We start from the raw sequence: 72,089 nt of genomic DNA, 5'->3' as shown, positions 1-72,089 counted from the left end.
GATACCAGTTTGGATTGTCAAAGGTACTCAATAACTTATCTAAAAACATGCATAAAACCATTGGAACTGTCAAAGGACTGATGAAGACTGTACATGGAGTTTTAAAAAGTAATAGATATTTATTTTGGATGTAAGTTTGCTCACTGAGCTGTAAGGTTCATTTCCAGACGTTTCGTTATCTTATTAGGTAACATCTTCAGTGGACCTCACGCGAAGCAATGCTGAAAATTCCTGCTTTCTATTTATATTTCATTCATAAGTCTTTATGAAACTTGCATTTTGTGACTAGTTTCCCAATCCAATTCAGCAGTTTGATAGAAACACCAAATACGATAAAATGTAAATATGTTTTCACAAGAGACTATTTGAAGAAATTTCAATGTATTAAATCTCTTCAATCAAAGTTTTATGTAATAATGACATAATCAATAATCAAGTTATTTAATGACGACACAGCTCCTGAGGTCTGCTCATGATAGTTTCCAGGTGAGTTGGCATGGAGAGGGATGGGTGCAGGGTAGTGATTTGAGTAGACATGGGTTGCATGAATTGGCACAGACTTGGTATAGGTGCTTTAACGATACATAACATTGAGTGGGGGCGTGGGTTGGCATAAGGGGTATGTGGGTTTATAGGGGTGAATATAGGACTATAGAATGGCAGAAGGCTATAGCAGACCATGGCTAGGTGAGTAACTTGAATTGGCATTGAGGGCATGAGGAGTATGAAGGATTATAAGGGATGGGTAGAGGGACATGTGTTGGCATGGAGGGTGTGTGGAACTATCATTTCTGGAAGCTTCCCTAAGACTGAGGTTATGGTGACTGGCTTGTCTTTAACAAGGGTTTTCAAAAAAATAACGTTGATCTAATATTAATAATGTATCCATTGTCATTTGCCACAAAATCCCATCTCGTTCACTAATGCCCTTTAAGGAAGTAAATCTGCTGTCACTAGCCAGTTTTTCCCAGGTCGGCTTTGCAATGTTTGGAAATTGACTGACTCTGTGCTCCTGACCCGGGAATGTATAACAGGGTAGTAATGTCCTGGGAAAAGACAATGTCAAAACACAGCAAGGTACCCAGGATCATTAAGGGGGAGAAATATTGTGTTAAATTCCTGTAATAACACTGCAGGTGATTTAAACTAATCCAGGAAATCGGACTGACTCTTGGCTTCACCACAAGATATTGACCATTTTTTGTCTGGGTCCAGCCAATTCTTGTGTCTTAGGAGGCTAATGTGTGCATTCCTTTCAACATGAACAGATAACTAACAGCTACCAAATGTGTCCATCTTTTCCAGTTAGAAAGAAGGTGCTGTACAACTCATGGTGAAAGAGGAGGCAATTCAATTAAATTGTTAAGCAGGAGTTATTAAACAGCATATCTACATGTAAAGCTGTTAATGCATCAGGGCCAGATGAGCACCCAAAGATACTGAGGGAATTTGAAATTGAAAAGACATTATCCAAAATTTAGCACCTATCCCTCAGTTCAGGGTGACTTCCAGATGATTGAAGAATTGCAAATGTTACACCCCTGTAGAAAATGTTTGTGAAAGATTAGCTGAGCTATTACAAGCCAGTCTTCTTAATCTCTGTCATAGGGAAGCATCCAGAAATGATAATTCAGGATAAAATTAATATTCACTTGTGCAAGCGCATTTAAATAAGGAAAATCAACATAGATTGGATAAGGGAATATGCTCTTTATCTTACTTGTTGGTGTTTTATATTGAGTTAACAGAGAGGGTTGGTGAGGTGACTATAAACTTCCAAAAGGGATAGGAGAATGTGCTGCTGAATAGATTTTTGAGCAAGGTTAGAACTCCTGAAATTAAATAAAAGATAGCAATAATCCAGATACAAAATAGATTGAGTGACAGGAAATAGAGAATAGTAGTTAATGAATATTTTTGGGGGTTCAAGGAAAGTTTACAGTGGAGTTCCCATGGGGTCAATATTATGAACCTCTGCTCTTCCTGATTTCTATTATCGATCTTGAGCTTGAAGTGCAGGGCGCAATTTCAAAATTTATGGACAAATCGAAACTCGGAAGCATTATGAATTGTGAGGTAGATGGCAGATGTCCTTCAAAAAAATGTAGGTTGCTTGAATGGGCAGACAAGTAGCAGGTGAAAATTAATGCAAAGAAACAACGTAAAATAAACAACACATTTCAAAAATGGACTCAGGAAGGAGAGATCTGAATGCATGTACATGTGCAAATCATTGAAGGTAGAAGATAGGCTGACAGGGCAGTAAGTAAAGTTTAAAGGTAGAATCCAGAATGCACTACCTGAGAGTATTGGAGGCAGTTTCAATTGAGGCATTTAAGAGGGAATTGGATTATTCTCTAGCAATGAAGAATATGCTCTATATTACATGAGGTGCATTGCTCATTTAGAGGGCTAATATAAATATGATGGGCCAAACTGTCTCCTTCTCTGTTTTAATCATTCTGTGATTTTCAACCTAATACTTGCTGTTATCTGCAAGAAAGGATTTTTTTTTAGCCCAAAATAGTTGTTTTTCATAATTCCAAGCAAGTCTTTGGTACTCTGGATATAACTCCAAATTGTTCTGTGGGCATATAAAAGTATAAGCAGTCAAGGTTCTTTCTTAATCAATAAAATTCAACATTCATAGTGATAATTTTACTTTACGCATTTTGTTTTGCTTTTATTGCCCTCTCCTACACAGGATTATCACTTTGTCACATAATCACAAACTGCTGAACATAGTTTGATGAATTTAACTTTCAGACATCAACTTGCTGAATAATATTTCAGGACAAGACCATATGGTGTTTTAGGTTTCTAAAACTAAATGTGGTATTACAAGACGCTTCCATACTCGAAGCAGGAGGAGGCCATTCGGCCCATTGAACCTGCTCTGCTATTTGGTGTGAACATGACTGAATTGATCATGGCCACATTGGCACTGTGCTGTCCAGCCCCACCCCACACCCTTTGACCCCCTTGTCAATTAAAAATTTCTCCACATCTAACTAAAAATATTCAATGAGCCTGCCCTCTGGGGAATAGAATTCCTGAGATCACAGCTCTTAGACATGAGAACAGCAAACCCAAAGTAGAATCCCGAAGATATTCGAAGTATCCTAATGCCGTTTATAGAATGATCTTTGGTAAACTCCTCATAGACCAGAGATTTTTCCTGAAATCACTTTGGTTCGGTTACTTATTGGATGACATTGCTGAGCCATAGAATGGGCCAGCACAGCAGGTCAGAAGTGGGAATGTTCGCTGATGATTGCACAGTATTCTGAACAATTCATGTCTCCTCTGGCACTGAAGCAGGCGATGTTCAGATGCAGTATGATCTGGACAATATTAAAGCTTGGGGCTGACAAGGGAAAGTAACATTCGTGCCACACAAGTGCTAGGCAATGACCATTTCCAATAAGAGACAATCTAAGCACCACCCCATGATATTCATAATGCTATCATCATTGAATCCCTCACTATCAACATCCCGGGTATTACTATTGTCCAGAAACTCAACTGGACTCACCTCATAAACACAATGCAAGTCAGAAGCTAGGAATACTGAAACAAGTAATTCACCTCCTGAATCCTGAACGCCTGCCATCATCTACAAGGCACAAGTCAGGAATGTGATGGAATACTCCCCATTTGCCTGGATGGGGGCAGCTCCAACAAGAAGCACAAGACCATCCAGGGAAAAGCAGCGCACTGACTTGGCACTGCATCTACAACCATCCACTCCCTCCACCACCGACGTTCAGTAGTAGCAGTCTGTACTGCCCACAAGATGCACTGACAAATTCACTAAAGATTGTCAGACAGCACCTTCCTAACCTATGACTACATCCATTTAGAATGACAAGGGCAACAAAAACATGGGAACACCACCATCTGCAAGTTCCCCTCCAAGTCACTGACCACCCTGACTTGAAAAATATTGCCATTCATTTGCTGTCTCTGGGTCAAAATCCTAGAATTCTCTTTCTAAGGGCATTGTGGATCAAACTGCAGCACTTGGATCTTAACCGTTCAAGAAGATAGATCACCACCACTTTCTCAAGGGCAACCAGGGACAGAAAATAAATGCTGGCCCAGTCAGCAAAATCCACGTCCCATGAGTGAATTAAAAAAAAAGTTTAAATGATTAGTTGATGATTGATTCTTTTGCAATTGATACCCATTATATACATGAGAGAAAGTGAGAACTACAGATGCTAGAGATCAGAGTCAAAAAGTGTGGCACTGGAAAAGCACAGCAGGTCAGGCAGCGTCCAGGGAGCAGGAGAGTCAACATTTTTAGCATAACCCATTCCCAATGAAGGGCTTATGCCTGAAACGTAGACTCTTCTGCTCCTCAGATGCTGCCTGACCTGCTGTGTTTTTCTAGCGCCACACTCATTTTATATAAATATGAGTCTTGTATCAGCTGTACATGGGTAAGAACTGAAAGTCACTCCCTAGATATCCAACATGCATTCAGTGCAAATTTCAGGTGACAGCTTATACTCCCTCATTAGGGCACTTGATTTGAAAATCCCTTTGCCCTTTTGTACCTGTCGATGAGTGGCTCAAGATGCCTTCACCAAAACTGATGTTCTGTTGAGGAAGAGGCTGAAAATTATTTTGTGGGGCAAGAAAGGCAGCATATATGTCACAGTTACGGAGGAGTCAGATTTTCAGCTGTCCAGCCTGGAGTGCTATATGAATTAATTGACAATTAACAGGCTGTCTTAGCTGTCTACCATCTGGTAAGACTTGAAAGTGAAACAATTCAGGGCTTCAACTGAAGAGTTTGTACTTTGCAATAGACCTGCTGCCAACTCTGAGCCTGTGTAGGGTCGAGTCTGTATTCTCACTTCTGTCACCCGTACTTGTTAAAAAATATATCTTTGTCAAACCAGTGTTGTTCTCTTTTGTTAAAAAACATTACAGACTATTCTTCAGTGATTATTTGTGGCACAGAATTTTACATTCTAACTCCCACGGAGAAAACAGCTTTTTCCAACAGCTCCATGAATATTTTTTATAAGTATTTTAAATTTGTGTTCGTTAAGTGTTCTTCTGCCAATCGAAGAAAATATTAATCTATCTAAAATGTATTCCCTTTAGTCTACAGTTCAGTGCTTTTACTATGTACCAGCTCATCCTATTAGTCAACTAATGTCTCCCTCCAGGGTGTATGATTTTCCATTCTAATTTGTCATTGTCTTTTTTTCTCACTTACTGAAAAGCACTTGATTTGTACACTTTCCTTCATCACTCTAATTAGTTCCCACTGCTGACCTATGGTTACATTAGACACGTTCTATCTCCCAGTGAATCTAGCCATGGTCCCCTTTTATTCCAGTATGAGTTGCTGTTTCTTTTCCCTGTTGGGCGAGCACCTTAACCCATCTTCCTTTTTAATGAATCACATTACATTGTATCTGTGATTGCTGCATCTCAAATATTCCTATATTGTCAGCTGACCTAATTGCTTCACATTTGCATCCAGAAATGGATAAGAACCATTTCTTTCAGTGATAACACATTAATTTGGAAATCAGTCCTGAAGGTATAGGCAAAATATAATTCTTCTGTTCAGCATTAATCTTTTCCCTCTTAGCACATTGATTTGGAAATTGGTCCTGAAAATATAGGGGGAGAAAAATCACTTGTTTGACAGCAGTGCCTCACAGCGCAAGGGATCTGGGTTCAATTCCAACTTTAAACAACTGCCTGTGTGGAGTTAACACATTCTCGCCATGTCTGAGTGGGTTCCCCCCACAGTGCAAAGATGTGCAAGTTAGGTGGATTGGCCATGCTAAAATTGCCCATAATGTGCAGGGCTGTGAAGGCTGGTTGGATTGGCCATGAGAAATGTAGGGTCTGAATGGGATGCTCTTTGGAGGGTCGGTGTGGACTCTGTGGGCTGAATGGCTTCCACACTGTACAGTTTTTATGATTGATATGACCCTTTTACCCCCATTGACTTGTCTTTCATTTTTACCTTCATTTCCTTCCTACTTTCTGACAATCTAAATTCCTAATCATCCTTTCACTATTGATTATGTCACTGCATGATATTCTCCCTCCTTCACATTGCCATTTAAGCACTTGAGTTCTAGTGAATGGCGCTGCCTGTCAATAAAAACACTTCTACCTCATGATGGCAATGTTGGAAATTGCTATTCTACAATTACTAGTACCAATATCTTCAGAGTTGTGGGGGGGAGGGGGGGTCACCTATTTTATCTAAACTGAATGGGCGACCACAACATAAAGGTTGTCTCTTGGTCAGGTCAGCTCCAGGAAGCGATGTAAATTGGATCGAGAGAAACCAGAGTGCCACAGATAAGATGCAATCAGCATGTCTTTCTGTATTTTAAAACTGAACATAGAGATTTGTATAGATGCAAGGGACATCAGACAGGCTTGAAAGTGGAACCCACACTCACACCATACGCTCCCATGGTCCAAACGTATAATGGCATTACTAGGAATGGTGACACTGATCACCATCTCCTTCATGCATGCCCCCAGGTGTCTCCTTGAATCTTTCTATCTGTTCCAGTGCAGAATACTGCTTGTAAAAGCAAGATATATACAAATCCATTAAACTACTTTATATCATTCACACGTAGCAAATTAATGTACAGAGCAAAAAATATACTCAATCCTATTTAGTTCTATTGCAACAATCTGTTTTTGTGTAATAATATGAAATCAGGAACATGGCATGCATCCACATATCAGTGGGCCAGCTTGTTTGATAGATTAAAAATAATGCATAAACACTCATTGGTGCTCCAACTGTCCTGCACTGAGTGCTGGAATTATGTCTTTCTATATGGAAAAGAACTTACAGTTTATCCACATTTCTGACTCTAACCTTGCCCTTATCATTTTACCTCAACGTTGAAAATTGTGGGATTGTGCCACACAAACACTGCAGAATTTACAGCATCAATGACCTTCTAGAAAATAAAATTAAGATTTTTATTGACACCAAGATTGAGAAAGAAATTACTTAGCCTTCGTGAAAACTATCAAATTCTAGTTCGCGAGCAGTTTACTCAGTAACTGTTTCCTTTTATCTATTTTTAAATGTGCTTTGCTTTAAAACCTAGAAATTAAATTCCTCTGGAGAATGCCCAGCAGTGTAGGAAAAAGGTCAATGACCTTCTTCACTCTGCCAAGTAAGTGCCAACATCATCTCTCCGCTGCTTTGCTCTCAGTCTGACTCTGCTACTGCACCAGCCTCCCATCAAGGCTCAGGTTCTTCCACTCTTGCGACTGCAAGTGGCATCTTCCATCACTCGCTCACACCAACTCACCCCAGCTCCACAGCACTAACCTTGCATGCTCTCTGCAATGTTTATCACTAAGGACACCTTGCCACATATCCCCCCTGCACCAGCACTAACAGCTGCACAACCCACTTTCATATCACTCAATCTCTCCCTTTCTCTCAGTGCAGAAAAAAAATAACAGCGAAGACAGAGCTAAGTTGGTGGTGGGCTGCCTGACACTCTGCTCCTTACTCTCTGTGGAGAAACCCGGCTGTCTCAAGTAGTTGCCTGATTGTCCTGAGGCCCTGGACTGACTATGGAGGCTGCCCTTAATATACAGTGCCAGGACACCCCTTACTGAGGACTGATTCTCTTGATGTGACAAAGCTGTATCCCCCCTGACTTTGAGACGTGGCCATTTGGTTGAAAACTTGCAGTGTGTTTGCTACGGCAGCTGCTTGCACATGATGTAACACAGTGACATTCAGCACATATTCCAACCTCCAAGCTTGGCCTTAGCCAGCTGACAACTACAACAAGCTGCCTGGGATTTGGGTCTGCGCTGGAAGACAAATCAAGGTGGGCGTATTATGTGCCTGCCAGCTCTGATTGAAAGGCGAGGCCCTAAAAGGCAGAGCAAGCCAAAGCTGCAACGGGCACTAAGTGGGTGAACATTAAGAGATCAAGCAAACAGCACTAAGATGCAGGCTGGAACAATCTATCAGCTCAGTGCTTGTCCCTGTGCACAAAGTACCCTTGCAGCAGCATCCCAATGGTGAGCAGCTTTATAGTATAGAAGCATAGCCCATCTGAATCAGGGGTGTGTTATAATAGTACTGAGAGGCTGGTGTATTTTCAAGGTTCTTGGACATGGTGTATGCGCTGCTGTTGCCTTGGGGCATGCCCTGAGCTGTCTAAGATGGAAGTCCATAGCACTAAGCAGTGAGCTCCGGTCACCAGCTACCTGCTTTGACAGCATGTTGGTAATTCTCAATGTCAAGTTTCTATCCAACCTGTGGCATGCTAGGAAACTGCATATAAGCAAGGTGGGATCTAGAATTAGTGAGGAATATAATAAGCAATAATTCCCATTGATAAGCAACCTGCTGCTCTCTCATCAAAATTCAAATCTCAATGTGTGGACCTCATTGGATAAAGCACTTTGTTGCTCTTGATATTGAGAAAGGTCTTCCTTTACATCTCCTGTGATTCTCCCACATTTCTAACCACAGTCCACAACATTCAGGGCCTTATATGATTCTGCCATAGATTATAGTGATACTGAATTATGGATAATGCAGATAAATTTTATTCCTTAAATTTGAAGTCAGAAATTCTATACCTATTCCTTATTTCCCGAACAGCATATGGTTTTGGTTGGAGTCACATTTAGGTCAAACTAAGTAAAAGTGGGCAAGTTACCTTCTTTGAAGTATATTAGCAAATGAGGGTATTTTACAACAAGCAGTAGCTTTATCTTGTCATGTGCTAAGCTACAATGACCTTTTTTTTAACTGAATCAAGTCTCACTACTTCTGATGTTAAGGGAGATGGTGCTCTGCTTATTTCTGGTGCAGATGACAATCTATGATTTATTTTCAATTTAGTTCAGACCATATGATTGCAAAGTTCCACTTATATGGAATAAATAGGACATGGTACGTTGGATTGATATGAGGACTGACCTGTCAATGATTTCCTTTGGGCTCTCCATTTTTCAACAGGCTGATGATATCATCTCAAGTTTTGCATGCCCTCATGAATCTTCTCTTGCCAGATTTCCTGTTACAAGCATCAGGGCCCCAAGAGCCTGTTGAGATGTCACTTCTTGTAAAACAGATGCTAGAAGAGATCAACTTTTCTAGTGGGATTTGAACTCATTTCCAGTCCTACACAATAGTCATCAAATTTCCTTACCTTCATCCTACTCTCAAGCTGTGAAATTTGTCTTGACCACGGGTCAGAAGGCTGTTCTACTGTGGACAGTTTTAACATGTAATGCTATTTAACAGAGGGCTGTTATAGTCATCTCCAGATGAAAATTAAGGGGCTGGCTGCTGAGATCGACCCAAGGAATGTCATATTAGCAAATATGAAAGGAACTTCAAGCAACCGCCTTTCAAAGATAGCGTGCAAGCTTTTGTTTTTCAGCGGCAGCAGCAACTTGAAGGGCAGGAGTTTGCACCAGGAGCCTGCCAGGAGCAGTGAGTCACTAATTTGTGCTTTTAAATTTGAAGTCAGAAAGCAAAGGTTTCTGGGAAAGGAGGGACTTCTTATTTTTATTTCCATCCAGCTATATATGTCAGTGTTTTCTCAACCCAAGACCCTACCTTTGTAGGGCGTCCCACCCAACCACCTCCTCTAAACTTAAAGACCATCAGATAAACATCTCTTCTTTTTTACTTTGTGATAAGGGGGCTAGCAGGAATGGCAATGCAGGGAGAGCAATGTTCCTCTTGCATGATTGAGATTAGGGAACTCATTCATGTCCCATCCAAGTACATCTGCAGGAAGTGCACCCAACTTCGCTCCTCCAAGACTGTATTAGGGAACTGAAGCGGGAGCTGGATGAACTTCGGATGGTGCAGGAGGGAAGATGGGACTTGTACAAACAGGACAATCTTCACTTGAACTAGAGGGGCACTAATATCCTGGGTGGGAAATTCGCTGGTGCTATTCAGGTGGGTTTAAACTAGCTCAGCAGGGGGATGGGAACTGCAGGTGTAGTTGCAGTAGTTGCAATGCACAGGAGGATGAGTGTAGGAAGGACAGGGACAGGATTTCAGGGTCACAGGAATGTGCTGGCAGACAGAAAACTGGCTTGAAGTGTGTTTACTTCAACACCAGAAGTATCCAAAATAAGGTAGGTGAGCTTGCAGCATGGATAGATCTCTGGGACTTCGATGTTGTGGTCATTTCAGAGACATGGAGAGAGCAGGGTGAGGAATGGATGTTGCAGGTTCCAGGGTTTAGATCTTTCATTAAGAACAGGCAAGGCAGTAAAAGAGGGGGAGGCATGGCTTTGTTAGTCAAAGATAATATAACGGTGGCTGAGAGAACTTTTGATGAGGACTTGTCTACTGAGGTAGTGTAGGCTGAGGTTAGAAACAGGAGAGGAGAGGTCACACTGCTTGAAGTCACACAGTATGTCGAAGGGCCGACAAGTGAGGAGGCCACACTGGATCTGGTGCTTGGTAATGAACCAGGCCAGGTGTTTGATTTAGGTGGAGGTGAGCACTTTGGAGAGAGTGACCATAATTCAGCTACCTTTAGTTCAGCAATGGAAAGGAATAGCTACATACTACAGGTCAAGAGTTATCAATGGGGCAAGGGCAATTATAATGTGATTAGGCAAGAATTAGGATGCATAGAATGGGGTAGCAAAATGCAGGGGATGCAGTCAATGGAAATGTGGAGCTGGTTTAAGGAACAGATATTGCATATCCTTGATAGGCATGTCCCTGTCAGGCAGGGAGGAAGTGATAAGGTAAGGGAACCGTGGTTTACTACAGAAATTGCATCTCTTGTTAAGAAGAAGGAGGCTTATGTGTTGATGAGGCAAGATGGTACAGATGAGGTGATGGAGAGTTACAGATCAGCTAGGAAGGATTTAAAGAGAGAGTTAAGAAGAGCAAAGCGAGGACACGAGCAGTCTTTAGCAAATAGAATAGAGGAGAACCCTAAAGCTTTCTATATGTATGTGAGGAATAAAAGGATGATTAGGGTAGGAATAGGGCCAGTCAAAGACAGAAGTGGAAAGTTGAGTGTGGACCCTGTGGAGATTGGAAAGGTGCTAAACGAACATTTCTCATCGGTGTTCACTCAGGAAAAGGAGAATATTGTAGAGGAGAAGAATGAAGTACGAGATATTAGACTAGAAAGGATCGAGGTTAGTTACGCACAGGTGTTATCAATTCTAGAAGGAGTGAAAGTAGACAAGTCCCCTGGGCCAGATGGGATTTATCTGAGGATTCTCTGGGAAGCTAAGTAGGAGATAGCAGAGCCTTTGGCTTTGATATATGAGTCGTCATTGTCTACAGGTTTAGTACCTGAGGACTGGAGGATTGCAAATGTTGTGCCCTTGTTCAAGAAGGGCAGCAGAGATGACCCAGGTAATTATAGACCAGTGAGCCTTTCCTGTTGTAGGAAAGGTTTTGGAAAGGATTATAAGATTATAAGAGATAAGATTTGTAATCATCTATCAAGCAACAATTTGATTTCAGATAGTCAACATGGTTTCATCAAGAGCAGGCCGTGTCTCACAAACCTCATTGCGTTATTTGAGAAGGTGACCAAGCATGTAGATGAGGGTAGGGCAGTTGACGTGGTATACATGGACTTCAGTAAAGCCTTTGATAAGGTTCCACGTGGTAGGCTGTTGGAGAAAATGCAGAGACATGGAATTGAGGGTGATTTAGCAGTTTGAATTAGAAATTGGCTTTCTGAAAGAAGGCAGCAAGTGGTGGTTGATGGAAAATATTCAGCCTGGAGTCTGGTTACTAGTGGTGTGCCACAAGGATCTGTTTTGGGACCACTGCTGTTTGTCATTTTTATAAATGACTTAGACGCAGGCATAGGTGGATGGATTAGTAAATTTACAGACGACACTAAAGTCGGTGGAGTAGTGGACAGTGTGGAAGAATGGTTACAGCGGGACTTGGATAAACTGCAGAATTGGGCTGAGAGGTGGCAAATGGAGTTCAATGCAGCTAAATGTGAGGTGATGCACTTTGGGAAGAATAACAGGAAGGCAGAGTACTGGGTCAATGGAAAGATTCTTGGTAGTGTGGATGTGTAGAGGGATCTTGGAGTTCATGTACATAGATCCCTGAAAATTGCCACCCAGATGGATAGTGCTGTTAAGAAGGCATACGGTGTGTTAGGTTTCATTCGTAGTGGGATTGAGTTCCGAAGCCACAATATCATGCTGAAACTATACAAAACGCTGGTGCGGCCACACTTGGAATATTGTGTACAGTTCAGGTCCCCATATTTCGAGAAGCCTTGGAAAAGGTGCAGAGGAAATTTACCAGGATGTTGCCTGGTCTGGAGGGAAGGTCTTATGAGGAAAGGCTGAGAGACTTGAACCTGTTCTCATTGGCAAGAAGAGGCTGAGAGGGGATTTGATAGAGACATACAAGATGATCAGAAGATTATATAGGGTAGACAGTGAAAGTCTTTTTCCTAGGATGATGACGTCAGTGTGTATAAGGGGGCATAACTACAAATTGAGGGGTGATAGATTTACGACAGATGTCAGAGGCAGGTTCTTTACACAGAAAGTGGTAAGGACGTGGAATGCCCTACCTGCTAATGTAGTCAACTCAGCCACATTAGGGAGATTTAAACAATCCTTAGAGAAGCACATGGATGATTTTGGGACAGTGTAGGGGGACAAGCTGAGAATAATTCACAGGACAGTGCAACATCAAGGGCCGAAGGGCCTGTTCTGCGCTGTATTGTTCTATCTATGTTCTATGTAACTACAAAGATAAGAAGGGACTAACACCTACCACAATTACATGTCACTTCCTGCAGATTATGTCCAAATCACAGACACATTTCACGTTTTACTCTTTGAAGAATACGCAGGACATGGGTTAAAAGCCAGTTTAAACTCAACTGGATTGAAGTACTGGGACTCAATATTCCAATGGATATTGAGAGTGTAGTTCTGGAAAAGCACAGCAAGTCAGCCAGCATCCAAGGAGCAGGAGAATCAACATTTCAGGCAGAATTCCTTCAGGAATGAGGCTTGTGAGCTGAGGGGGTGGAGAGATAAATGGGAGGGGGGTGGGGCTTGGGAGGAAGGTAGCTGAGAGTGCGATAGGTGGATGGAGATGGGGTGTAAAGGTGATAGGTCGGAGGGTAGGATGGAGCGGATAGGTGGGAAGGAAGATGGACAAGTAGGACAGGCCATGTGGGTAGAGCCAAGTTGGAAGGTTGGAACTGGGATAAGATGGGGGTAGGGGAAATGAGGATTCTGATGAAATCCACATTGATCCCATGTGTTTGGAGGGTCCCGAGGTAGAAGAAGATGTGTTCTTCCTCCAGGCATCAGGTGGTTAGGGAGAGGTGATAGGGGAGGCCCAGGACCTCCATGTCCTTGGCGGATTGGGAGGGGGAGTTGAAACGTTGGGCCACAGGGCAGTGGGGCTGGTTGTTGTGCGTGTCCCAGAGATCTTTGCTAAAGTGCTCTGCGAGTAGGCATCCTGTCTCCCCAATGTAGTGGAGACTGCATCAGGAGCAACGGATAAAGTAAATAACATGTGTGGAAGTGCAGGTGAAACTTTGATGGATGGGGAAGGCTTCTTTGGGCCCATGGACAGAGGTGAGGGGGGAGGTGTGGTGCAGGTTTTGCAATTCCTGCAATGGCAGGGGAAGGTGCTGGAGAGGGACGGTGGGTTGTTTGGGGGGGTGTTGGGGGCATGCACCCGACAAAGGAGTTGTGGGGGGAATGATCTTTATGGAAAGTGGGTAGGGGTGGGGTGGGAAATATATCTCTGGTGGTGGGGTCTATTTGTAGGTGGCGGAAATGGTGGAGGATGATGCAATGTGGACGGAGGTTGGAGGGGTGAAGGTGAAGATCGGAGGGGAGGGGGTTTCTGTTCTTATTGTGTTTAAAGGACGGAGGTGCCAGAAGTGGATGAGATGCACTGAAGGGCATTATCAATCATGTGGGAGGCACACTTGCAGTCGTTAAAGAAGGAGGCCATCTAGTGTGTTCTGTGGTGGAACTGGTCATCCTAGAGAAGGTGCAAAACTTGACCTACTCTTGGGAAATAAGTTAGGGCAGGTGACAAAGATATTAGTGGGGGAGCACTTTGGGGCCAGCGACCATAATTTTATTAGTTTTAAAATAGTGATACAAAAGGATGGACCAGATCTAACAGTTGAAATTCTAAATTGGAGGAAGGCCAATTTTGATGGTATTAGGCAAGAACTTCCAAAAGCTGATTGGGGGAAATGTTTGCAGGTAAAGAGCTGGTTGGAATATGGGAAGCCTTCAAGAGAGTCCAGAGAGAGTATATTCCTGTCACGGTGAAAGGAAAGGCTGGTAGGTACAATGAATGCTGGATGACTAAAGAAATTGAGGGTTTGGTTAAGAAAAAGAAGGAAGCAGATGTCAGGTATAGATAGGATAGATTGAGTGAACCCTTAGAGTATAAAGGCAGTAGGAGTATATTTAAGAGAAATCAGGACAGCTTTGGCAAATAGTTAAGGAGAATCCAAAGCGTTTTTACAAATACATTTAGGACAAAAGGGTAACTAAGGAGAGAATAGGGCCACTCAAAGATCAGCAAGGCGGCCTTTGTGTGGAGCCGCAGGAGATGGGGGAAATATTAAATGAGTACTAAAGGACATGGAAGATATAGAATGTAGGGAAATAGATGGTGACACCTTGAAAAATGTCTATATTACAGAGGAGGAAGTGCTGAATGCCTTGAAATGCGTAAAGGTGGATAAATCCTCAGGATCTGATCAGAATTCAGTGGGAAGCTAGGCAAATGATTGCTGGGCCTCTTACTGAGATATTTGTATCATTGATAGTCACAGGTGAGGTGCTGGAATATTAGAGGTTGGCTAACGTGGTGCCACTGTTTAAGAAAGGTGGTAGGGACAAGCCAGGGAACTATAGACCAGTGAGCCTGATGCAGTTGGTGGGCAGGTTGTTGGAGGGAACCCTGAGGGCCAGGATGTACATGTATTTGGAAAGGCAAGGACTGATTAGGGATAGTCAACATGGCTTTGTGCATGGGAAATCATGTCTCATAAACTTGATTGATTTTATGAAGAAGTAACAAAGAGGATTGATGATGGCAGAACAGTGGACATGATCTATGTGGACTTCAGTAAGGCATTCAACAAGGTTGTCAATGGGAGACTGTGAGCAAAGTTTGATCTTATGGAATACAGGGAGAATTAACTATTTGGTTACAGAACTGGCTCAAAGGCAGAAGACAGAGGGTGGTGGTGGAGGGTTGTTTCTTCAGATTGGACGCCTGTGACCAGTGGAGTGCCACAAGGATCGGTGCTGGGTCCACTACTTTTCATCATTTTATATAAATGATTTAAATGTGAGCATAAGAGGTATAGTTAACAGGTTCGCAGGTGACACCAAAGATGGTTGCCTCAGATTACAATGGGATCTTGATCAGATGGACCAATGGGCTGAGAATTGGCAGATAGAGTTTTATTTCGATAAATAAGGTGCTGCATTTTGGAAAACAAATCTTAGCAGCACTTATACACTTAATGGTAAGGTCCTAGGGAGTGTTGCTGAACAAAGACCTTGGAGCGCAGGTTCATAACTACTTGAAAGTGGAGTCGCAGGTAGGTAGAATAGTGAAGAGGGTGTTTGGTATGCTTTCCTTTATTGATCAGAGCATTGAGTACAGGAGTTGGGAGGTCATGTTGCAACTGTGCAGGACATTGGTTAGGCCACTGTTGGAATATTGTGTGCAATTCTGGTCTCCTTCCTATTAGAAAGATGTTATGAAACTTGAAAGGGTTCAGAAAAGATTTACAAGGATGTTGCCAGGGTTGGAGGACTTGAGCTATAGGGAGAGGTTGAATAGACTGTGGCTGTTTACCCTGGAGCATCTGAGGCTAAGGGTTGACCTTATAGAGGTTTACAAAATTATAGGGGCATGGATAGGGTAAATAGGCAAAGTCTTTTCCCTGGGGTCGGGGAGTCCAGAACTAGAGGGCATAGGTTTAGGGTGAGAGGAGAAAGATATAAAATAGACCCAAGAGGCAAATTTTTCACTCAGAGGGTGGTGGGTGTATGGAATGAGCTGCGAGAAGAAGTGGAGGAAGCTAGTACAATTGCAGCATTTAAAAGGCATCTCGATGAGTATATGAATAGGAAGGGTTTGGAGGGATATGGGCCAGATGCTGGCAGGTGGGACTAGATTGGGTTGGGATATCTGGTCAGTATGGATAAGTTAGACCGAAGGGTCTGTTTCCATGCCATATATCTCTGACTCTATGACTCCTGCTCCTCAGATGCTGCCTGACCAGCTGTACTTTTCCAGCACCACACACTCAACTCTAATCTCCAGCATCTGCAGTTCTCACTTTTGCCTATTCCTATGGATATACACATAGGCTCAAGTGTTCGCATACTGTTTAGATCGCAGTCAATGAACTGACTCCTAGTCACCCCTGTATTGTACGTAAAGGAAGACCTTCTCTCACGCAGTGTGCTACAAACCAGAACAAGTGAAAGAGGAAAACCAAACACCTTCTTGCCTCTTGATATCTGAAATTCAATCACAATCGCAAGGTATCAGAACTACAAAATCTCAATCAATCAAGCAAAACATGGGTTCATGAAATTGTTCATTCATTCACTAACATCAAAAATACTGGTAATCTTTACTACAACGGCCACAACATCCAACTGTCTGCACTTACAAATAATTCATAGACTGATCTGTGTAACTTTGATTTTACTTTTATCCTTTCAGGCTCACTAAATATTGCTAATCTGTGCTTTAGTATTTCTTCTCAGACATAGTAATAAATAATCTCAATTTCTGTTAACTCAAGAAAACCTGGTAAGATTGGTTCCTTTTAAAACATATGTTGATTGGGGTCCCGGTGAAAAGTATAAACAAGGGGAGAGATCTTCTTTTATATTAACTTTGTTGACCAACTGATGGGATGGGGTGAATCAAGAAAGGAAGTCAGTTCATCCTCCCTCACCCTGGAGTTTACCAGGTTGGGTATCCTAACAGGAACCACAAGAAATTGGAGAACCAGGCCAAAGGTCATTGTTTCCTGCATTCTTCCAATGAACCAATCAGACAAATGTCACCCCTTCCAAAAAGAGGCTGGTTCCTTCTGCACTTGCTACTCATGGTGAATCTGTCAGCAGCAAATACAGGACAGTAACAGCATGTGATTGGATGAACAGCAGGAAGGTAAATGGCAGCAGTGAGTATATCTGACTGGCGCTGGAGGAAGTGGGGCCAGAGACCAGTGGAATCAGGGGCGAGGTGACTGGGGACCCCCGAGCACCGATGTAGCCTGGCAGGAGGGAATGGGAGTGCTGGCGAATTGGAAATGAGGCTCTTGATATGGATCACCAAGATTTGGGGTTATTCGCTAGGGGTGAAGTGAATCTGCAAATGCAAAGGAAGAGCTGCAATGCAGAAAGAGGGCATGCAAAGGGGGTAAAAGCGGGTTTCATAGGAGAGGAGAGTAGCAAAATCTTTCAACAAAGGAATGCTATATTGTCTGAACATTATCATTAGAATGAAAACTGTTTGATGTATATTTTAATACCAAACAGTTTTATTTCATGGTGGTTTACATTTAAGTGTTATCATATCTCAAAGACTCTTACATACTGTGAATTGCCTTAAATGCAGTGATTGTCTTCAGGAAAAACATGTCACTGTTCAGCTGTGACCTCAGTAGTTCATGGAAATCATGCTCATGATGATGGCTTTTTATGAATAAGTCTGTGTCAATTTTGTTCTTTAAAAAGATCATGTAAAGGGACAAACACCATAACCATATAAAGAATGAAGGGACAACACTGTGTGATGAGTTATAGAGTCATAGAATCAAACAGCATGGATTCAGACCGTTCGGGCTAACTAGCCCACACTGACCATGTCCCAAACCAAACAAGTCCTACTTGCTTATGTTTGATCAACATCCCTCCAAATCTTTCAGATTCATGTACTTATCCAAATGTCTTTTAAATGTTGTAACTGTACCTGCATCCACCACTCCCTCTCACAGTTCAATCCACATTTGAACTACTCTATGTGTAAAATCATTGCCTCCCCTCCCCTGTATCCTTTTTAAATCTTTTTGATCTCACCTTAAAAATGTGTTCCCTAGTTCTTAACTCCCCATTAAAGGGAAAAAGTCTCTTCCCATTGACCTTATCAATGCCCCACATGATTTCATAAGCTTCTATAAAGTCAGCCCTTAACCTTTTATGCTGCAGTGAAAGAAGTCCCAGCCTACCTTGCCTATCCAGCCAATCTTTATAACTCAAACTTTCATTCCAGTTTAATAATACCCTTCCCATAGCAGGGGGACCAGAACTGAACACAGTACTCCAGGACAGACCTCACCAACATCCTGTATAGCCTCAATATGATGTCCCAACTCCAATACTCAATGATCTCAATCAATAAAGATAAGTGTGCTAAACACCTTTGTAACCATCCTGTGGAGGTGATGCAAAATTCAAAGAATTATTGACCTGAACTCTTAGGTCTCTCTGTTTACAACATTACAGAGGACCCTGTCATCAATTGTATAATTCCTCTTTTTTGTTTTACCAAAATGCAATACCTTGCATTTATCCAAATTACTCTCTATCTGCCCCTCTCGGCCCATAAACCCAATTGATCAAGATCTCTTTGTTATCTTAAATAACCTTCTTCACTGCCCCATTATACCTCCAATTTTGGTGTCAACTACGAACTTACTAATCAGGTCTTCTAAATTCTCTCCAAATCATTTATATAAGTAACAAACAAAAGTGGACCCAGTACCAAACCCTGTGGAGGATCACTGTGGATCCACCAATCTGAAAAAACTCTCCACATTACCCTCTGTATCCTACCATCAAGCCAATTTTGTATCCAATTGATCTAACTTTACAAATTATTCTACTACGTGGAATCTTGTCAAAGGTTTTTTTAAAGCCCATGAGTCATAGCAGACTCTGGACTTTCTGCATGTTGGTAGAACTCACAATATTTGCAATTGGCTTCAACGATCTAAGGGTTAGGTGACACTCCATCACCACTGAATACATAATGGAATTATTTGATTCCGCTTTCATTGAACAAGCACTTGTCTTTGTTAATTGAGAGGTTACATCCCCTAAGATGTTGTAAGTACCTGTGTAAACATGACTTGAATTAATTTCTGGAGTGAACATGGACGGAAGTGTCATTGCTGATTTTAGAATGCCTTCAAATCCTTAAAGTGCAAACAGAAATATATGCTGAAATACATCAGAGGCTGACTTAACTCCAAACTTGAGCCACTCCAACACTCAACTCAAAAATGCCCAATATGAATAGAAAGTACCGCAATTCTTCTCCGAGCTCCATTTGATGCTCTCCTGCATTAAGGTTAATGAAGTGTTTAATGAAGTGTTCCACAACATGCATTTTCTCTGTAATGTTATCAATTGTCAGTGTCGTGTATTTTCTTGATTTGGAGATGCCAGTGTTGGACTGGGGTGTACAAAGTTAAAAATCACACAACACCAGGTTATAGTCCAACAGGTTTAATTGGAAGCACACTAGCTTTCGGAGCACCATTCCTTCATCAAGCGGTTGTGGAGGATGCAATTGTAAGACACAGAATTTATAGCATAACTTTACAGTGTGATGTAACTGAAATTATACATTGAAAAACACCTTGATTGTCTGTTGAGTCTTTCATCTGTTCGAATACCATGATAGTTTCACTTCTTTCATGTGTAAGTCACAAAACTTTTTTTTAAAGTTGTATTCTCAGGTTAACTGTAACAATTGATGTTAGCTAGACAATATGTTGAAGATGTTAGCCCCCTGTGTTCTCTCTTGGCTTATCTCTTAGTCTTCACAAATTTTGACCTCAGGCTTAGTTTGCTAATGCTGGTACCACCCTTAGGAGAAAGTGAGGATTGCAGAATAAAAAAGGGTGACGCTACAGAAGTACAGCCAGTCACGCAGCATCCAAGGAGCAGGAGAGTTGATGATTCGGGCATAAGCCCATCATCAGCCCATATGTCATCTAATCAACCATATGATATTTGAACAGCTCAATTCTTTGACAGTCAGAAGTAAGCTGGTAAATTGTCCACATTAACATATCTGATTCACGGTTCCTGCTTTTAAACAAGACACCAGTCTTTCAGAGTTATTGTGACAATTCAGTACATTGAGTTACAACCATTAATATAATCAAAGAACAAAGAACAAAGAAAATTTATAGCACAGGAACAGGCCCTTCGACCCTCCAAGCCAGTGCCAATCCAGATCCTCTATCTGAACCTGTGGCTTATTTTCCAAGGAGCTGTTTCCCTCTGCTCCCTGCCCATTCATGTATCTGTCTAGATACATCTTAAATGATGCTATCATGCCCACCTCCACCTCTGCTGGCAATGCATTCCAGGAACCCACCACCCTCTGCATATCTCCTTTAAGCTTTTCCCCTCTCACATTGAACTCATAACCCCACTCTGGGAAAAAGCTTCTTGCTACCAACCCTGTCGATACCTCTCATGATTTTGTAGACCTCAATCAGGTCCCCTCTCGACCTCTGTTTTTTCTAATGGAAATTATCCTAATCTATTCTCTTCATAGCTAGTGCCCTCCATAACAGGATACATCCTGGTGAACCTCCTCTGCACCCTTTCCAAAGCATCCACATCCTTTTGATAATGTGGTGACCAGAACTGTACGCAATATTCCAAAGTCCTATACAACTGTAACATGACCTGCCAACTCTTGTACACGATTTCACGCTCGTTGAAGGGAAGCATGCCATATGCCTTCTTGACCACTTTATTGACCTGTGTTTTACCTTCAGGGAACAGTGGACCTGAACACCCAGATGTCTCTGTACATCAATTTTCTACAGGACTTTTCCATTTACTTTATAGTTAGGTCTTGAATTGGATCTTCCAAAAATGCATCACCTCACATTTGTCCAGATTGAACTCTGCTATTTCTCTGTCCAACTCTCCAAACTATCTATATCCTACTGCATTCTTTGACAGTCCTCTTCACTATCTGCTACACCACCAATCTTAGTGACATCTGCCAACTTGCTAATCAGAACACCTATGCCTTCCTCCAGATCATTTATGTATATCACAAACAACAGTGTCCCAACACAGATCCCCATGGAACACCACTGGTCACAGTTCTCCATTTTGAGAAACTCCCTTCCACTACTACTCTCTGTCTCCTGTGGCCCAGCCAGTTCTCCATCCATCTAGCTAGTACACCCTGGATCCCTTGCAACTTCACTTTCTCCATCAGCCTACCATGGGGAAACCTTATAAAATGTCTACTGAAGTCCTTGCCCTTCCCTCATCAATCAACTTTGGCACTTCCCCAAAGAATTCTATTAAGTTGGTAAGACATGACCTTCCCTGCATAAAACTATTTTCCCATTAGTGATAAGCCCATTTTCTTCCAAATGTAAATAGATCCAATCCTTCAATATCTTCTCTAGCAGCTTCCCTACCACTGACGTCAGACTGTTCTAAGGTTTCGTCTGTTTTCAGTCACCTAGACCTTATGTATGTTTCCTTTTCCTCTTAGCTGGTCTCACAATTTCATCCATCATCCATGGTTCCCTAATCTTGCTATTTCAATCTCTCATTTTCGCAGTGACATGTCTGTCCTGCACTCTAGTCAATCTCTCTTTAAAAGCCTCCCATATATCACATGTGGATTTACCTTTAAACAGCTGCTCCCAATCCAAATTCCCCAGCTCCTGTCAAATTTTTGTATAGTTGGTCTTCCTCCCAATTTAGCACTCTTCTGTCAGGACCATTCCCGTCTTTGTCCATGAGTATTCTAAAACTTATGGAATTGTGATCACTATTCCCAAAGTAACCCCCTACTGACTGGGCTCATTCCCCAACACCAAATCCAGTATGGTGCCTTCCCAAGTTGGACTTTTACATATTGCTCTAGAAAACCCTCCTGGCTGCTCCTTACAAGTTCTGCTCCATCCAAACTGTAACACTAAGTGAATCCCAGTCAATGTTGGGAATATTAAAATTTTCCATCGCCACCACCCTGTTGCTCCTACGTCTTTCCACAATCTCTCTACATATTTGTACGTCTATCTCACACTTGCTGTTGGGAGGCCTGTAGTACAGCCCCAACATTGTTACCGCACTCTCCCTATTTCATGACGGATGCTCCATAGTGAGTCCATCCGCAGCTCCAGAGCTGTCATGTGGTCTAACAAGAGTTGCAGCTGGACACACTTCTCGCACGTGAAGGAGTCAGGGACATCAGCCACATTCCTGAGCGTCCACATTGTGCAAGAGGAACATGACATGTGTCTGGGATCCCCTGCCATTTTTACTTTTAAGCTTAATTTACTCCAACTATAATGTCAAATAATAGATAAATGAAATGAGATTTTAAAAATGAAATTTTTACCAATCACACTATTTACCAGCACATGATAAAAAAGAGAAGGAAAAGCCTTACCTTATCAAAACACCACAGAGTCTTTTTTTTGGTTAAAGGAGGAGGGCAGTGGGAGACACTACACATGTAGTGCCTCGGGTTTAGCCACTGCCAAATATATCAATTCACTCACCTTCGCAGAGCGCAATTCAATCACCCCCATTCATCTTTGCTACTGAAATGAAGGCCCAATATCCTAGCATTATGTATTTATAGCCTTTACTCATCTTCACACACACATTTCTTCAGAAAACGTAGTAACACTTTAAAACTAGTGATCTTTCCAATCATTAGGTCATCACCAGGTTTTGTTTCTTCCTTTCCACATTTGATTTTGTTTCAGCTAGGAGTAAATTTGAAGTTAATATTGCTCTGCATAGCACCATTGTTTTTAATAGCTGATTTTGCTGATGATCAGTAGCAGGAAATCTTTAATGATGTCAGTAAGCATCACCAAGAGCCACAGCGGAAATATTGTATGGCCAAATTGCAACTTTGAGAGATCGTTGTTGATGCTCTATAAATAGTTTCCAGACACAAGAGCTATGAAAAGTTTTTACAGGAATTGAACTTGGTGTGTGGTTACCTTTAATAGTTCTGAACTCTGAAGGTGATACTTACTTTGTTAGCACCAGAGATTGCGAAATTTGATTATTTCTGCTTTGATTTCCTGTGGATATGTCCAATATCACCAAAGTCATATTTGATTGCTAATTGCCTCAAATGTGCAATGTTGGTCAATTATTGAAATTTCCTCTTCTTTAGTACTCTAAAGGACAAGTATTTCATATCTTCTGCGTTTTCCTTGAGTACAACACAGGCTGCTATTGCATTTGTATCTGAGTCATAGTCATTTTGCTCAGGTATAAAGAATCTCAAGACCATATTTCAACTCTAATGCAATAACGGAGAGGTAAAGAATTCTTCCTTTTATCACCAGTGATTATAAAACCTGGCATCACACCTCGAAACAATACAAGCTTTTTTTTTTCCGAAGTAGGAAGACAGATTGGATGAATTGTTCATCACCCTCATCACCAGAGTGAAATTCTTGAACCTAAAACAACAGCCAACCTCAGACAGAATCAACCTCAGCCTAATTAAACTGCTTCTGCAGAACGTCTGCTGGTACAATTGCTTATGGTAACTCCTCTATGATTCTATCTCGATTGGGTTGGGATATCTGGTCAGCATGGGCGAGTTGGACCAAAAGGTCTGTTTCCGTGCTGTACATCTCCATCACTGTCTATGACTCTATAAAATGTACATTCCCACTTTTTAAAACAAAAGACACTACACAGGCTGGTGAGAGCTTTCTTCTGCTGTCATTTTTCATGGCCCATTGTCTGCTGCTATTTGTCCCTGATCTGTTTTCTGTTCAGTTTTTGCCAGTCTTGGTTTGGCATTCCTTTTCTCGCTCAGCAACCGGGCAAATGTGCCTCACTGGAATGGTGATGAAATCGCGGCTGCTGATGATATCCTGAACCACATAATAGCCATCTCACCAACTAATTAACTGCTTTTAATGATTGATTTCAGTGTTAATTATAGATCCCTTAAACTGCACAGGTAGCATTGATCACATACCTTTCTTAGGCGTCAATATTGACATTTATTGCAAGCTAGCGAAATAATTCTTTCAAGGGTATTTGAAAGAAAGTTCCATTCAATTTAATCCTGGACTGTAAGTAAATTTCCACCCACTCCTAGAGCAATTTCCTTGTCATTGTTTCCTTAATCCAAAAATCCATTCCTTGTTCCTCTATCTGCGTGGTAGAGCTTGATAAAGTCGTAGCCATGGAAACCTAAAACGAACGCCAGAGTATTTTTAAACCGAGAGTGCAGCAGGGAATTAAAAAGCAAAAGGGAGCAAATTAATTATTGGATGTTAATTATGTGCTGAATTAACTAGCAACACATGCATGTCGCCACTTAAGCAATAGAACTACAAGCTAATGGAACAGCATGATTATCTATCTTCACTGTCTATTTTCTCTGGTCTGTGCTGTGCTGTTTTCTGCTTCTGAGCAAATCAATGGCTTAAGAAAATCAGTTAACCACAGTGCAAGAGGCACATCTAGAAAAAAAAGCTGAAAGCTTTTTCGCTGAAACGCAAAAATGTTCTTTTCAGCAACTTGTTTCTAAGTTTCGAGCCAATCCCTGAACTCTACGATACGTGTGACAAAATTGAATCAAATTGCAAACCATCTATTAAAGTAGGTCAGCAAAATTATTCTTCAGCAAATGGACACTGTTATGCCTGTCCTTCACAGATATGTCACGCCCAATGGCATTTCAGACCCGAAGCAAGGTTTTCAAAGTGCATTTACCCATATTGTCATTAAGCAAGGGGAGTTTCTGGGCAGAAGTTAGAAATATCCAGACCCACCTCTCCTCTGGTGGTGGGCTGGCATGTGGAAGCATGGGGAGAATCAAGCAGGTTGCGGACAGGGCATAGAGCGGATACCACTCCATTCACCCATCTTCTTCAGTCAGTATCTTACCAATGGGTGTTAGGTGCAGGCAGCTTTCTCTCTCTTGAGACTCTTAAAGAATGGTTACTTCAAGGTCTCTTTCTAGCACAGTGGTTACTTTACCACCAGCATTTGTTGGGGGTGGTGGAGACCCCACCATGCACACTATGATGGCCAAGCCTTTGGACTTAGTAAAGGAAGCCTCCCATTGGTTCCTCAACTTGCAAAAGCCAATCTGATTTGAAGAACACCTTCAATTGTGCCTTTTGTGACCGGCTGCAGTGAGCCTTCACAATTACTTTTTCTCGGACCTCCAGCATCCATGTTCTTGGCTTCGGGCCTACTGCAGTTTCAACTGAGGCCACTGTTCCTGGTGGTGCTGTTGGGACTGAAGAGATGCCAGGCAACTGCAGTTGCGGGAGATCAGAGTCAAGATTAGAGTGGTGCTGGAAAAGCACAGCAAGTCAGGCAGCATCCGAGGAGCAGGAAAATCGTCCGAAACGTCGATTTTCCTGCTCCTGAAGAGATGCCAGCCATTCAATTGACCAGCAGTCTTTGGGAGTGGATAGAAAGGGGGAGGGAGAGGCGATTATGGTACTTGAACCTCAGATGACAAATCACCTGAGAACTGGAAATAAATGCATGCATGTTGCTTGAGCAAGATTTGAGCCACTTGTGCCTACATTCAATGACTGATCAGTACCGCAAGTTCCATTCCACTGATGTTGCCCCTTATCTCTTGATCTCCTTGCCTGATTAAAAAATCTATCAGTCAACAAAGTTTAAGTCAGTTTGGTGCTGTGCCTTTAGATGGAGTGCTGTAGAATGGAAAAAGCACAGCTCTACTTCTAAGAAATAAAGCACAATGGAATATATTAACCAACCCATAAAGTGCTCACTAACATTCCTTCTCCCGCTTTCTCTCAGCTGATTTAAAAAAGAATCTCAGCACAAAGCCTCCACCTAAAAAAGAACGTAATGGGGCAGGTGCTTTCAGTCCTTTTTGCCCACACCCAATGGTTTTATTTTAAATCCCACCTTCCAGCTCTTTCCTAATATCCCTGCAATGCATTTATCCAAACCCTAGTTCAATTTCCTTTTTAACAGATCTGTTTTAAGAGACCTATTGAACCATCTTATCAGGCAAAATCTGGCCACACATTCTATAAAAATGATTTCCTCAGGCCATATCTGATTCCCCCATCAATCACATTGCATTTGGGCCAGAGAGTTGGGGAGGGACAACCACTGAAAGCATTTAAAGAGGAAGTAGCTAGAGTTTTGAAAATCCAAGGAATTGAGGGCTCTGAGGTCTTTGAATGAAAGGGGGGTTGAGGCCTGGAACAGATCAGACATTGATGGGTAGGTTTGGAGGGCCAAATTGCATCCTTCTGCTCCAATTTCTGATGCTCTTATGTTTTAAAAATGCAGTACCCTTACATGACTGCATTTAAAGGATTTAATTTCCCAACTCAAAGGCAAATGGTTCTGAGTTAAGAAGCATTATGGTTGTGGGGGGGGGGGGGGGGGGGGGGGGGTAGCACTGAATGGAATCCTAATGTCTTCTCACTGACACAGGAACACCAAATAGAGTCACTGCCCAATGGGTGTCTAATTAAGTCTTCTCTCTCATTTTGCTCACATTCTGAGGGCTGGCTGTTGCTTGGAGGTGGGGGAGTGGGGGTATTTAGACTGAAAATGTGAGCATGCTCTCTCTCCACAGATGCTGCCTAACCTGCTTTGATTTCCAGGATTTCTTTTGTTTTTGGTACAAATTCTAGCAACTGCTCTGAAATAAATTATTGAACCTGTATTACAAGATACTGATAATTCCTTGGTCAATTGTTGTATTTTTGCTGATACAATTTTTTTACTGCATTATTACTGGTGTTAATTTTTGGATGGGCATTCATGTGAAGGCAATACAACAGTATTGCCTTCACATGACTCCAGCATGGCTCAGTGCATTCAATGATATGACGCCCTCTGTATCCTGTTCTGGTTTGGATTTGCATTGGCACGAGTTCAACTCCAATGTAACACCACAATTAAACTTGCAATACTTTCTGTTGCTCAGAGAGAATCATTGCTCCCTCTGAAACGTGGTATTTTGTGAATCTGTTTGAACATACTGGAATTTCTTTGTACACCAATCTACTGAGCAGTTCATTGAGTCTGTACTCTCAGTATATCTCTGGTCCATCTATTGTCACCACTGCATGACATTAAAAGAAAGAACTTGCATTTACATCACACATTCTAAGATTGACTCAAAGCCTTTTGAAGACTTTGATTACTTTTGAACTGGAGTCACTGCAATCCTTTCAGCAAATGAATTATACATAAGTCAAAGAAGCAAAGAAATCAAGCAATAAATGAACAATCTGTTTTCAGTGGTGCTAATAGAAAGATCAATTTGGTCAACAAGTCAGCAGAGTGCTTTTCTCTGAAGAGTCGTATGGTATCTTTTACACTCAAGAGTTTGAGGTAATGTGTCATTTGAGAAAAACACGATCTCTAACCTGATTAAAACATGCAAGGTTTTGAGGGGGTTGATGGGGTGACTGTTGAGAGGACTTTTCCATTAGTGGGGAAGTCTCAAGCTAGGGGATGTAGTTACAGAAAAAGCGGCACAGTGCTGCCTCACAGCACTGGTGTCCTGGGTTCAATTCACGCCTGTCTGTATGGAGTTTGCACATTCTCCTCGTGTCTGCGTGGGTTTCCTCCGGGTGCTCCGGTTTCCTCCCACAGTCCAAAGATGTGCAAGTCAGGTGAATTGGCTATGCTTAATTGCCCACAGTGTGTTAGTCAGGGGTAAATATAGGGTAGGTGAATGGGTTTGGGTGGGTTTTTCTTCAAAGGGGCAGTGTAGACTTGTTGGGCCGAAGGGCCTGTTTCCACAATGTACAGAATCTAATCTAATCATTTAAAACTGAGATGCAAAGGATTTGCTTCTCCCAGCGTGTACTGAAAGTCTGGAAATGTGATTTCCAGGTTTTTTTTGTTTTTCAGTAATTTGTTTAGTGGGTAATCTTATGCTAACCAGTGGGTGACTAGGATCAGATCAACTGCCTTGGAAACTGAAATCTGACATGCCCAAAATATCAATCTATCAAACCTTTGTCACTTACCCTCCCAGAATAGGGTTGCAATTATCCCTTTAGTCCCTTCTAATCTCTTTAATCTTATTTTGATAGATCTACTTGGAAAGTTATCATTCAAACAGAACTCGAAGAGATGGTGAGTTGGTGGCTGTAGCATGACCTTTAGTGAACAACTCAGTAGAATTACCTTTGAACTTTGAGATCTAGCTTACCAATCAGGGACCGATCTCTTGTCTGGATAACTGAGGAGCTAATGCTGCAGGGAACAACTGAAATCTTGATATTGCGCTCTCAATGATCATGACAAGGAAAGAGACACAGGAAGGCTATAGAAAATGAGCATGTTTGTATATGAAAAGAAAGTTATGAATTCGGAAAGGCTGGAGTTACAATGAGAAAAATGGCAGACGAAGTTTAATGCAAACAAATGTGAGGTGATGCATTTTGGAAGGTCTAGTACAGGTGAAAATTACACAGTGAATGGCAGAACCCTTAGGAGTATTGATATGCAGAGGGATCTGGGTGTGCAGGTCCACAGATCACTGAATATGGGAACACAGCTAGATAAGGTAGTACAAAAGGCTTATTGCATGTTTGCCTTCATTGGAAAGGGCATTGAGTATAAGGATAGTCAAGTTATGCTGCAACTTTATAGAACTTTAATTGGGCCTCACTTGGAATATTGTGTACAGTTCAGGTCACCATACTACCAGAAGGATGTGGATGCTTTGGAGAGGATATAGAAAAGATTTACCAGGATGTTGCCTGGTGTGGGGATTTTAGCAATGAAGAAAGGCTGGATAGAAAGGTTGAAGAGTGACCTGATAGATATTTATAAGATTGTGAATGATATAGATAGATTAGAAACAGTAAGTCTTTTTCCCAGGGTGGAGGGGTTAATTACTAATGGACACATATTCAAGATAAGGGGATGGGAGTTGGGGTGAGAGTCAGAATTTGAAAGAGATGTGCGAGGCAAGATTTTCACACAGAGTGGTGAGTATCTGGAACGTGCTGCCAGAGGAGGTGGTGGAAGCAGACATAATAGCAGTATTCAAGAAACACCTGAATAGGAAGGGAATACAGGGATGCGGATCCTATAAGTGAAGACAGATTTAGTATGGAAAGGCAGAAAGTGTCGGCGCAGTCCTGGAGGGCCAAAGGGCCTATTCCTGTATGGGTGTTGTTCTTTGTTCTTTGATGAATTCTCTATCAGGCCTGATTTCTCCAGCTGTGGGTCAAGTCAGAAGGTCTAATTTTGGGATTGTGGTGGCTTGACCACAAAGACATGTTCCATTATGGGAAAAGTCAATTGAGTGATTTTGTGCAGAAAGATCAATAATCAGCAAGAAACAAATGATTGGGTTATCAAAGATTTCTTGTGGAATAGTGGGATCTAGACTTGCCAAGTACAACTATCAGAATGAAAAATGAATAATTGGTAACTCTTCATCCTTATTGTCAGACACACAGCATCAATTGAAAACTCCTCTGCCTGCGATTAAGACTAAAACAGTTCTCCCTGAGGCAATGAGAAAGAAAGAAATGCTGTCAAGAAAACGGTGGCACCTCAGTAATTTCACTGAGAACGACAGAGGCACAGGCTTTGGGAACATGATTCATATCCCACCATTTCAGCTAATGAGAGTTATAATGAAATGGGTGGCATAGTGGCTTAAAGGTTACATTGCTGTCTCACAGGGCTAGGGACCTGGGTTCAATTCCAGCTGTCAGTGACTGCGTGATGGATGCATGTTTCCCCTTGCTTTTTGCTGGGTGCTACAGTTTCCTCCCACAATCCAAAGATGTGGAGGTTAGGTGTTTTGGCCATGCTAAATTTCAGCGTAGTGTCCAGGATTGCATTGTGACATTTTTTTTAAATTTAAGCTATAATGATGTAGTCATCTCCAGTTATTCTGTAAAGTCAGTCCTTTTAAAAATAATTCATACAGCACTGTTGCTGAGATTACTCCTAAACAGAAGCTTATAATAATTGCTTCCATCCATTGATTCCTCACCTGGAAACCACAGAACAGAATTAATGTGAAAACAATGGGTTAAAGAATAATAAAGCAAATGAAGAGAGATTAAAATGAACCTCAAGGATATATATCAGGAGGAGAATCAGTAAGGAATCAGGCGGGAGGAACCAGAGGCAAAGACTTGACCAGCTGCAAGAGTGGAGCCATACAGAGGAAGGTGCTCACATCCAATAGTGGGGCAAGTTGAATCAGAAAGTACTGCAACTGGAAGAACAAAACATTTCAAAGAGCAGTGGGTTCACTGGATTCCCTGAACAACATCATTTTACTGATTATTCACTAGCAAAAAAACAAATGAAAGAAACTTGTAGTGAGTGGGATGTGGGCTAGGTGGACCGCATTCACTGTGAGATCCTTGATTAGAGTTGTTAACTTGGGCCAGTCAGGGATATAAACAGGAGATTCAGAGAGTCACCTCACTCTAGGGACTGACTCTGAGCTGGCTGGTCACAGCCCATGTGCTGTGCAAGTGTAAATAAAGGGTGACTTGGTAACGGAATACCAGCCTCTGTGCAGTTATTTCAAAACTTTAACACATTATGTCATTTAGACATTGATAAAACACTACGCGTGGGTTTCCACAATTCTTTTGCAGATTTAACAATCCACCTCCCACTTTGCCCATTTGCCATGTGGACACCCTTTGCGAAGCATCACTTATCAGGAAATACTACCTGACGATTTCTTGCTATTCAGCTCTGGGAGACTAAAACCCTTACGAACATTAGGCCCCTCTACACCCACTGTTAAATGAGCCAAGAGAACACTGAAAGAGGCCTCAAACGTCCCTCTCTCGTGTCTTACAACTAAGATAGTTCTCCAACTTTAGGTTCCCCTTCATTCATTGTAACCCCATCTCCATTGTCCTAAACTCTTCAACTACCTTACACCAAGTTTACAGCTTGAGAAACTAGTGGTGAGCTGCAGTTATGAGCCACTGCAGTCCATTTCTATGTGGACAGTTGGGCTATGAGGTTTTGACAGAGTGGATGCAGTGAGACTGTTTCCTCTAGTGGAGAAGAGAATAACTAGAGCCATCAAGGTTGGAAATCTAATTAGAAATTTAAATAAACTGTAGACAAAGACTGAAAGGTATGGGCCTGTCTCAAGTGATCAATCCATTGACAGATTTCTTGGGACAACTCTGGAGCTGTTGACCAAACAGCTGTAGCTAGTTACAGTGGTGAATTATTTATGTTTTTTTTATATATATCTTCTTTTGCTTTTGCTATGCATAAAAGGTAATACCTAGTCTTGGCACATTTAATTAATTGTCAATTATATCACTGCCCAGTTTGAAGACATCAGCAGCTGTATTTGCTCTGAGTCTCTCTTTAAACTTATGGTTGAGAACCCAGGCAGCTGTCTGGACTGTTATCTCTAATTCAGTTAGAAATTACACAACACCAAGTTATAGTCCAACAGGATTATTTGGAAAAACTAGCCTTTGGTGGTCTGCCTCTTCATCAAATGGTTATGGAGTATAAGATCATAAAACCAGAATTTATAACAAAAGATTACAGTGGTATACAGTGATATATTGAACAAACCTGGATTGTTCAGTCTTTTATCTTTCAGAATGCAGGTTTCGGTTCATTAATATGTAAATCCCAGAACTCCTTTTAAGTCATCTTCTCGAGATAACGTAAGGTTTTATAACAAAAGGTGACATCTCAGCTCAGGTGTGATGTCAGAATCTGTATCCTAATCTTGAGTCAGACTGATTCTATTTCCAATGTGGAATTTACAAAATATTATTGGATTGACTGCCTGCAAATTGTGCATTTTTTTTAACAAAATAGAACGTAGCTGCAAATATAAATTTGCAAATATTGATTCACCCCATAGACTTGTATGTGTGTGTGAGCATAAGAGAGAGAGAGAGAGAGAGTGTGCATGTGAGTATGTATGTGTGAGTGTCAGGGCATGTGAAAGAGTATGCTTGCATGTGTGAAAGCTTGGTAAATTATGTATTTGTGGGTGTGATGGAGTATGATGTGATGTGATAGGGTGTGTATGTGGGGGATGTATATCTGCACGTGTATGAGACAGGGTCTGCGTGAGTGTGTGAGTATGAAAGTGTGTGTGATTGTGTGTGTTTATGTATAGTGTAATGGGGTGACCTTAGTGCAACATGAAACCAAGATCCCAGTTGAGGCCATCCTCATGGGTATCGAACTTGACCCATACTGAGTGGTTGCATAGTAAACGTTGAGGAAAAAAGAAAAAGATGAGAGTGGAGAATGGAATACTCGAGTCATAGAGTTGTACAGCACAGAAACAGACCCTCTGATCCAACTTGTTAATGCTGACTGGATATCCTAAACTGATCTAATCCTTTTTGCCAGCATTTGGCCCATATCCCTCTAAACTTTTCCTAATCATATACACATCCAGGTGCCTTTTAAATTTTGTGCTTGTACCCAGCTCCGCCATTTCCCGTGACAGCACATTCCATACACACCCCACTCTCTGCATGAAAATGTTGTTCCTCACATCCCTTTTAAATCTTTCTGCTCTCACCTTAAACCCATGCCCTCTATATTTGGACTCCCATACCCTATGAAAAATACCTTGGCTATTCACCCTGTCCATGATCCACATGATTAGCACCAAAACTAGGATTCACAAAAAATCTGGGATTGGAGAAAGTGCGTTTTGCTTGGTGTGACAACACAGCCAAAGCTGACCCAAGCGTAACATTGAGTATTGCCAATAATTAACAATGTAAATGAAAAAGTATTTGAGTTATTTGTGGAGAAGCAACAATTGTCAAGAATGAAGCAACTGTCATTGAAAACTATTTTAGAACATAGAACGTAGAACATAGAACAGTACAGCACAGAACAGGCCCTTCAGCCCACGCTGTTGTGCTGACCACTGATCCTCATGTGTGCACCCTTAAATCTCTGTGACCATATGCATGTCCAGGAGTCTCTTAAATGTCCCCAATGACCCTGCCTCCACAACTGCTGCTGGCAACACATTCCATGCTCTCACAACTCTCTGCGTAAAGAACCCGCCTCTGACATCCCCTCTATACTTTCCTCCAACCAGCTTAAAACTATGACCCCTCGTGTTAGTCATTTCTGCTCTGGGAAATAGTCACTGGCTATCGACTCTATCTATGCCTCTCATTACCTTGTATACCTCAATTAGGTCCCCTCTTCTCCTCCTTTTCTCCAATGAAAAAAAGTCCGAGCTCAGTCAACCTCTCCCTATAAGATAAGCCCTTCAGTCCAGGCAGCATCCTGGTAAACCTCCTCTGAACCCGCTCCAAAGCATCCACATCTTTCTTATAATAGGGCGACCAGAACTGGACGCAGTATTCCAAGTGCAGTCTAACCAAAATTTTATAGAGCTGCAGCAAGATCTCACGACTCTTAAACTCAATCCCCCTGTTAATGAAAGCCAAAACACCATATGCTTTCTTAACAACCCTGTCCACTTGGCTATTTTAAGGGATCTATGTACCTGCACCCCAAGGTCCCTCTGTTCCTCCACACTACCAAAAATCCTATCCTTAATCCTGTACTCAGCTTTCAAATTCGACCTTCCAAAATGCATCACCTCACATTTATCCAGGTTGAACTCCATCTGCCACCTCTCAGCCCATATCTGCATCCTGTCAGTGTCCCGCTGCAGCCTACAATAGCCCTCTATACTGTCAATGACACCTCCAACCTTTGTGTCATCTGCAAACTTGCTGACCCATCCTTCAATCCCCTCATCCAAGTCATTAATAAAAATTACAAACAATAGAGGCCCAAGGACAGAGCCCTGTGGAACACCACTCACCACAGACTTCCAGGCAGAATATTTTCCTTCTACTACCACTCGCTATCTTCTGTTGGCCAGCCAATTCTGTATCCAGACAGCTATGTTCCCCTGAATCCCATTTCTCCTGACCTTTTGAATGAGCCTACCATGGGGAACCTTAACAAATGCCTTGCTATTTTGAAAACTAATTGATGATTGCATATGGCTATCAGTATATTAGACTATATATTCTATTGCTTGTATTTTGATTATAGTTAAAAAAAACACAATGCCAGGTTATTGCTCTATAGGCTTATTTGGAAATACTAGCTTTCAGAGCTCTGCTCCTTCATCAGGTAGCTGTGCAGCAGGATCATAAGACACAGAATTTATAGCAACAGATCAGTGTCATGCATGCAAGTGATACAATGTATTGAACAATGCATGACACTGATCTTTTGCTATAAATTCTGTGTCTTCTGATCCGCTCCACAGCTACCTGATGAAGGAGCAGAGCTCTGAAAGCTAGTACTTCCAAATAAACCTGTTGGACTATAAGCTGGTGTTGTGTGATTTTTAACTTTGTCCACACCATCTAACACTGGCACCTCCACATTTTGATTATAGGCAGTTCTACAAAGAAAAATAACTTATAGCATTTAGTGATTCTCAAATTTCTTTTATTTGGCAATCAGTGTACATGTAGACATAAGAAAAATCAATAATGCAAACCATTATCGTGCAATATGTGATGTGTGCTAATACATACATATACCACATAGTCAACCACCAACTCGGACTGGTAATGTCAACAAAGATTTTGTGAGCCCAGAAGAGTTGATATAAACAGGTAATACAGTATGAATTGCACAACAGCCAAATGCAGTATAGCAAGTGACTATAGAGGCAAGTGGCATTTCATCATGCATTGCAATGAAATAATATTGCAAGCATCAAGCACATGAATGCTGGAGAAACTCAACAAGTATGACAGCACCTGTGGAGAAAGAAATGGCATTAATGTTTCAAGTCTTCCAGAGAAACATGGAACTGTTTTCCTATAGTTACACTGGTACTTGTAAGACCACATCTGGAATAGTGTACACAGCTTTGGTCTCTTTATTTAAGAAAAAGTTAAGGTTTATTAGAAAGAATGCAGAGAAGGTTTATTTGACTGATATCTGAGGTGGGAGTCACTATCACAAGAGGAAAGTTTGTAGAGGCTGGAGATGTATCCATTAGAGTTTAGAACAATGAGAGGTCTTCCATATAAGATGGAGATGAAGAGAATATTTCTCTGAGGAAAATGAATCCTTGGGATACTTTTGTCAGAGAGTAATGGAGTTAGAGCTATTGAATATTTTTAAGGTGGAGGTACTCAGATTCTTGACACGCAATGGAATCAAAGGACATTGGGAACAGTAGGAGATGTGGAGATGCGGTCTCAATCAGATCAATGACTCTGGTATTGAATGATGGTGCAAGCTCACGGGGTAAATAGCCTTCTCCTGTCCCTGATCTGTAAATAACTGTCATTATTTAATGTGCTGGTGTTACTAGTGGTTTAGACAGATTTTCCTGTTCCTCCTCTCAACAGGCAGGGTAGCATTTCCAGGATCAGTGATTGTAATTGTTGGATTGACTGGTTGTCATGCATATGACCATCAGACCATAATACATGGGAGCAGAAGTAAGCCAGTTAACCCACTGAGTCCATTCTATCATTCAATGAGATGATGGCTGCTGTAACAATAATTAGTTCCATTTTCCTCCATTATTCCCATAATCCTTGTTTCCCTTAATGATTAGAAGGAGAAAATAGAATGGGGCACAGAGCAAGTATTGGATGAGCAGAACCAAGGTTCTGGTTCATAATGAAAACTAGATAAATAACCCATAAAAAAACATAGCTCTGCGACTTCTTCTTCTTTCTCTGATTGGGTCATGAGAACCCCATAGATATCCTGAAAGTCTTGATAGTACTGTGCAGGGTTAGTATCAGGTCTTACACCCTCAAGTCATCCCAGGTCAGTCACATTTTTATTTTCCGACCAATTGACCTACAGCAAAGAACACATCAGAAAGAGGGCCACACTAACATCTCACACCACAATCAGGATGCTTAATAGTTGCCTCACACATTGCACTCATTATATCTGATTGACAATAATCAACAAGATGGTCCATTTGTTCCAATTGCAACAGAAATGCACAGTATCAGCTTATTTTAACTTTAGAAATAGACTATTTTTGCCTGAACTTTGACACATTTCCTTTCTAAAGCAGCAAAGTTCCATTGTTCCTGACTTGAAACCACCATTTACGGATGGTTTCTTACAGCATACTGTTTGAAAGTTGTTTTTCCCAAAGTTATGAGTAGCTTTGATGCAGTCACTGTAAGGAGAACTGAAGACTGTCAGTAGCTTGGATAACTGGATCAGCCAGTTGAAAGGACTGTGAATTCAGCTGCCTCTGCAACTTATGATAAATGCAGCTTGGTGCTTTGAACCATTTTATCTGTTCGATTGGCAGTAAAGCCTTAGATATAGCTGCTGACTTCTATTTCACAGCTACTTTTTATTCAATATTACCAGATGTACCAAGAGTAACCAATACTCACTTCAATTCTGCACAGGAAAGCACTGAGGAAAACATTCACCATTTGTTGGAATAATGCTTGTGATATCCATTTTGCTCTAAAGGTTAAAAAAAACACACATGATCTGATAATCTGTTCACAACTTATTTTTATTTTTAAATCATTAGATGGCTAGTGGGAGGAGTGAATGAGAATATTCCTATTGTCATGTCATGACCATACTGTCAACGCTCTTGATCAAAGGAATCAAAGCAGTTTACTAGCTCCTGGTCCTTGAGGCTTAGTTGGGCTTGATGAGATGGGACGGCTTGCTCACTTGTGGTCTTTTCACTGTTTGCATCTCGTGCTGAGAAGACATGGGTTCTGTCCAAGCCTCCAGAGTCAGTCCCTATTCTGCTTGACAACTCTCCATTCTAAAGGCAAAAGCCAAGAATTATCCCATGTTAACCATGTGAAAGAGAACTTGCTTTTGTATTATTGCTGTCTCTATAACACCACTTTTATCTCTGAAATAGAAGCTCATACATTCAAAAATCACTTACACAAATAATCCAGCCAAATACTGAGAAGGTATTTGCTATGTAGATGTTATCTTGTGGATGGGACATTAAAGATCTTGGAAAAGCAAAAAAAACTGTCTTGGCCAAATTATTCCTCAATTAATATCGATTAAAAGTGGCTTATTTGTTCATTCTTTTTCAGTGCTGCTTGTGAAACTTTTTATATAAGTTTGTTGTTGTGTTTTCCTAAATTATGAGAGAGTCGGGCCACCTAAAGCATTCCATTGACTTCAGTATTTGCAAAACTTGCTATATGAAAGTACTTACATTTTCCTTTCAGTTAGCTATCAGGGAATCATCTGAAAAATAATCTTATGCTGTGTGCAAGAATTTTTCGATTATATCTTATACAAGTAACACATTTGCAACTCAAAGTTTGAGTTGCTGTGAGACATACATTTAAATAGTGCTCTTCATAAATAATCATTTTAAAATAATGAATTTACAGTGAACATGAAATTAAAATAAGTGCATAATAAAATTAAAATTATATTAAAATTTCAAACTAAAACACCATTTCTACCTGACAGACATAAAGTACATTTGTTTTCTATCATATAGCTATTTCATTTAGGACTCAAAATATTGAAGAATGATAGCTGCATTGGTACTTTTCCATCGTGTGTCTTACAGAATTGAATTTAGTCAAACTTCTGATTTGTCTTCCTTGATATGGCTGTGGTGGAAGTAACCTGTTGTGACATTGGGTTGACTGCCTGAGGCATTTCCTGAACTTAGCTCAAATATTAACTCTTCCTATTTGTAAGTTTTGAGCTTGGTGACATGTAGGGCATTGTCCTTTGACAGACACTGCAAGCCTAAAAATCAATCTCAGAGCAGGCTTCTATAATCTTTCGAACTGGGTGGTTTGTACATATGTGAGGCTACAAGTTGTACATAAAGAATTATCAAAAACCTGTTTCAATTTCATTCACAGTTTGTAGTTGGCTTGGGGAATGATGTATTACATTGTCGGAAAATTGTTCTGGTACAGACGGAGACCATTCACCCCATTAGATCTCCAATATATTTCAATTTGAACTTAGTGGCATATTCCTGCCACTTGCCAGAAACTACCATGTTATTTCTATCTAAAGAGTCATCTAATCTTACTTGAATGTTTTTTTATTGAACCTCTGTCTAACATGCTTTCGCACAATGCATTCCACACTCAAACTGATTCCTGCAGAAAAAGTTCCTTCGCACACCATGTTTATTCTGGTTACAAAAGGGACAGCACAATGGCTCAGTGGTTAGCACTGCTGCCTCCCAGCACTAGGAACCTGGGCTCAATTCTACCCTTGAGTGACTGTCTGTGTGTTTCCTGTGTCAGCCCAAGTTTCCGCTGGGTACTCCAGTGTCCTCCTTCAGTCCAAATATGTGTAGGCTAGGTGGATTAGCCAGGAAATGCAGGGTTCCAGGAATTGAGTAAGAGGGTGGGTCTGGGTGGGATGACCTTTGGAGGATCAGTGGGATTCGCATTTGCAATTCCACTTTGAAGGAACTATGCAGCTGTTCCCCTCCATCTCTTTGGTTGACAGCACTCCCCAGGATCATACTATTAAGAGTATAAGCCCTGCCCTGGTTCACCAAAATGCAACACCTCACATTTATCCAAACTCCATCTACCACTCTTCGGCCCACAGGCCTATCTGATGAAGGTGCCGTTGTGTTTTGAAATAGCCTTCTTCACTGTCCTCCGCACCACCTATTTTGGTGTCAACTGCAAACTTGCAAACCATGCTGCCTAAATTCACATCCAAATCATTTACACAAATGATGAAAAGCAGTGGACCCAGCACTGATCCTTGTGGCACACTGCTGGTCACAGGCTTCCAGTCTGAAAAGCAGCCTTCTACAACCACCCTTCATCTCCTACCTTCAAGTCACTTTTGAATCCAATTGGCAATTTTGTGTCTTAAAATTCTTCCATTGTGTGGGAAAGAAAGCGCTAACTGTCTGCAATGTCATTCACAAATTCCTGAAGTACCCCTGCGGACTATTTGATGAACTATATAGCTTTGAAATTAAACTCCATAGTGTAGAATAGAGAAGAGTGATATTACCTATGGATCTCAGTGGCTCAGTAGTTAGCACTGCTGCCTCACAGCATCAGGAAGCCAGGTTCAATTCCAGCCTCAGGCGACGATCTGTGTGGAGTTTGCACATTCTCCCCGTGTCTGCGGGGGTTTGCTCCAGTCTCCTCCCACAATCTAAAGAAGTGCAGGTCAGGTGAATTGGCCATGCTAAATTGCCCATAGTGTTAGGTGCATTTGTCAGAGGGAAGTGGGTCTGGGTAGGCTACTCTTCGGACGGTCGGTGTAGACTTGTTGGGCCGAAAGGCTTGTTTCCACACTGTAGGGAATCTAATCTAATCTAACTCTGCTGCTTTGCAGATCTGCCAGATCTTGTCCAATTTCTTATATTCAATCGACACTTAGTTTTGATATCCATTCTCTCTGACTGCCTTTAGCTGTGCTGGTCATTGCAGACACTGTTGCACTGATATTTTGGAATCGAAGTTCATTAGTGTCATTGCTCCAGATCTGACCTAAGATAAAATGCTTTTAGATTGCACTGTGGCAGTAAAGATCATGCACATGAACATCAATAGTTACTTCAAGGCTGGTAAGTGAAAATTGCCATTGGCACTCACTTTTTCTGAATGTTTGGAGCAATAAGATCTTTTGAGAGCTACTAAATATTGACAAAATCACTGCTCATGCACACTATTCACATGGCAGCCCTTTATATTCATACCTCTTTATAATTAAAATTACCAAAGACAAGATAAAACCCCTTATCTCTGTCTACATCTGTATCTGTATCTGATATTGACTGCTAAAATTACCAGAGAAAAGAGCTCTGCTAAATCTCCTAGGTCCTCATTTAGATGTAAGTATTTCTGGCAGACAAAAGATCCCTTAATAAAATTGTGCACTGTAGACTGAAGTAAAAATTGCCAGAGGTTTGTAGGCTGCCTCAAAGATTAAAGCTCACAGTAACAGATGGTGAGTGTACTGCTGTTACCAACACATTCTGAGGTTCTAATATGTAAGTTACTTATTTCAGCATTGTTGATACAGTTCCACTTGGTGTGCTTTGCTTTGCTCACTGGATGGGAGTATCACTGGTTGGGCCAACGTTTGCTGCCCATTTCTTAATGTACTTTCGAAGGTAGAAGGGAGCTGCCATTTTGAACCAACGCAGCCCATGATGAGTAAGTATACTCTCGACGTTGCTATAAAGGAAGTTCCAGGATTGTAAACCACCAAGCAAAAAAAAAAACACCAAGTCAAGGTGGTACATGGAGAGGAACTTGCAATAGTGGTTCTCCTTTTCAAGTACTCCCCTTGTCCTTCAAGGTGGTGTACTCCACAGGTTTCAAAGATGCTGTTGAAAGAGTCTTTTTGAGCTGCTGTGATTAGATTAGATTACATTACAGTACAGTGTGGAAACAGGCCCTTCGGCCCAACAAGTCCACACCAACCCGCCGAAGCGCAACCCACCCATACCCCTTACCTAACACTACGGGCAATTTAGCATGGCCAATTCACCTGAGCTGCACATCTTTGGACTGTGGGAGGAAACCGGAGCACCCGGAGGAAACCCACGTGGACACGGGGAGAACATGCAAACTCCACACAGTCAGTCGCCTGATGCGGGAATTGAACATGGGTCTCTGGCACTGTGAGGCAGCAGTGCTAACCACTGTGCCACCGTGCCGCCCACATTCACCTTATACATAGTACACACACTGCTGACACTGTACATCATTGATGGTGAGACAGAATGTTGAAAATGGAAGATTATATGCCAACCAAGAGTATTGTTTTGTCCAGGCTGATGTTGAGCTTCTCGAAAGTTATCGGACCTCCAGGCAAGTGGGGAGTATTCCACCATACTCCCGGCTTGTGTCGTGCAGTTGGTGGACAGGCTTTGAGGAGTCATGAGGTAAAGTACTTGGGTCAGAACTACCAGCCTCTGAAGTTCTCCTCTAGCCACAGCATTTGTATGGCAAGTTCAATTTTGTTTATGATTAGTGGGAACCCTGGTAAAAATTTCAGGGATGGTAATGCCATTTATGCCTAGGAACAATGTTGGATCCTTGATTGGAAGTGGTCATTGAACTGTGCTTCTGTGGTGTGAATGCCATTTGCCACTCATCAGTTCAACCGTAGATGCTGTCCCGGTCTTTCTGAATTTAACATGGACTGCTTCGATATCTGAGAAGTTATGAATTGTACTGAACATTGTGTGAATATCCCCACTTCTTATGATGGAGGGTAAGTCATTGATGAAGCAGCTGAAAATGGTTGGACCTAGGACATTACCCTGAGGAACCCCTGCAGGTTGAGGCAATCTACTTCTAACAGCCACAACTGTCTTCTTTCATGCAAGGTGTGACACCAACCAGTGGAGAGTTCCCTCCAATTCCCATGGACAATGGTTTTTCTTTTTCAATACTGGTTGGACCCAATGCAAATCCACCATAGAACCTTTTTTTTAAGAAAGAAGGCTCTCTCTTTACTATTTTAAGTTGGAAAGTCGCAATGCTTCACTAAGCCCATGAAATCATTTCTAATTAATTGAGGGGATTTTTTTGACATAGAAATGGCCATTTCCATCAAAAAAGGACAAGAGCAGCAGCTACATGGGAACACCACCACCTGCAAATTTCCTTCCAAGCCACTGACCATCTTGACTTGGAAATATATCACTATTCCTTCACTGTTATTGAGTTAAAATTCTGGAATTCCCTCCCTAAGGGCATTGTGGGTCATCCGGCAGTAAATGAACTGCAGTGATTCAAGAAGGCAGCTCATCACCACCTTCTCAAGAGCAACTATGAATAGACAGCAAATGCTGCACCAGCTAGCAATACCCATATCCCATGAGTGATTGAACAAAATTTGAAAATGTAATTTTGCCTCCGATAGATCATTTTGCTTCATGTGACAATGCTTGTGTTATCTCCACTAATACAAGAAACTGAGCGCAGATATAGTGACACTGAAAAATCCAAAAGATATTTACGACAGCTAGCTATTATACATAAACGTTATATTTCTCAGAGGCCTGTGCATCTTTGCTCATATCAAGGTCTTTGTTCACAATGGAGGAGCATGTTTCGGTAGTGTGTCATGCTTCAAGAAATCTAAAGTCAGATGGTTTCTATGATCTTTGTGCCATCAGGTCAATATCATAAAACAGTGATGATGTCCAAAGCATGCCTCTTAAAGGGACATTGGTGTATTATGTCTCTTAAAGCATACTGAGCCAAAACTCAATTAGATGAACAACATTTTTAAGATCTAAATTTTTAAAAGAACAGAGATAGATGCTTAAATTAGTACAACTATTCTAGCCACAAGTTTCTTTTTTTTAACTTTCTCCAGCATCTTTGGCCCTGGAGGTTTCTGTCATTCAATATCCTCCACCTTCTATGTTTTCTATCCAAACCTTGGCTAAACCTATTACATCTTTAACTTTTCACATTTTCTGATGAAAGGTTAGTTCTGTTTAACTCTCTTTTCAGTTGCTGCCTGACTCACTGAGTCTTTTCCAACATGTCCTGCTTTTATTTCTAGTTTCCAGCTTCTGCTATATTGTGCATTTTTGATTAGATATTTATAACTTTACCAGAACTCAAAATGTAGAATGCTCAATGTCATTATTGTAAGAGACGCAGGGGTCAGTTCTTTGCTGGTATGTTCTTTGTGTTGTCTTGTGCATTTTGAAGTGTTTGTTGTCACAGCAAGCTCACCAGAAAACCAATGACCAGCTTCAAGAAAATAAATTCCTTTGTCAACCACTTCCAGCCAGAGTTGCTTGAGCTAAAAAAAATACATATATACACCCCCCACACTCACACCCACACATAATGTTACAGGCTTATACTCCATCATACACACACTTTACTAAACATGTACGCAAATACACACACTCTCACACGCACTCGCACTCACACTCGCACGTACACACTCATATGCACACACACTCATACCCTCTCTCTCTCCCTCATGCTCGCGTACACACATATAAGTCAATGGGGTAAATTTGCATTTGCAGAATTGTACTTACAGATACTTCTGTTTTGCTCAAAAAGCACATAATCTGCAGGCTGTCAATCATGTAATATTTTATGATTTCCCACTTTGGAAATAGATACAGTCTGACTCAAGATTGGAGTACAGACAGACTCTAACCTTCAATGCAATGTCTGAGCTGAGATGATGCTGTTTTAAATAAATCCTTAAGTTATCTCGAGAATGTGACTTAAAAGAAGTTATGGGATTTGCATACTAATGAACCCAAACCTGCAACCCATTCCATGAGATAACAAGAATCCAGAGAAAGTATATTCCTGTCAAGGTGAAAGGGAAGGCTGGTAACTATAGGGAATGCTGGATGACAAAAGAAATTGAGGGTTTGGTTAAGAAAAAGAAGGAAGCATATGTCAGGTACAGACAGGATAGATCCTTAGAAGAGTATAAAGAAAGTAGGAGTATACTTAAGAGGGAAATCAGGAGGGCAAAACGGGGACATGAGATAGCTTTGGCAAATAGAATTAAGGAGAATCCAAAGGGGTTTTACAAATATATTAAGGACAAAAGGGTAACTAGGGAGAGAATAGGGCCCCTCAAAGATCAGCAAGACGGCCTTTGTGTGGAGCCACAGAAAATGGGGGAGATACTAAATGAATATTTTGCATCAGTATTTATTGTGGAAAAGGATATGGAAGATATAGACTGTAGGGAAATAGATGGTGACATCTTGCAATATATCCAGATTACAGGAGGAAGTGCTGGATGTCTTTAAATGGTTAAAGACCTGATCAGGTGTACCCGAGAACTCTGTGGGAAGCTAGAGAAGTGATTGCTGGGCCTCTTGCTGAGATATTTGTATCATCAATAGTCACAGGTGAGGTGCCGGAAGACTGGAGGTTGGCAAACGTGGTGCCACTGTTTAAGAAGGGTGGTAAGGACAAGCCAGGGAACTATAGACCAGTGAGCCTGACCTCGGTGGTGGGCAGGTTGTTGGAGGGAATCCTGAGAGACAGGACGTACATGTATCTGGAAAGGCAAGGACTGATTCGGGATAGTCAACATGGCTTTGTGCGTGGGAAATCATGTCTCACAAACTTGATTGAGTTTTTTGATGAAGTAACAAAGAAGATTGATGAGGGCAGAGCAGTAGATGTGATCTATATGGACTTCAGTAAGGTGTTTGACAAAGTTCCCCGTGGGAGACTGATTAGCAAGGTTAGATCTCACAGAATACAGGGAGAACTAGCCATTTGGATACAGAACTGGCTCAAAGGTAGAAGACAGAGGGTGGTGGTGGAGGGTTGTTTGTCAGACTGGAGGCCTGTGACCACTGGAGTGCCACAAAGATCAGTGCTGGGTCCTCTACTTTTTGTCATTTACATAAATGATTTGGATGCGAGCATAAGAAGTATAGTTAGTAAGTTTGCAGATTACACCAAAATTGGAGGTGTAGTGGACAGCGAAGAGGGTTACCTCAGATTACAACAGGATCTTGATCAGATAGGCCAATGGGCTGAGAAGTGGCAGACGGAGTTTAATTCAGATAAATGCAAGCTGCTGCAATTTAGGAAAGCAAATCTTAGCAGGACTTATACACTTAATGGTAAGGTCCCAGGGAGTGTTGTTGAACAAAGACACCTTGGAGTGCAGGTTCATATCTCCTTGAAAGTGGAGTCACAGGTAGATAGGATAGTGAAGAAGGCGTTTGGTATGCTTTCCTTTATTGGTCAGAGTATTGAGTACAGGAGTTGGGAGGTCATGTTGCAGCTGTACAGGACATTGGTTAGGCCACTGTTGGAATATTGCGTGCAATTCTGGTCTCCTTCCTATCAGAAAGATGTTGTGGAACTTGAAAGGGTTCAGAAAAGATTTACAAGGATGTTGCCAGGGTTGGAGGATCTGTGCTACAGGGAGAGGCTGAACAGGCTGTGGCCATTTTCCCTGGAGCGTCGGAGGTTGAGGGGTGACCTTATAGAGGTTTACAAAATTATGAGGGGCATGGATAGGATAAATAGGCAAAGTCTTTTCCCTGGATTCGGGGAGTCCAGAACTAGAGGGCATAGGTTTAGGGTGAGAGGGGAAAGATATAAAAGAGACTTAAGGGACAACTTTTTCACGCAGAGGATGGTACGTGTATGGAATGAGCTGCCAGAGGATGTGGTGGAGGCTGGTACAATTGCAACATTTAAGAGGCATTTGGATGGCTATATGAATAGGAAGGGTTTGGAGGGATATGGGCCGGGTGCTGGCAGGTGGGACGAGATTGGGTTGGGATATTTGGTCAGCATGGATGGGTTGGACAGAAGGGTCTGTTTCCATGCTGTACATCTCTATGACTCTATGACTCTATGACTTAACAGCAATCTAGGAAATCTCAGCAAGTCTGGCAGCATCTGTAAGGAGAGAAAAGAGCTGATGTTTAGAGTCTAACTGACCCTTTGTCAAAGCTTTGACAAAGGGTCAGCTAGACTCTAAATATCAGCTCTTTTCTCTCCTTACAGATGCTGCCAGACCTGCTGAGATTTTGCAGCATTTTCTCTTTTGGTTTCAGATTTGAGCATCCGCAATAATTTGCTTTGAAGAGCAATCTAGTTTTGTTCAATATATCATTTCAGTTGCATGACACTGTGATCCTTTACTATAAATTCTGTGTCCTATGGTCTTGCTCCACAGCTACCTGATCAAGGAGCAACTCTCTGAAAGCTAATGCTTCCAAATAAACCTATTGGACTATAACCTGGTGTTGTGTGATTTTTAAATTTGCCCACCCCAGTCCAACACTGGCTCCTCCACATCAGGACTGATAAAATGTAATGAAGTTTATTAAAGGAGGTAGCTAAAGAGATATTGAATGCAGTGGTAGTGATCTTCAGGCAACCCTTAGATTCTGGAATATTCCCGCATGATTGGAAAATACCCGATATGAAATAACTCCACAGAGGCAGGTATCCTGTCACCAAGTCACCCTTTATTACAGGGGCATAGTACATGGAATCTGACCAGCATGCTTAGAGCCAGTCCTCAGTGGAGGAGACTTCTTGAGACTCCTGCTTATATCTGTCAGCCAGGGATCCCTGAATGCCCCAGGTTAACAACTCCAATCAGGGATCTCGTACTCAGTGTGGCAAAGCTGACCCTCATTCCAGTCGCTACACCATGCAAGACCTTTATTTAAGAAGGGAAGGAGACCAAAAAAAGGCCTTTTTTTTTGGCCAGTTGCCTTGATGCCATTCTTGGAAAATCATTGGATATAACAGTATATCACTTTGAACTACATAATATGATCAAGCAGAGTTATCATGGAGTCACAAAGGGAAAATCATGCCTGACAAATTTGCTAGAATTCTTTGAAGAGGTAACAAGAAGGATAGTTAAAGGGGAAACGGTTGATGTAATGTATGTTTGGATTGTCAAAAGGCATTTGAAAATGTGCTACACATTAAACTACTTAAATTTGAATTAGATTCCCTACAGTGTGGAAACAGGTCCTTTGGCCCAACAAGTCCACACCAACCCTCCAAAGAGTAACCCACCCCCCTCTGACTAATGCACTTAACACTATGGATAATTTAGCATGGCCAATTCACCTGATCTGCACATCTTTGGATTGTGGAAGGAAACCAGAGCATCCAGAGGGGACCCATGCAGAGACCATGCAAACTCTGCACAGAAGGTTGGCCAGGGCTGGAATCGAACCTGGGACACTGGTGCTGTGAGGCAGCAGTGCTAACCACTGAACCACCATGCTGCCCACTTAATAAGGTAAGATCCCACTTATTTATTAGCATCGATCGAGGGTTGGTGCCAGGTAGGTGAGGGAGTTCCTGGGTTATTTGCAGGTGGATGTGTCAGAGCTGGTTGGTGATGGCTGCGGGGAAGGGTTATCAATGCTGCTGAGATGGTGTCAGAACTAGTGAAATAGAATGGGGGTCGGCAGGGCTGGGGTCGGAGAAAGGCTAGTTGGGAGAGGCTGTGAGAGGGGATGCTATGTGTTACATTGTGGGATGGTGGTCAGCTTTATAGTTACCCAAGAGTTAGACAAGTTTTTCATTGTTCAATCTTTTCTGCATAACCGTTAGTTTAACTGAAGCCGAAACCTCCAAATTCTCTGACATTAAGGGGTTTCTTAGAGCGTTCGGGACACAGGGGAATTGCCATTGGAATCTTCAACTTCTCGGACAGTTCTCATGGATTATGCTGCATCTTGGATTCCACAAAGTATTGCTCCAGTAGCTATTTGGCAATTGGAATATCCAGGCCGACATCAGACTCTGATTATTATAAAATTCCTGATGCTCCCACCTATCTTATAGGTAAGAGTCTCAATCATTTATTGGCTCTAGCACAGTTTTGTAAATGTATTGCTGGAAAAGTGCAGCAGGTCAGGCAGCATCCAAGGAACAGGAGAATCGACGTTTCGGGCGCCCGAAACGTCGATTCTCCTGTTCCTTGGATGCTGCCTGACATGCTGCGCTTTTCCAGCAACACATTTTCAGTTCTGATCTCCAGCATCTGCAGTCCTCACTTTCTTCTCTAGCACAGTTTTGTCAGAAGGAAAGACTCTGGTTCCATGCAGAGACACAAACTTTTACCTGTTGATCCTCCCAGTTTCTGCCTAGAAAGAGGGATAAAGTCAGCTGCATTAGAAATGTAGTTATACATTCAACCAATTCATTGCAGGTGTTGTGAAAAATATCCATAGACTGATTATTTTGGCACATAATGCAATCTGGAAAAAATAATGTTGGCCAACATCAGATTCAACTTGAATTTGCAGATCTGCATGACTAACTTCAATTGGTGCATTAATTTCCATTAGAAGCTCATTTCATTAGAATACATTAATAATTGAACAACCATTCCAAAAAGATCAGACAAATATCCCAATGTATCCCCTATTGATTTGATGGCAAATGACAAATCCAAAGTTTTGAAGAAATAAGGGAGTGTTGTGTTAGTCTGATATGACTTCATCTGGTAAACTAAAGGGCAGAATGAGTGTTAGGTGTCATGGACCCATTTGCAAAGAAAATAGCTCAGTTTCTGTTGCAGCTCCTGCTCAGAGGAAAACATGTTCCATTCTAAAATTTGCCTCAAGTAAAGGTTTCACGAAAGCAGACTGTTCATGATTTTAGGAACTCCAAGTGCAGAATCTGATGTTAACCTGAGGTAAATGCCTTTCATTCTGTTATGAGGTAAAAACAATGACTGCAGATGCTGGAAAGCAAATACTGGATTAGTGGTGCTGGAAAAGCACAGCAGCTCAGGCAGCATCCAACGAGCAGCGAAATCGACGTTTCGGGCAAAAGCCCTTCATCAGGAATAAAGGCAGTGAGCCTGAAGCATGGAGGAAAACTTCTTCAAGGCAGGCATCCTTGCAAGAGGATTCGCAGGCGGGTTCTGTTATGCCTCACTTTGGCAGGAAGTGTCTATGACAGAAAGATTCCATTTATGCCTGTCTTTTTGTGAAATGTGTTCCTCATTTCAGTTCTATTCATGTCACCTCCCACAATTCCTTTTCCAGTCATCAGTGATATAATTAGTGATGCTTCTTTTTCCTGCCCAGAATTTTAAAAAATACTTTCAGTTTCTATCCTTTTATTATCTTCGTCTGGTCCCTGTCTGAGTTTTCCTTTCCTGTCCTTGACTTCTCTCTTTTCATTTCTGGGGGATAAGCTGTTGTGACATTAGTATGGCATTTGAAGCAGTATTTTGTTCTTTTTTTTATGAAGAGAGTTGAGACAGGGATTCTGAGCCAAAAAAGTAATCAGGTGTGAGGCCTTGGGTTTTGTTTAAAGTTGAAATAATAGAAATAACACAAAGGGATGGGGTCACACTCCCATAGAGCCAAGGCTTTAGCTTACCTTTCAGTAGTTGATGGGGATTTGAAGCTGCTGTACATCTCTCCCTGCTGTAGCAAAACACTTGAGTTCTCTCACTCGCTCAGAGTTTTCTCTTGATATTCTTTCCTCCTGGGCTGGAGAGTTGCCTGTGAGAAAATCTATTTTACTGAATTTGCCTTTGCCAAGAATATGTTTATGGGATGTAATTATATTAGGAGAGTTGCTGTTTAGTAGTTAAATTATATATTATTCTGTTCAGCTTTCCAATAGCGTTAAGTTATTCCAATTCTTCTTTCTTTTGTTTGTGTGTGATGAGGAAGTGCCAGTTTTGGACTGGGGTGGTCAAAGTTAAAAGTCACATAAAACCGGGTTATAGTCCAACAGGTTATTTGGAAGCACAAGCTTTCAGACCGCTGCTCCTTCATCAGGTAGCTAGCTGTTAATTATCGTGTCAGTAGAAAATGTGTTTTGCTTCAAGCCTGGCAGTCTTGCATTTGGAACACAACACCTTACATGTGCCATTAAAAATAAGAAAAAATCGGGGTCTAGGCCATTTTCTTAAAATATTTTAAAGGAATTTGGTTTGTCCACCAATATCCATTCCAAACCCACCAACTGTACTCACACACTGCTCCCTACAAGGACCCCACTCCTTTCTGCTAAGACGGTCTGAATCTCAATAGCCTTTTGTTCCACCTTTCACAGGTTGCCTCAGACCTGGCCTCCCTTTTTCCTCAACCAAAGATCCTCCTCAGCAGGCCTCTCACCTGTCTCTGGCTCATTTCCTGTCTCTCATTCCTTTCCATCATTCCCATGGCATTCCCTTTCTTCTCACTTACTACCCGAAAAACCTCCACATGCAAAAGATTATGCTGTGCTATTTCTGCCACTTCCAGAAGGATAGTACTATAGAGCATTTCTTCCACTCCAATCCCTTGCTGGCTTTTTGCAGGGACAGTTCCCTTAGATACGTTCTGGTCCACTCCTCCATCAATCCTTATAGTTTCTCACTCTGTCCATGGCACCTTCCCATTTAATTGCAGAAAGAGTAATATCCTTTTACCTCCTCCATCAAAATTCTCAAATACATTTTTCAGGGGAAGTAATCTTTTGCTTATACTTGGTAACAACTCTCCACAACATCTGTGCTCTGTCCATAGAATGATCCCAAACTTCCAGTCGCTTTCCATTTCAATACACTGTCTTGCTCTCATGCTAACATTTTGTAATTTGTCTGCTACAGTTTACAGGATCATAGAATCCCGACAGTGTGGAAGCAGGCTATTTGGCCCATTGAGTCCACATCACATCTCCAAAGAGCAGTCCGGCCAGACCCACACCCCCCAAAACCCTGCATTTCCCATGGATAGTCCACCTAACCTGCACATTCCTGGACACTATGGGCAAGTTAACATGTCTAATTTGCAAAACGTTGGACTGTGGAAGGAAACTGGAGCACCTGAAGGAAAGTCATGCAGAGAATGTGCAAACTCCACATAGATGAGGATGGAATTGAACCCACATCCATGGCATTGTGTGGGAGCAGCACTAACTACTGAACCACTGTGCTGCCCAAGTTTTGCAGCAAACCTCAGTGCAAGTTGGAGGAACAGCAAATCATTTTCTGCTTTGGCATTTCAGGGTTCATCTTTGAGTTCAACAATTTCAAAGCATCAACATCGTTCTCTCATTTGTTACATTACCTTTCTCCCATCAATGTCTTACTTGTATGGGTTTGCTCTCAAGGACGCTGACCTATTATTAACTATTCAGATCTACTATTAATCTAGTTTTCATCTCTACCCTCTGCTACCAGCATCAGCCCTCCCTTTATTTTTGGCGTGGGCACTCTCACCATCTGTTTCACTCATACCTCTGGATGTAGGTTTGCTCACTGAGCTATTAGGTTTATTTTCAGATGTTTTATCACCATACTAGGTAACATCTTCAGTGAGCCTCCGAATGAAGCACTGGTGGTGTAGTCCACTTACTATTTATATGTTTGAGTTTCCTTGAGTTGGTGATATCATTTCCTGTAATGACGTCATTTCCTATGGTGATGTCATTTTCTGTTCTTTTTCTCAAGGGGTGGTAAATGGGATCCAAGTTAATGTATTTGTTGATAGAGTTCCAGTTGGAATGCCATGCTCCTAGGAATTCTCATGTGTGTCTCTGTTACTTAGTATAGTGATGAAACGTCAGAAAACGAACCTTCCAGCCCAATGAGCAAACCTACTTCCAGAACCTCAACCTGAGCAACAAATCTTCTCAAAACACACTAACTCACACCTCCATCTATGGAAAGAAGATAAAAAAGCATTATTTTCCAGTCTCCTTCATTTCCAAAGAAAAGTCAGATCAGATTCAAAATGTTAATTTTGTTTCTGCCTCCACAGAGTTCAGAAAAGTTAGGTGAGTGCGGAGAGATTTGGCAAATTAAGAATGATGTGGGAAAATGAGGAATTGCTCTTTTTGGCAGGAAGAATAATAAAGAAGCATGAATGGTGTGATATTGCAAAGCTCAGAGAAGCAGAGGAACCCAGATGCGAAAGAGTATGAATCACAAATGGTTAGTAAGTACAACAAATACTTTGAAAAGCAAAGATAACACTATTGCAAGGGGAATTGACTACAGAAATAGGATGGTCATGTTTCATATTTTATACAGTGCAAAGGAGATAAGGACACATGTGGAGTGCAGTGTCCAGTATTGATCTCCTTATTCAAGGAAGACTGGAAATATATTGGTGGCAGTTCATGCAGGTTTGCCAGGCTAAAACCTGAATAGGCCCCTTGTTGTATGTGAAAAGGTTTTACAGATTAAGCTTGGAACTATTTGAGTTCAAAAGAGTAAGAAGTGACTTTGTTGAAATATGCAAGACCCTGAAATGCCTTAACAAGGTTTTTGTAGGAAGGATGTTTCCTCTGGTGGAAGAGTTTACAACTAGGAATCCCTGTTTAAAAATAAGGCAGAGATAAGGAGATTTTTTTTCTCTCTCTCTGTCAGGTGGCTGTGAGTCTTGGAACTCTGTTTCTCAAAAGACAATAGAGACAGAATCTTCGATTGGCTTTAATGCAGAGGCAGATAGATTCTTGAAAATGAATGGGTGAAAGGTGACAGCGGTAGGCAGGAAAAGTAGAATTGATGTTAAAACTAGATCAGCCATGATTTTATTTAATAAGGCTTGAACAACCAAATCACCTACTTCTGCTCCTAATTTGGATATTCAAAGCTTTCAAAAGGCAGTGGAAGCTGCTGTGCAAACAGAAAATACCTGAAATAGTTAGTGTAATGGATGTCAGAATGGGTATCAATTAACCAATGGCAGCATAATAGGAATTGATGATATTTACTTTCCACTTCTGGTTGAACTAAAAAGGCCAGTGGACCATCAGTGTGTTGCTTGTGGTTATAGTGTGTGCCACAACCATGAAAAGCTGTCCAGACAGTGGAGAGGGATTTGTCGGAATGGCCATTGTCTGAGGGAAACAGACAGAGGAATCGATGCCTCACCATGCTGCTGAATGGCAGCTGTGGAAAGCAAAGCAGCAGGTTTGCTGGATCTCTCCATGGCCAGGGGTACACTGCAAATAGCACAGCCAGCCAGCGTGATGGTTCTCAGGCTCCATTTTCAGACAGCTGTATTTTAGAGGCAGGAAGGGAGTTGCAGCACGACCAGAGGCAGCTATCATGGGTTTGCGCAGGTCACCCTGTTCAAGAATTCGTCAACACCACCACACACCCCCACCTACCACAACTACACACCCCCAATTACCACCACCGCACACCCCAACTTTCACCACCACACGCCCCCAACTACCACCACTACACACCCCCAAATACCACCACAATACACCCTAAATATCCACCACCACACGCCCCCAACTACCACAACTACACACCCCCAAATACCACCACAATACACCCTAAATATCCACCACCACACGCCCCCAACTACCACCACCACACACCCCCAATTATCACCACCGTACACCCTCAACTACCACAACTATGTACCCCCAATTACCACCACCACACACCCCCAATTACTACAACTATACACCCCCAAATACCACCACCATACACCCCAACCTTCAACACCACACACCCCCAACTACCACAACTACACACCCCCAAATACCACCACCATACACCCTAACTACTGCCACCACACACCCCCAACTACCACAACTACACACCCCCAATTACCACCACCGTACACCCCCAACTACCACAACTATGCACTCCCAATTACCACAACTTCACACCCCCAAATACCACCACCGTGTACCCCAACTTTCACCACCACACACTCCCAACTACCGCAACTACACACCCCCAAATACCACCACCATACACCCTAACTACCACCACCACATACCCCCAACTACCAGAACTACACACCCCCAAATACCACCCCAACTTTTACCACCACACACCCCCAACTACCACAACTACACACCCCCAATTACCACTACCGTACATTCCCAACTACCACAACTATGCAACCCCAATTACCACCACCACACACCCCCAATTACCACAACTACACACCCCCAAATACCACCATCATGCACCCTAACTACCACCACCACATACCCCCAACTACCACCACCACACACCCCCAGCTACAACCACTACACACCCCCAATTACCACCATCGTACACCCTAATTACCACCACCGTGCACCCCCAACTACCACCACCACACACTCCCAACTACCACCACTACATACCCCCACATACTACCATCATGCACCCTAACTACCACCACCACATACCCCCAACTACCACCACCACATACCCCCAACTACCACCACCACACACCCCTAGCTACAACCACTACACACCCCCAATTACCACCATCGTACACCCTAATTATCACCACCACACACCCCCAACTACCACCACTACACAACCCCAATTACCACCATCGCACACCCCAAATACCACCACCACCACACACCACCAACTACCACCACACACCACTAACTACCACCACACACCACTAACTGCCACCACTACACACTCCCAATTACCACCATCACACACCCCAACTACCACCACTACGTACGCCAACTACAACTACTACACACCCCCAACTACCACCACAAACACCCCCAATTATCACCATTGCACACTCCAAACTACCATCACCATATATATCCAATTGCCACCACCACATACCCCCAACTACCACCACCACACATCCCCAACTACCACCACCACATACTCCCAACTACCACCACTACACACCCCAACTACAACCACCACATGCTCCAACTACCACCACCATCAAACACCCACACTACCACCACCTACCACGACCACCACACAATCCCAACAATCAACACCGTACACTCCAAGCTGCCACCACTACACACCTACAACCTTGTAACACCGCATACCTTCAACTATCAACACTATATACCATCAACTAACACCACCACACACCTCCAACTACCAACACCGAACACATCCAACCATGATGACCACACACCCACAACTACCAACACCGCACACCCCCAAATGTAACCACCGCACACCTACAAATACCACCACCACACCCCTACCACCACCACACACCCCCAACGACAACCACCGCACACCCCCAACTACCACCCACTACCATCACCACACTCCTCCAAATACCACCACCACACATTCCCAACTACCACCACCACATGCTCCCAACTACCACCACACACCCACAAGTACCACCATCACACACCCCCAACTACCACCAACATACACCCCAACTACCACCAACACACTCCCTCAACTACCAACAGCACACGCCCCCATTTACCACAATCATACATACCCAACTACCACCACCTCACACCCCCAACACCACACACCCTCAACTACCAACACCACACACCCCCAACTGCCATCACCGCACATCCCCAACTACAATCACCACCCATCCCCAACTACCAACACCACAAATCCCCAACTATGACCACCACAAACCCCCAACTACCAAAACCACACAGTCCCAACTACCAACACCACACCTCTCCAGCTACCAACATCACACACCCCAACTAGCAACACCACACACTCCCAACTACCATCACCACACATCCCCACCTACTACCACTGCACGTCTCCACCTACCATCACCATACATTCCCAATTACTAACACTACACCCCCAATTACCAATACCACGCAACCGCAATTACCATCATCACACAACCCCAACTACCATTACCATACATTACAAACTACTACCACCACATGTCCCCAACTACTATCACAATACATTCCCAACTATCAACACCGCACACCCCCAACTACCATACCACACACCCGCAACTGCCAACACCACATGTCCCCAACTACAACCACCACACACCCACAACTACCATCACACCTCCCCAACAACCAACACCACATACCACACACACGCAACTGCCAACACCCCATATCCCCAACTACCACCACAACACACCTGCAACTACCAACACCACACACCCAAAACTACCACCACCACACATCCTCAACTACTACCACCGCACACCCCCAACTACCATCACCACACACCACCAACTGCCAACATCACACACCCCCAACTACCACCACCACACACCCCATCTACCTCCACCACACATCCCCAACTACCTCCACCACCAACATCCACTACCAACACTTCACCACACCAACCCTCACCAACATGAACTGAATGTTGAATTTTTGTTTTTACTTTTTATTAGAGATTTTTATATTGGAGTGTGGGAGGTCTCCATTTTAGAAACAGACTTATTTCTCTCCTTGCCCCCCCCCCCCCCCCCCCCCCCACAACTTCAAGCTCTTGTCCACCCTCCATATTTGGGTAGAGAACCCACTCTCTAGTTGTTAGTTACAACTTACGTAAATTGCGTGTAGTACAGACTTTGAAGAAGGGATTCAGAAACCAACAGAAAATCCTACCTGGAATGTCACTTTACCTTCTAGAGAATGCAGCATTTTGCCAGCACAACATTAGAGTCTGATCATTAGTTTGTAAGAAATAGCAGGAGGAGTAGTCTATTTGGGTGGACATAAGCCACTTGAGAACAATTTATCTCATCAGTCGCTTCAGCTGTTACCGTCTTCAACCTGACGGCAACTACTATTTTGCATGTACATCAATGTATAAATTATACATGCTCAGAGTGAGATAGTAATGCTTGGTTTGCAAGTTCTCCATCAGATTATATTCAAAAAGTATCATGGTGAACTAAACACAGCGTTCTGGTTGACTAACACCTCTCTCTTTTCATCTGATGTTCTGTAATAGCTTTAAAATATTTAAACATTTAAGAAATGTATTTTATAATCTTAAGAGTTACATCTGCACAAATGACTTATACAAAAAAACTAATAATAGAAAATCACAATTGATATGGAGTAATAAGTAGCATAAAACTTGCCATCTTGTGAAAAGAAAAATGAAATGTAATTCCAAAAGAATCGCATTGGTTTCTTACAGGAACTCAGCCAGAATATTAGCTACACTCCCATAATGCATTATCTACAGGCCTGGATTTAAGGCTCTTCTTTTGCCTGTCTTGAAGGTGAGATGATTAATTAGAGGCAAAGTTTGGTCCATGGAAGCATGATGACGTGACATGATTACAAACCAGGGCAGGGCTGGGTATGAAAAATCCTCCATGTAAGGTCGTCAAGAAGGATTGGAAATGAATAAAAAGAGAGGTGTCATTGATGACAGAGAAAAGGAAAGGTGTCGAGGAGGAAGTTTGCAAGGAGATGACAGAGATTTGAATGAACTACAGAGGATTTATAATGGGAGGCATTCACTATCCAAACATTGCGTGTAGATAGATTGTCATAATGCAACGGGACAAACGTTCCTGGAATGTGTTCACAAAGTTTTCTGCAGAAGTACATTTCCAATCCAACAAAGAATGAAATGCTGCTGCATCTGATTCCTGAGGTGGATCAAACACAGCAAGAATCAATGAGGGAACATTTATTAAGACAGCACTAATTGTATCATAAGGTTTAGGTTGACTATGGAAAAGGAAGGAACAATCCATGGTTGCAACAATCAAAGTTGGTTTTACACTGATTCATGGGGTGGGAATGGATCTGACCCAAATCAATTGGATTCTGCAACTTTTCAGAAAAGTGATGGAAGATGTCATAAACAGTGCCATTAAGCAGCACCTGCTCAGCAATAACCTGCTCAGTGACGCCCAGTTTGGGTTCTGCCAGGGCCACTCAGCTTCTGCCCTCAATACAGGCTTGGTTCAAATAGGGACAATATAGCTGAATTCCAGAGGTGGGGAGAGAGTGATATCCAGGATATTTCTCCAGAGATCCTCAGATTAGTATTTTGGGCAGATCATTTTCACCTATTTCATCAATGGCCTCCCCCTATCATACGGTCAGAAGTGGGGATATTCAATGATAATTGCACAACGTTCAACACCATTTGCAAGTCCTCATATCCTGAAGCCATCAATGTTCAAATGCAACAAGATCTGGACAATATCCAGCTTGGGCTGAATAGTGGAACTATACAATTGTCAAGCAATGACCATCTCAAATAACAGACAATCGAACTGAAATAACTCCCCAGCGGTCACAATCCTGACACCAAGTCACCCTTTATTTGCACATGAAGAGTACTTCACACTGATCCAGCTACCTCCGAGCCAACTCTCAGACTGACAGTCCCATTCTAATCTGTCAGCCAGGGCTCCCTGATTGGACTGGATTAACAGCCCTAATCAGGGAACTCATTTTGTATGAGGTCCACCTGGCTGAGCTTATTATTATCGCTATACTAATGTCCATCCCTTGACATTCAATGGTGTTACCATCAATGAATCCCCCACTATCAACATCCTTGGGATACCATTGATCAGACACTCACCTAAACTCACCTCATAAACATGATGGCTACTAAAGCAGGTCAGAGGCTGTGAATACTGTAACTTACCTCCTGACCCACAAAGCTTGTTCACAATCTACAAGGCACAAATCAGTGGTGTGATGGAATTCTCCCCACTTGCCTGGATGGGTACAGCTCCATCATCACTCAAGAAGCTTGAGACCATCCAGGACAAAGCAGCTCACTTGATTGACACCACATCCTCAAATATCCATTTTCTCTACTGCTGATTAACAGCAGTGAGCTCTATGTACAAGAAACACTGCAGAAATTCACCATACACCCTGAGATAGCACTTCCAAACCCATGATAGCTTCTATCTAGAAGGACAGGGCAGTAGATACAAGGGAACACCACCATGACCTGTAAGTTCCCCTTCAAGCTAAATGCCATCCTGACTTGGAAATATATCGCTGTTCCTTCATTGTCACTGGGTATGCATTATTGGTCAACTTATAGCTCATGGACTGCAGCAGTTCAAGAAAGCTTAACTTCATAACCAAGATCTAACATTGGTTTGGGGTTGGGGTGTGGGGGAGGGGGCGCTGGTGTTGGAGAGGAAATAAACAAAATAACTAATACTGAAGAAAAAGTGCTCAGGAAACAAATACATCTCAAAGTAGATAAATCCCCTGGACCTCTAGACTCATAAAAAAGCATTTCAACAGAAGTAGTCATACAGATAATCAATGCACTGAAATCATCCAAGAATCCTTGATTCTGGAAAAGTACCAGAAGGTGGGAAAACTGTCAATGGGGCTTCCTTATTCAAAAAAGGAGAAAAACAATATAAAGGTAATCAACATGTGGTTTCTATCATTGCTAAAATGATAGAGTGGATTGTGAAGGTTGGAGAAGAAATACATAATACAATAAAAGCAGAGTCAGTATGGCTTCATGAAGGGCAAATCATGACTGATGTTTTATTTTGTAGGATTCTTTGAGAAATCAATAAGCAAAGCATTGAAGGGGAAGCAGCAAGAGAAACATTTGAATGTCCAAAAGGTAATCAATAAAGTATCATACATTAGTCTGATTGATAAGATAACCCCATGGCGATAGGGCTCACATATTCACATGGATAGAGATTTAGTTGAGGAAAGAAGACAGAGAGTTGAGGTAAGAGGACATTTTCAGGCTGGAAACCTATAATTTATGGCGTGCCCCAGGGACAAGTGTTGGGGCCACACTTATCAACAATACATAGAAAAGACACAAAAGCAGAAAGTGCTGGAAAACCTCAGCAGATCTGGCAGAATCTGTGGATAGAAATTAGAGCTCATTTTTTGGATCCTGTGACTCTCTTTGGATTTCTCTCCACAGAGGCTGGCAGACCTGCTGAGATTTTCCAGCAATTTTTGTTGCAGATTTTCAGCATCTGCAGTTCTTTCAGTTTTATATATATTAAAGATTTAGCTAAGGGAAATGAATCTATTACAGCTAGATTCGCAGATGACGTAAAAATAGTTGGAAGGCAATGGTGTAGGTAACACAAAAAAATCTGCAGAGGGATATAAACAAGTAAGTGGGTCAGCAAAAACTTAGCAGATGGAACATACTACAGGAAAATATGAGATTATGCCCTTTGGCAAGAAGAGTAGAGGAGCTGAATATTATTTAAATGGGAAAGACTGCAGGAATCAGCAAGTCAGAAATATATGGGGGTTCTTAGGCATGAATTACAAGAAGCTGGTATACAATATTAGTGGGTAATGGGAAAGGCAAATGGAATGTTGGGTTTTATTTAAAAGGAATGAAGTAGATAATTGGGGATGTCTGACTAAAACTAGGAAGGTGTGCCAAGAGCAGCACTAGCCAGATCTAAAAATAAGGTGTCAACCTGGTGATATTACAAAACTGGACTACTTGCATGTCAAACAGCATAACTAACAAGTGATAAGCAGACCTAAGTGATTCCACAGTCAATGGATTCAATTTAAGCTCTGCAGTCCTGCCATATCTATTCATGAATAGTGGTGAAGAGTTAAACAACTCACTGGAGGAGGAAACTCCACAAGTATCTCATCTACAATAATGGGAGCTGAGTGCAGCCATGCAATAATAAGGCTCAAGCATTCATAATAATCTTCAGCCAGACATCTCGAATAGATGATCTATCTTGGCCTCCTCCAGTGATCCCCAACATTAGGTACCAGTCTTCAGCTAATTCGATTCACTCCACATAATATTAAGAAATAGATACTGAAAAGATTATGGGCTCTGATGATGTTCCAGTAATAGTACTGAAGGCAAGAGCTGCAGAACTTTCTGCATCCCAAGCAAAGCTGTTCCAGTCAAGCTACATTATTGGCATCCACCCAATAATTACCCAGATTTGCCCTTTACACTTAAAAAGGAACAACGATAATCTATCAAACTGACCTACTAGTCCATTGTTTATAATCACTAAAGTGATGGAAGGGGGCATCGACAATGCTATTAAGCAGCTCATGATCAGTAATAACCTTCCCACTGATGCTCCATTTGGGTTCCACAGGACCACTCAGCTCCTGACCCCATTACAGCCTTACGTCAAACATGGACAAAAGAGCTGAATTTCAGAGGTAAGGCGAAAATGACAGCAAGGTTGCATTTGGTTAAGTGTGACATTGAGGAACCCTTGCAAAATTGGAATCAATGGGTATCAGGGAGAAAGCTCTCCACTGGTTGAAGACATACCTGATAGAAAGGAAGATGGTCGTGGATGTTGGAGGTTAGTCATCTCAACTCCAGGGCATCTCTGCAGGAGTTCCTCAGGGTAGAGTCTTTGGTCCAACAATCCTCAACTGCTTTATCAATGGCCTTCCCTCCATCATATGATCACGAGTAGAAATGTTTATCGATGATTGTACAATATTCAACAACATTTGTGACTCCTCTTATAATGAAGCAGTATGCATTCAAATACAACAAGACCTGGACAACATCTAAATTTGAACTGACAAGCAATAAAAATAATAGTGCCATGCAAGTGCAAAGGCCATCTCCAAAAGGGAAAATCTAATGATCGACCCTTGACATTCAATGGCACCACCGTCAGTGAATCCCCGAATATCCACAACCTGAATTCTGACACTGAAGTGGACTGGTCATATAAGCAGTGTGGCTGCAAGAGTGGGCAATAAATGCTGCCCCATGAACAGACAAAAAAAACTTAGCAAATGGCAATACAATGGCAAGCAAGTCCCAATCAGCTCAGCTATATCTGACAGGAGCTGTGAATGAATGATGCATTTATCAAACCTGTTGTGTTGTGAATTGGCAAGACCTGAGACTCAGCAGGTTAGCCACGGAGGCCCATTTTGAGCAGTGAAAGAATTTTACAATATGGGCAACATATCAATGTGTAAAGGAAGACTGGTCATTTTGGCTTTATTTCAGTAAGAAATCCAGGGGCAGCTGCATCAGAAACTTTTGAAATTCACCAAGTGCAGAGCCAGAGCTCAGTCAGTAATGTACTTGAATGCACACTAACAGCTTAGAGTCGACAAATGTAGCTGTGAGCACTTTCTCAAAGCATGATGGAAAATGAAAAGGGTGTAAGTTATAAAATGTAATGACCTTCACAAGAATGAACAACATCCTTAAGATGATAAGGGAGCAGACCTGAGCTGGATCCAGAATGACTTGATAACAATGCTTCACAGCCTTAATGACAGCATGGAAAGGAACACCTGTATGACTGGGACAGTTCATTGAGAAGGGCATGTGATATAAATGTTAAGATAGTCAATGGCAGATGAACTGTGAAGTATTGTATCTATAAGTTTTTATGCTGCATTTCATGTAGAGACCTTGGTGGAATTTCACCAAGTCTGTCTTTAATCATGTGTTTGAATAGAATCTGAAATAACCATATTGTTATTGGGTGTTAATCACGTCAGACCAAGGACATTGCTGCAGGAGTTCCTCAGGTTAGACTCTAATGCCCAAGTATCTTCAGCTGCTTTATCAACGACCTTGATGTTCTCCAACATACAGTGACTTTCCGATTCTACTCCACATTTTGCTCAGCAACATAATTCCAATTGAGGGGTAATAATGAGCTGTGCTTCAGAAGATTGAATGTAGTAAGACAATTGATTGACTGAAAATGTTGTCCTTCAGACTGACCAGATCAACCTTCCATTCGAATCAAAGACGTGGCAAATTGCATCTCTGTATAAAAAATAGATTCTCGGAAAAGCTCTGGGGACCAAGGTGAAATATCAGAAATTTGTTTTTTTTTTCTTTTTTAACTCAATGTCATGCAAAATCAATAGAATGCCAACTGGGATCAGTATGTGCAACTTTCAGTTTAGCTGTGAAAATGAAACATGCAAGCTCATAACCAAAGGCTGCTCTTCAAAGGCGTGTAGACCTGTCACAAATTCCTTTAGTTTGTTTTCCTGGCTGCACTTTTCTGTTACAAACAACTTGCCAGACATTATAAATTATGTCGTGGCAAATCTCCAGTCTAGTTCAACAGTTGCTATCTGTTATCTGCTTCATATTTTAGATTCACATTATGACTATCCTGCTCAGTTATTCAAAGTAATTTGAACGTTATGCCCTAATAATAATTCAAAAAGAAAACACTTCAAATGTTCAAATGAAGTCAGAAAATGCTGAAAACACTCAGCAGGTCTGACATCTTCATCTGTGGAGAGAGAAGAACAGAGCTTTTCAAGTCAATGATCTTTCATCAATGGCCAAAATAAGCTTTTGATAGTTATCAATTTGTCCAGTTGGAAATTGAGGAGAAAGCATTCTACCCAGAGAGTGGCCAGACACCATTTGGAGGAAGGCAGGTAAACAAATAAATGTGAAAGGAGTAGAAGCCTATCCTTTATGCTTCATAGAAATGCAGGATCACTATAACATGGGAAAATTCATCCCTGCAAGTTTGTGATGTTCTCTAAAAGGGAAATTTATCTAGTCACACTCGTCTGTCCTTTCAATTAGTCCTACAATTGTCTTTCTTCAGGTTCTAATGCAATATCCTTTTGAAAGCCACAAGTGAAACTGCCTCCACCTCTCTTTCAGGCAATACACTGCAGATCTTACCATGTATAAGATGACTGAAACAGATCAATGTCAAAAGGATGTTTCCTTTGTGAGGGAATCTAGAACAAGGAGTCATTGCTTAAAAGTGCCCATTTAAGACAGAGATGGGAAACAAAATCTCTCAGATGGCTGTTAGTATTGGAATTCTTTTCATCAAAAGACAGTAGATGCAGAATCTTTAAATATCAATAAGGCAAAAGCAGATTGTTTCTTAACTTCCAAGGCTTTGTGGCACCATTGGATGTGTGCAGGAATGTAGAGTTGAGATTAAAATTGGATCAGCAATGATCTTATTAAATGATGGCTTCCTATTGTTTCTTGTTTATATGTTGATACATTTCTTTTTCAATCTCTTTACATCTGTGATTTTTGGTTCTGGACTGTGACAACAATACAGACACTCTCCCACTATCCATTCTGTCTTCCTCTCATGACTATTTGAATTAAAATCCCTACAGCATGGAAACAGGCCCTTCAGGTCAACCAGTCCACACGGACCCTCTACAGAGTAACCCATCCAAACAAATTCTCCTACCCTATGTTTACCCCTGACTACTGCACCTAACCTACACACCCCTGAACACTATGGGCAATTTAGCTTGACCAATTTACCTAACCTGAACATCTTTGGACTGTGGGAAGAAACCAGAGCACCCAGAGGAAACCCACACAGACACAGGGAGAACATGCAAACTCACACAGTCACCCGAGGCTGGAATCGAACTCAGGTCCCTGGCACTGTGATGCAGCAGTGCTAACCACTGAGCCACCATGCTATTTATGAACACCTCTATTCAGTCTCTTCTCAGCCTTTAATTTCAGCTTCCCAAGTTTAGTTTGAAAACTGAAAACCTTTGTTCCTTAAATCATTCTTGTCAGTCATTTCTGCTGAGGTTTGATGAGAGTGAGATGTAGATCATTAGCATGGCCATGGACCAGTTTGGCCAAATGGTTCATTTCAGTACAGTAAATTCTGTATCATTAAGTACAATGCCATACTCTATAATGAAGATTTGATTTTATTTGCATCAATTATTGTGAGATCGTATAATCAGGTGTCTAGTGACAGCTGGTGGAATTTAGGTACAATTAATAAAATGTGGAAAATAAAGCTAATCTCAGTGACAGAGACCATGAAGCTATATCGTTTTTTTGTAAAAACCCATCTGGGACATTAATTTCCTTTTGGGAAGGAAATCTGCCAACTTTATTTGATCTGACCTATAGCAATCTAATTGACTCTTAGCTGTTCTCCCAAATGACCTACGAAAGCCATTCAGTTCACGTGCATTTTTAGATAGGTGATAAAAGTTTGCTTTGTCAGTGATGCCCACATCCTGTGATAAAATAAAGACTGAGAAAGAGTCTTACATGACAAATTTATCATCTTCTCAAAGTACAGGTTTCTGGATCAAGGATAAAGTAAGAAGATAATGACAAATATAGAAGATAAGGAGAAAGATCAAAGTATTCAGTACAGTGGTGATCATGTCCTTTACGTTTTCTTGTCGCTATCAATGCAAAAGCACAACCAGAAGGAAGAGGGTGTAACTAATACCTGGATCAGCATGACATACTATCAATCAGGTAAAGCTCCAGATGGATAATGTCTGAAGCTCTGAGTCAAAGAGTGTAGTGCTGGAAAAGCACAGCCAGTCAGGCAGCATCCGAGGAGCAGGAGAGTCGATTTTTCTGGCATAAGCCCTTCATCAGGAATGAGGGGGTGGCCCAAAGGGCCTGAGAGATAAATGGGAGGGGGGTGAGACTGGGGTGAAGGTAGATGGGAATGCGAAAGGGAGATGAAAGTGGGGGTGAAGTTGATATGTTGGAGCGCAGGGTGGAGCAGATAGGTGGGAAGGAAGGTGGGACAGGTAGGATAGTTCAAGAGGGTGATGCCAAATGGAAGGTTGGATCTGGGATAAAGTGGGGGGAGGGGAGATGGAGTAATTGGTGAAATCCACGTTGATCCCATGTGGTTGGAGGGTCGCAAGGTGGAAGATGAAGCTTTCTTCCTCCAGGCCTCGGGTGGCTGGAGTTTGGCAGTGGAGAAGGCTAACATGTCCTTGGCAGAGTGGGGGTGGGGGTTCAAGTGTTTGGCCACAGGGCTGTGAGGTTGTTTAATGCGTGTGTCCCAGAGATGTTCTCTGAAATGTTTCTCAAGCTGGTATCTTGTGTCACAAACCCTTTTATCAAAGCTGTGTCGAAAAGTTATTGTGTCCTTGATTTTTTTCCCCGAAGGGTTGTAAAACAGCCCAGGCTCTGAAATGGCTGAGTTGATGCAGAGCTGAATGGTTTTTTGGGACCCATTTATTTACCCCTAAACAGATGATACCTCAGACCAAAGGACTTCATGTTTTAGAAATAACTTGTACAATGAAAGGGGAGTGGCCAGTCCTGGCAGCTGAGGTTTTTTTTTGCTTCAGTTACTGCAGAGGATGTGTGAAACAAGCTGCTGGACTTTTCTCTCTCCTGGCAAACTGTAAGCCTTCACTGGATTTACATTTTGTGCTAAGGAATGTGTGTCTTGGGACTGTTGCATGTGTTTTCGGAACTGCATCATGAAGCCGGGTTTGGATAGGATAAGTTAGCGGGTATTCTATTTTCTGTTCTTTGTGTTTTGTTCTGCAATTTTGTAAATAATTCTTTTTTTGTTTAAAACTTGACAGTTGACCCGGCTAATTTACACCGGGAATATCCACTATACACTTAGCTAAACAAATAGCAAAGTTATGGTCTGGGCTACCTGCTTAAGGAGGTTTTGAGGGGTCGGGCCTGGTCCATAAAAGATTGAGTGCTCTTTATGGGATTTAAACAGTGAATGGTAGGTGTTGGCATCTTTTATTTCGGGTGTGAATTTGGCTGGTTTAAACAGCGCTCGGAAAGCAATAGTTCTTTCAGTCACTAAGGAGTTTCTGGAGATGGATGAAGTGAACTTGGGGTTTTCACAAAAGACAAATAAGACCAAGTGGTGGGAATTAATAGACAAGCTGGAGTTGAAGTTACCTCCTAATGTGAGGAATGATGCGATGATTTCAGCAGTAGCTCAGTATTTAAATTTGCCGGAAACGCCATCAGGATCTGTAGAAATGGCAAGACATCAATTGAAAATAAAGCAGCTTGGGCTCCCCAATGTATAGGAAACCACATCAAGAGCAACGGACACAGTAGATGATGTGTGCCGATTGCTGTCTGATGTGGAAGGATCCTTGGCCGGAGGTGAGGGGGTAGGTGTGGGTGCAGGTTTTGCAATTCTTACAGAGGCAGGAGAAGGTGCCAGGAGTGGAGGGTGGGTTGGTGGGAGGTGTGGACTTAACAAGGGAGTTGTGGAGGGAATGGCCTCTCCAGAACATAGATAGGGGTGGAGAAGGAAATATATCCCTGGTGATGGGGTCTGTTTGTAGGTAGTGGAAATGGCAGAGGATGATGCATTGTACCTGAGATTGTTGGGTGGAAGGTGAGGACCAGGGGCAGTTCTGTCCTTGTTGCAATTGGAGGGGTGGGGTTCGAGGGCGGAGATGTGGGAAGTGGAGAAGATGCACTGGAGGGCATTGTCAACCATGTGGGAAGAGAAATTGGGGTCATTGAAGAAAGAGGCCATCTGGGATGTTCTCCGGTGGAACTGGTCCTCCTGGGAGCAGATGCAGCAGAAGCAGAGGAAATTAGGAATAAAGGATAGCATTTTACAGGAGGCAGGATGGGAGGAGGTGTAGTCCGGTAGCTGTGGGAGTCAGTGGGTATTTAGTAGATGTCTGTCTTAAGTCGGTTGCCGAAATGGAGATGGAAAGGATCAGGATGGGGAGGGAGATGGCGGAGATGGTCCAGGTGAATTTGAGGTCAGGGCAAAAGGTGTTTGTGACGTTGATGAGCTGTTCAACTTCCTCATGGGAGCATCAATGAAGCTCTCTCTAATCTGAACAGTGAGTGAAGAATTGCTTTTGTTGTGTCTGGTGACATCATAAATGCTCTGAAAAGTAAATTGGCTGACAACAGAAACAATTACGTCCCCCTTCTGCTTACACCTTTTCCTTCATCCTTCTTCCAATTTCTCAATTCCCTTTCAGCTGATAATCAGTTTGCAAGAGCACTGGGAAAAACAGCATTGAGACTGCATTCCATTTCTTCAATTTGCTAGTGATCTTTGGGGTGGAGGTTGGTCATCACTGTACCCACTTTACAGGGAGAGAAAGTGATCACAGAATGTGCAAATCTCAAGACACACTGCCCTGCCTTGCAATTGGTGTGAGCCATTTTCCAGGAGTCTGGAGGAGTCACTTAGTGGAGACAATTGTCTTCTTGTTAAAGAGGATCTTAATGTCTTTAAAAAGGCTCATGAATTAACTTGGACAGGTTTTTTATGAAGTGGTAATGGCCCAACCAGTGACCAGTGTATGATTAAAACACTTCAAAAAATGTCCTTGTTCCACCCCTATAGTACTTCCAGCAGCCTTCATATTCAGGTTCAAGAATCAATGCCTTTGACCAATTTGATCTGGTAGATTGGAATTGCAATGTACATTTACCTTTAAAGGGGCATCTCTAAAACTGCCGTTTAATACGATCCATCTGATGCGATATTATAGTTCCACATACTCACTAGGCAGAACACAGCAGCAGTCCTATAGGCCAGACCACTTTACACCATCTCCCAGTTCTTAGCCTTAAACATAAAACACACATCTTTGTTTTGATACTCCTTGTTTCATCACTGGTACATTTGTGATAAATGGAAGAATACAACACTGGGGGAATTGTGCAATTTCCACTTAATACGTTTAATTGTTTGGGAAATGAGTTCAAACACATACATCAGAATCTGCAGTGTGGATGATTATTCAGATAAACTGACCATTGAACCTGAGTGAACAAAACAAGACATTGGGAAACACAAGACTACTTAAGTGTCTGTGAATCTCGTTATCAGACAGTTTGGCCACTAGGTCTTCATCAGTCAACAGTTACACTATGTTTCTCACCTCCAGGGAAAGTCGGATCATGGTGTGGGAAAAGCTCAGGACATATAATTTTATTTTTCTTTCTGACATATAACAGGATTGTGCTCAATCTCTAACTGTTACAACTGAGGATTTGTCATCCCAAATTGTTATTCTGATTTGATCCTGTCAGCCCTTGGAGTGCAATGTGGTGATTGACGTTTCCACAGAGGTTATAACGGCCAGGATTACATGCAACAGCTACTGCAAAAGACACAATTCATCATCAATCACTGTCATGAATATAATATTGAAATGCCAGAAGTGTATGGTAGTAGCCGAGCAGTCTGCTTTGGATAGTTCACTGCACAAGGTACTCTTGATTTTATTGTGACATAAGCAAACACCAGATCGAAATGCACTATTAAGCTGCAACAGTTGAAGTGATACTTAGCAAAGTGCTGTAATCTCCTTATGCATCAGATCAAGGAGGGCAGTGGTAATGTTAATACGCGAGAAATCCTGAGGTCTAAGTTAATATTCGAAAGGCATGCGTTTCTCACAGTAACAGCTGGTGGAAGTTAAATTCAAATAATAAAATTAAGAGTAGAAAGCAAGTATCAATTCTGGTGACCATGACAACAATCATCAATTATCAGGAAAGAATCTGGCTCACCAGTGTCCAAAAGTAAATCTGCCATCTTCCCGTAATGTTACCTACAATTGACCCCAGACGCACAGCAATGTGATTTACACTTAACTACCTTCTGAAAATGCTTTGCAAGCCATTCGGTTCTAGGCCAATTCAGAATGGACAACAAATGCTCACTTTGACAGTGACATCCAAATCCTATGAATGAATCATTGTTTTTTTTTTAAATTGGTTCACTTTCTATGATAGAGTTTTAAATATCGGATCATCGATTCACTTCAGGAGCGTCATTCTTAAAAGATTGTTGGAAAATGGTTCCCCTCAATCGGCAATGTATTGGTAAGTGTTATTCAGTTGAGATCTAACGAAATTGCACAGTGTTTCGACCAGGTTGCTACTATTAGTATGTTGGGGCAACCAGAGAAAAGACATTTATGCCACTTTCATGGGGTTTCTGCCAAGTTTGAAAAGTCCTAGACTAATGCAGTTTCTCCCAATGCTTTAGCACTGTTTAAATGTGCAAATTTTCCTGTTCCTCCATTTTACTTTTAAAGTAAGAAAAGGGAATTCAGGTTTTTTCAATTTTGAGTTTCCATGTTTTGTTTAGAGTGCAAATTTTTAGCATGTCTAATCTCAACAATTTAGTGGAGAAAATGTCATGGATTGGTGGGTACTGTAGGTGCTCCATTTCCCAATAGGCTTGGAACAGGAATACAGAATTGGGAAGGACTAGCATTGGTTTAGCTAATTTATGGATGTGGTCATCAATGAGTGGTGAGAGATGTTTGAGAATATATTGACCATTTCAACAAACCAAAGTAAAAACTCCAGTTTATCTTAAGGGTAGCAAAGTAACTTCTAAAAGATATTCAGCTGGGGAGTTGCCACAAAAAAAAATCTTACAATATGACCTTTTTTCCAAAATGCATTTTTATATGTATCAGATATAGACAAATAATTGCTTTAAAATAAAAAGAACCATTTTCATATGAACTCCTTGCATTGTCTCCTTGCATAACTGTTATGTTGGTGCAATAAAGAGCAAACTATTTCATTTTAATTTACTGAAACTATTTGTGTCTGATATTGCAACTTACATCTGAGAGTACTGGATATCAGAAAGCAGAAATATCTTGATGCTTTTTTTTAAGTGTAAGTCTCTTGGGAGTCATTCTAAAATGATGCAAAAGTGGATTCAGTTGTTTTGCCAAGCAGTAAGTGTTTATTTATTCATAGAAGTCAGAGAATGTCTACAGGACACAAACAAGCCCTTAGTTTAAGTGGTTTTTATTTACCTATGTGGGTCAACAATCTCGTCCCAAATTCATATGTTTTCCATCCTTCAGTGCTTCTCTTTCCCAGGCAATGATCTTTATCTTTTAAAAGAATACATGGCATGATTCAAATACATACTGAACTCCACGTTATAATGTCAAGTTAGGTTTTCCATCCCACCCTTTAACTCTTGACATTGTTGTCTAAATGTTTTCACCTCTTATTCCAGTCTTGCCAAGTTATGAGTCTAATGATACACTGACTATGTCATTGTCTCCCCTGTTGTTGTCCTCTGGTTATTGAAACCTCTGTCACAGGATTACTCCTTTTTCCTATCCTACCCATCACTTTGACTCCCTTATTGGTCAAGAACACGGTTACCTCCTCCCTAAAAATATTCAATGATCCCAGCCTCCACTGTTTCTGGGAAGAGGTTTCCACTGACTCAAAGAGCTTTTCCACATCTCTGACATTAATGGGTCATTGGGAGGGAGGAGGTGGCCAGAGGAGGGGTGGCAGGGTAGGTGCAGTTCTCCTCATTTTTATACATTTCTTCAAGCTACCATCTCCCTCACAATGAGAAATGTCCTTTCAGCAGCCACTCTATCACATCCCCTCAGGATCATGCAATAAGACCATCTTTTATCTTCTAGACTCCAATTGATACAGTCCTAATCTGTTCAACATCTCGCCACAAGACAACCACTGGGGTCATCCCAGGAATCAATCAAATGAACGTTTTCTGAACTGTTACAAATGCAATGATGTAATTTCTTAAACAAGGAGATCAAAACTGTACACAGTATTTCAGATGTGGTCTCATCAAGTATAATCTATTCCACTTGCTATAAATATTAACATTTAATTTGCTTTCCTAATCACTTGTTGTAAACTGCCCATAAATGTTTCATGATTCATCTCCCAGAAGATCCACATTCCTATGCATCTATGTGTGGTAAATTATTGTTTTTTAAAAAAAATTTGCTTGCCAAAGTGGACATCTTTCTACACCACATTCCATCTTCCAGATCTTTGCTCACTTATTTCAGTGGCAGACTCCTTGTACTGAATCTTGTGATTTTTGTGTGTTTTGAACCCAAGTTGTATTGGGTTCTGTGGACAGATTTTCACAGTGAGACCGATTGTTTTCTCACCCTATCTTACCAAACGTGCTTCATCAATTACTTACCATGCCCCTATGGCATTTTTTCACATCCAATTTCCATCCCATCTTACCACGTACCATTCCAAGAATAACTTGCCACTCTGTGGACATCTGCTGAAAAACGGGCATTCCTTGGGCCCGTGTCACCTCTCAAAGGTTGTTGTGCATGTGGACAAGCATTGACAATATGGATTTGCCTTTCACTGGCTGTGTCATGGTACTGCTGTCCTGAATGCATGGTGCCCATAATGCAGAGGCAGAATGACTGACCCACTGTTGCACAGATAACCCTACTTCCTCCATGCAGTCACAGAATAACCACCCACGCCACATGTCTCACTTGTCTGTAGTTGCATCCTACCTGTGCACCTTCCATAAGTCAGTACTACCCCATCCCCCAATGCCCACAGTATTTATAAATCTTGGCATCATCTAGTAGGGCAACATACAAGGATGCAATCAGATAATGAATGAGTAATGATTTGGGAGTACACTTGTACTCGACAATGTTCAACAAATTAAAATACAGTGAAAAGCCTCAACTTTTGCCATAATCCAGCACTATCTTGAATATTTTTAAACAACAAAAAGAATAAAAAGATAGAGCTGAAAGAAAGTCCATCTTCATTCCACTGCCCCAACCATGGGTCCTGAGCTCTGAATTGGCTGCCTGCCCGATGACGCCTGTGTTGGACCCACAAATGCCAGAGTCACCACTTTCCAGGCGCCATCTCTCTGTCGCCAGGTCCACGTCGCTGACCAACCGCCAATGATGAATCCCATGCTGGACACACACTTGTTCTGCAACCAGGACACCCCAGCTTCGCTGCCGCAGCTGCCTCACCCATAACCAGGAGTCCCCACTCCGGCCTACTGCAACCAGGAGCGGGTGGGTAGGATTGGTCCCTTCTCAGCCGGCTCCCTGAGGGGTCTCTCAAGATCTAATACCCATCCCCCAAGGCTGCTCTCCTCCATCACCTGTACAATTGCAGAGCCCTCAGCCCCCTTTCTGACTTCCTCACCAGGCAGAATTGTCACCCAGCAATATTCTATACACTTAATCAAATCTTTATTTAACCCTTCATGCCTCTTTCCTGGAGTCCTGGAGGGATGATGGACCGGCAGCTCTCTGAGACAGGATGTCCTGTTCATAAGGAGCATGTTGTCTATCTCTAGCTTATAAACCGTCAATTGATGATCAACCAGTGTTCCCCTC

The sequence above is a fragment of the Chiloscyllium punctatum genome, chromosome 5 (genome assembly GCF_047496795.1).
Source record: "Chiloscyllium punctatum isolate Juve2018m chromosome 5, sChiPun1.3, whole genome shotgun sequence".
Classification (NCBI taxonomy): domain Eukaryota; kingdom Metazoa; phylum Chordata; class Chondrichthyes; order Orectolobiformes; family Hemiscylliidae; genus Chiloscyllium; species Chiloscyllium punctatum.
Note: the sequence above shows the minus strand (reverse complement) of the source record.